This window comes from Carassius auratus, chromosome 14, assembly GCF_003368295.1.
Source record: "Carassius auratus strain Wakin chromosome 14, ASM336829v1, whole genome shotgun sequence".
NCBI lineage: Eukaryota > Metazoa > Chordata > Actinopteri > Cypriniformes > Cyprinidae > Carassius > Carassius auratus.
The window spans coordinates 15,795,114-15,867,202 of NC_039256.1; the positions used below are offsets into that span (position 1 = coordinate 15,795,114).

Consider the following 72,089-nt stretch of genomic DNA (forward strand, 5'->3'; position numbering starts at 1 on the left):
ATCTACATCTTGGATGGTCTGAGAGTGAGTAAACTTTCAGCAAACTTTCCTTTGTAGCTAAACTATTTCTTTAATATATATGTTCATCTGAAAACAATCTTCATGTAAACATGGCTGCTGTTTTCTCTTTATGCAAACTCACAGCTCACCTCCAAAGCCTTGCTGAGTGTTTCTTGCTGGTCGTAGCTGGAGTTATTGGTCTCCAGGGCATCTTCGTAGAGGTCGACCAGGAAGGCGGTGAGATATGGAGAGCTACATGTGTCCTGGAGCTCTGTCAACTGCTCCAGCAGTCCAGGATACGAGCAGAGCCCACCATCCTGTAGGATCCTGAGCCACAGAACAGATGCTTTGAGACAAACCACAATACATGTGCAATGTTTCAATTCATGAATCGATTTTCCCAGTATTTTGATGTTTTTGCTCCCTCAGATTCCAGATTTTCAGATAGTTGTATCTCGGCCAAATATTGTCAGATCCTAATAAACCATACATCAATGGAAAGCTTTCAGGCGATGTATAAATCTTGATTTCGAAGAATTGACACTTAAGTTTTGTGGTCCAGGGTCATATATAGTCGATAAAACATTAATTCTGGTTCTTCAGTAAAAACTATGTTTTTATGCAATACATCAAGGTCTGTTAATGGAGAGAATCTGCCATCTGCTGGTTGACTTGGATGACTTCACACACTGTTTGCAACACTCACCCTTTTAAATAGTTCCAAGCGCTCTCGTTGTGAGGAGCTTTCTTTATTTGTTTCAGGGTGTACCTGAAGAGAGAAAGACAGAGAAAAAGGGAAAGAGTGGAGCTGAATGGTTTTATTTGGCCATATTTGCTTATCAAGTAACAAATAATAGTATTAATGTGTAAATTCTACTGAAACTGCTTCTTTAAAAGCAGGTGGAACCAGATAAACATTCACATGTTGCATGTAATGTCACATAACAAGCAACCACTCTAGTGTGCTCTTCAGATAAGCAGCTTTAGGGGATACATTTGCACAGCGCTTTGACTCTAATATCCTTATCATTTTATAGGTAATACATTTGTTAATTTTATAGAACTAGGCACTTCACTAGAACTAGACATTTCCATAAATTAGTTGTTACTTGTCATCTCAAAATTATTTTCTCTGGCAATTCTGAGATTATATCTCACAATTCGGACTCTTTTTCTTTCAATTAATAAGTATAAATTCAGTGCAATATAAACTTGCAATTCTGAGACAAAAAAGTCAGAATTGTGACATAATAACTTTGCAAGAGGATAAAGTCTGAATTGTGATATAATTGTGATGTTATTTCTATTCCATGGCAAAAAAAAAAATGTTTATGTTAATTTGGAGAAAAAAGATAAACTTGGAATTGTGAATAAAAATCTGAATATTAAATTTTTTATTAAGTTTATATATTGCAATTATGGCATTTTCCCCTTTTAATTATGAGAAAAAAAAATCTAAACTGTGTGATTGAAAGAAAGTTTTATAAATGCATAAAGCATAACTTCAAAATCCTGAGTAATATGACACACAAATAAAAACAAAGAATTCATTCAATACCATTTTTATAACTTTATGTGATCATTTCTATTTTTGCTAAGTATTTGGGTTCTGCAGTTTATCTTTGAGCAAAGAAAGCTGTTTTGGTAAGGAATGAGACTCACTGCACTTCTCTGTCGAGGATGGCAGGGTCAGAGTATCCGCTGGTGTGACTAATGACAAAGTGTCTCTGATTCCAAGCAGAGTTATTCCTCACGTCCTCCTCTAACAGTTCCTCCACATACTCCAGCTCTCCATCCCACAGCTTATACTCCTGGGACACACAGAGACAGACCATGAACACACTTGCAGATCAGCAAACCGTCACACACACCACACCGGACCTGGATCTGTACCTGGATGACCCACTGTCTGTGCTGCCATGCGTGGTAGTTCTTGGCATCTTGACTAAGAATTTCTGCCACGAACTGCAGCTCTTCAGACGGGTCCTTCAGCCACTCCACCACCATCCGCCTGTGATGCCTGTATATTTGAAAAAAAAAAATGTTTAATAATAATAATAATAATAACCAAGAATGCTTGGTTTACTATGTACTTTAAAAATGGCTGTTTTAGTATCAATGTGATAAAAATGTGTCTATATAGCTTTTAATGTTCATTTTTATTCCTTGTGTGTTCGGCAAATAAAGCTCTTTCTGATTCTGATTTAATTTTAGTTAACAATAACAAACCTGCTTTGAAACACTTTCACTCAGAAATTGCCAGTACATTTCCCAAATAATTACAAAGAAACTACAAGTAACACACTGAATTAAATGTGACATTTTAAAGCAGAAAGACACAAATGTTGACTTTTACTCCAACTCCAAATTTGCACCAATAGGTTGCGATGGACTTACCAGACTTGGTAGTTCTTCGGCTGATCCTCTATGATGGCTGTGATATACCTCATCTCTTCTCTCAGGTCTTTATCTAGAGCCTGCAGTAAAACTCTCCTGTAGTGCCTGTAGACATCAAACACCACACTTTAATGTAGGATCCAAGTGACTTGCACTGACTTTGTAGCTTTTTGCGGACCAAAGCAACCAGAAGGCTTGCTGATGATTAAATCTGTAGCCACTGCAGACTTAATGTAAGTAAAGACATTTACAATGTTAAAAAGTTCCATTTTTCAAAGAATTCTAGAAAAAGGAATCACATTGATAAAAATAATAAATAAGCAGAAAATCTGTATATTAGAATGATTTCTGAAGAATCATGGGACACTGAAGACTGTAGTAATGATGCGGAATATTAAGCTTTGCATCACAGGAAAAAATTACTGTATTAAAATAGATTGGATAGTTTGAATAGTAGTGTTGCATATGGTACCTAAGATATTCCCATTTAGATGTTCATTTAAATATCTGCTATCTATCTCACCATACTGTGTAATTTGCAGCATTGAGGTCGATGGCTTCAGCGGTCAAAGCAAACGCTCTCTCACTCTTCTCATCGTTCTTCAGGAGTGCTCTGAACATGTCAAACACATCTGTAACTGCAGATGAAAAGACAAACATGTTCAGCAACTGATTATATACAGCAAGTAAACAAACCCTGACAGCATGATTGGGTCTGGTATTGCACTGAAATGGTTTATTTTGTGATAATTGCAGCAGACTGAACATTATCCTATTAATTGCCTGATTTTATATCAAATGAATGAGCATAAAACAGAGCAATGAGATACAGACAAACCGATAGGATTTGAGATTGTTCTACCATGTCATGTGAGGAGAAAAGTGATATTAGAGACATGAAAGAAATTAGAAATGAATGGCCTGATTAATTGATTGGTTGAACAAGACACTTGCATTTTTCTGAATAAGCTATTTTAACGACAGGGTTGGGTCCATCATCCTGAGGAACGGGTTCTAGATCGGCCCACTCTTTTCTGTCCCTAAAACAGAAAAACAAGCACATTAGGTGACAATGACAGTTTAGTTAAATGGCTCAGTCATTTCACCAAGACTTCAAATGAAAATGAACCCGTTTTAAACCAATAAAACCAAGTTTCTAGTGCTCAAACAAGTGATTTAGTTCATATGCATCTTTTGAATGTGATATCACTCGAGATGACAGCATTAAACCACACAGTCAACAAAATAAATCAATGAATCAAAGTAAAAGGTTCATATGAATCTCTTAATTCTCAGTTCATTTCAATCAAACAGAAAATGGTAGCTAGCATCTAGAACAGCACTGATGGCATAATGTTCTAGAATCATTTTATGTGACTCAAACACTTTAAATGAATGAGTCAATGAATCAATGAAGAAAAATGACCTTCAGAAAACACCTACCTGGTTGTACCTGGTAATTTAGGATTAAACAGACTTTTACAGTCCTGATCAGGATTTAAAAGACACATTTAGCCCAAAAAATACTGCCATAAGAAAACATCTAGTCTAGTGTTGACTTTGAGATGAAAAAGACTCCTTTAGTTCTGCTCTGGATTGCACAGATTGTTTACATCCCGATCAATTCTCTTGATCCAGTTCAAATGAATCATTCTGACCTATTGATTCAGCTCACGTGATTCACTCTGGGAGCTAACATCAAAAACACATCTGTAGCGATTATAGACTAGTCACTAGAATATTAACAAAGGATTACACTACTAACTAAAGCGTATTCACGATTTAAAGCACTTTAAATTCGGATCGCTGCTGATTCAGTTCACGTGAATCACTCATAACGAAACTAATACAGCTGATTGTGAATTGCTACTTCTACGTGCGAGCCAGATGACATCTAAAACGTTATTAAAAGCCGATGTCCCACATAACGCTAAGGAGAATAACTAAACATCTCTTAATAATGAAGGGATTAACCGCACACACTCATTCACAGTCATCATGCTAAGCTAGCTGCTAAACTCACTTGTAGAAGATATAACCTCCTTTCACAGGCTCCTCATATTCCATCTCCACCTCCTCTGCAGTGTTCTCCTCTTCTACTCCGTCCTCCACCAAATTCTCCGCCACGGAGTAGGAAATTTCTTCAACAGAAGACATTGTTTAAACTGCACCTGGCTAACTGTGCATACGGCTGTGGGAGATGACAGATGTGTGCGTGAAGGCAGAGACGCGACTGATCGAGAACGCTTTCAAAATAAAAGCCTGTCAAAGTCTAGCAGTACAGAAACAGGACAGGACCAGGCAGAAATAATGCTGAAAACAGGTGTATGTGTATGTATGCACGTACGGATATTTGCGATTATTAATTTTTATATTAAATATAATTCCTGTTGTTTTTCCCTTTATTTGTATTATTTACTTTATATTTATTTAAATTTTTTATTCATTTCCCTACACACACACACACACGCACACACACACACACACACACACACACACATGTACACATATAAATTAGACTAAATACATAAGTATACAGATCAAAATGTATTATAAAGTATACATAAATATGTATCATGTATATATATATATATATATATATATATATATATATATATATATATATATATATATATATATATATATACAGAAAATATTTTAATTAAAATAATAGGGAAAATGAATAAAATAAAAAAAGAAGAAATAATGGTAAAGAATTTATATATAAAACATGATTTAAACTTGGCAATTATTCACCAGACTCAGATCAACAAACGCTCAGCATTTTTTTAATATTCATAAATAGAGTATATTCTAAAGATTCTAATTTAAATAAAGAAACTATAGAAATGTTATACTTCAAAATTATTAAAAACTGAAATTGTTATTTTATTAATGCAATGTAAACATGTTTCAAATATAGGCAGCATAAAGATGTTCTTTAAAGCAGCACTGAAGCCATTCTGGATGTTTACTTTTTTTTATTCATAATAATTGATACATGGATTCAAAAACAGTTAAACATACAAAATAGACATTCATACAAAGACTTGAGAACTTTTGCTAATCACAGATCACCAGTTAAGGCCTTTTAACAGCAAGTGCCATTGTTTGTAAGTGACTGCAGCAAGTGAATGTTCTGCTGAATTACTGCTTCCCATTGCCATTGATGGGAAGCTTCTTGAAGCTTTCACACTCCAGGAGGGCTTTGATTTTGGGCCGGGCAGCAATCTTATCTACATAGCTCTTGAGAGTTGGGAAGGAGTCCAGAAGGGTAGAGCAAAGGACTTTATTGTTCAGCATAAGGTCAAACAGGTTGTAGTCCGCAAATGAGATCTGTGAGGAGATTTGAAAAATGGGTGACAGTCAGAATTAAGCATGTACTAGATTACATCTGTTGCTTTTCTGGTGTTTGTGCTGGATTTCTCACCTGATCACCAACTAGGAATCCAGATTTGCTTTTGGACAGAATACATTCAAATGGTTTGAGGTGGTTGGGCAGATCTTTGCAGTAAGCTTCCTTACCAGTCTCCTAAAGATAGGGACACAATAAAAATAGAAAAGAATGAACTAATGTCTTGAGTAATATTACAAAAAAACAAAAACCAGGATGTATGAAATATGACAAAAATTAATAACTTGTACTCAGACTAGATTTACAGTCACATCGGTACTTACATATTCCTGGTAGATCAGTTTGATGTATTTTTGGCGAAGATCTTCAACTGCATCGTTCATCATGTCAATAAGAGAAGCCTCACAGTCGTTTTTTCCATATGCACCTGAATGTGTGAAAGAATAGTGTAAAAGGCAGTTCTGTGTATACTGTAAATTGCACACAATTTAAAAAAAGATTCCATTGGGGAAGGATTTTGACAAAAAGAATATGTTGGTGGATCTTCTTATATTTAAAATTCGTTGGTCATCCTGGAACTGGAATGAACAGTCTAGTCCCATCGACTTGAAACATGATAAAAACTTCTTCTCCCAACATTGGGCCTTTATTAGGATTTCATGGAGCAGGTGGTCATTACAAAACAAACTAAGAATGCTTGATTTGATTTTAAGTATGCATTAAAATGGTGATTGTTACCGTGTTTGCGACCCACATGCCTTAAAATGGCATTGGACTGATACAGGACCAGGTCACCATCTTCAAATTTAGGCAACTGTCCAAAGAGCTAAAACAAAATAAATAAATAAAAACATGTAAGGGAAGGAATGCAGCTTAAACTTAATTAAACCATGCATAGATTCAGTTTAAAAACTAGAAAAAAGTATAGTAATAAAAACTGTGGGGGCGTGTGTGTGTGTGTGGGGGGGGGGGGTAACTCACATAGCTGGCTTTCTTATCACCCTTCATCCACTCCTCTCTGGTCACCAGGTTCTCCTTCAACTGCTGCTCCTTGTCTGCCAGAAGCATCTTCAAGGCACCACATCTGCCTGTGAGATGCACATGTCAACAGCTTTCTACAATCCTCTTAAGTGTGCTTTCACATGCATTAACACAAACACTCAGGTTATGGCCAACAAAGGATTTTTTTTTTTCAGTTTGTTCACTGCCATTCCTCCCAATCTAGGACAAATGTCTTCAGACAATTGTCTCATTTTGATTGGACAACCAAGAGCTGGCTGACTTGAGAGAACATGCAGGCTGCCAAAGATTAGCAGTGGAGCGAAGAATATTTAGCTTTTTATTCTCTGAACAGAGAGGTTATTGTGCATGGCTTTACTAAAATAACAGAGAGAACCGAAGATAACAACTGTAGGAATGTTCTCAGAACTTCGGATAACGTTCTGAAAATTTCTCTCAAAGTTACGAGCAAACATTCTTCCAGTAACATTACTGGAACATTTGTTCAAAGTTATCTGCTCTTTAATAACACACTCAAAACATTAGCACAAAAACATATTTATACATGGTTCATGGAACTAAACATTTTAGTTAGACTTTCATCTAAAGTTTTCATTAATAATTAATCTTAAGACTTCTTTCTGAATGTTCAAAAAAACGATAAAAATTGACATAAAATAATTAGTAATTTATAAAATGGCAACTTTTGTTAGTTGTTAGTAAATTTAGCTATATTATAATTAAAACAAATCGTAATAAATTATAATGTTCTCTTAACATTTGTATAACCACAAAAAAAATAAAAAAATAAAAATATATATATATATATATATATAAAATGTTTTTTAACATTCCCTATGGAGCCTCTAAATAGACATTGAGGTGAAAAAAGAAATAATAAAAAGAGAGAGAGAGAGAGAAAAAAAAAGAAATCGGGGGTCATTGGACAAATTTGGGGTGGGAATTTTAAAATAAAGTTTTTGCGTTCCCTTGCTTAACTTTTTTGGTCCCTTGAGAGACTTTGCAATTCCTCTCAAAAGATATTTGGTTGCAAATAATATTTGTGTCCTCTGCAAAACTAGTTGAGATCAGATAACACTTCGTGTTTACTTTGCAGCTTGTATGTTAGTGGTTCATAAAGCTTGTACGTTCACAATGGAGTGGATCGTAGATATTTATTTTAAACTAGGACTCAAGTTCAAATAGTCATCTTTGCTTAAAGTTTAAGGCACGGTTTGGGAACATTCTAAAATGCTTAATGTGGCTTAACTATAACAGAGGCCAAATTCAGTATTAATAAATACTATTCATACTAATAAGAATTGTATTATTAATAACCTTATTAATAGCATTACTATCAGTAAAGCAGATAGCCATGAAAGACAATATAAAGACAATATTACAGAATCAGCCTTTCATACAAACCTTTGATCGGAAAATACGTCAGTGTGTAGGGAGCCACTGTAAAAAAGTAAAACAGGAAAACAATTAAGAGAGGAACTGGAGAACACTTAAAAGAGCAAGTAATCAGCGATTGTAACATCCACAGCATCTAGACCGCCCATGTCTTCTAATGAATGCACGAGCATTTGCAGTAAGTTACATGACATATGCTTTAATTCATGCATATACAGTGAAGTACTCCAAACTAGTCATGGAATCTCATGCAAAACATTAGACATAAGAATATCGCATATTGCAGTGTTAAAACATATGTCGTTCGGTTTGGATATGCATGCATTTGGACTCTAGCTGCCCATTATTTAATACAAGCTGAAGCTCTAGGAATATCTTCAGACACAGTACTGTTGAGTGCAACGACGCCGTGAATCAATTGTTACAGAAGCACAATACAATTGCTTGCAAGCAATACATCCAACATAACTTACATCTAATGAACCATCACACATACTTAAGGTACTTACTCTCGTAGAATAGAGTGGGTAGTGAAGGCTGAGTGTTTCAGACAATGTGTGAGCAGCTCCTGAAGTGAAGTGCAGAAGATCTCTCGACGCTCCCTTTATAAACCTTGAAGTTTTTTGATGAGTCATCATGCACTCGCCCTCACAGAAGGCAAAGCTCCAACTATTACTGCATTCATGATGACAACACTCATAAACATACATGATTGATTGCCAGTGAGTCCTTTGTGATGTTACTGTACACGCAACTTTAAAAAGGATATTGATGATGTTTAAATGATAGCAGACATTTAGAATTATGTTTTGGTTAATTAAGCGTCTGAACTTTTTATAAATAAAAAGCCTAATAGTAAAGTTGGAAATGATGCGAAATGTTAGTCATTGAGGGACTAACAGTTAGCTTACATGATATGCTTGTTTTTATGTCATATACTAACCTAGTTTGACAAGTATTTATGATTGCATTGGTCTTTTACAGAGTCACTTCCATTTTACACAGATGGCCAAACAGCTGTTTAACATTAACTGTCACTCACATTTTTGAAGATAGACTTGAATGTGCATGATACAAACCCACATTTTTATAATTCATGACTGAAAACATTTTGTTACATGATTTTGATGTACCATTTACATGGTAATGCAATGTCAAAATGAAAAATTTTGAGATTTTAAGTTTTCGGTTGATATATAATTTCTGATGATTTCTACAATGTGATAGAGAAAAAGGCAAAGGTCAAAACTCCTGTATAATGTAGATTTTTGAGGGTACACTCTTATCTTTTACTTTTCCTACATTTTTTACAAAAAACATTGGTACAATTAATATTTGGGAGTCTTAGACCTTTCCAACGATATATAGTTTGTCAAGATTAGATTAGATTTAATTGCAATATAGTGAAGTAAATGTAGGCGTCCCGTTAACAGGACAGGGTGACAGTTAAAGGGTTAACACACACATACACAGATGCAGGAAAAGAATAGTGAGAGAGAGATGCTTTATGTTATTTTTTGTATTGCAGTGACAATCAGTGCATATTTTTGTTTATCTCAGAGGAACTTACTTAGATTAGAGATTACTTAGTGTAACCATCCAGATGTAAACAAACTACACTGCATCATAAGAGCTGTATACGGACCAGTAAACTTCTACAGATTGCAGATTTTCGGTCAAATCCGGGAGTATACTGCCTAATATGTACCAATTGAGTACTGTGTTTGGCTCTGCAGTCTACAGAGTTCATTCTGAGTCTGGTAGAACAAGACTGCTGGAGTCTTGCAAACTAAGCTGTTAAACTCACTTGTAGAAGATGGAGTGAAGTCATTAAAACTACTCTTAGCTGCCATTTTAACATATTTGATTAACTACAGTCTGACAACACATCTGGCCTCATGCACAAATGTCTGCACCTTCTTTTGTCAGTCGGTTGATGTGCATTTGCAGTTGTTTAGGAACTGGTTCACCCTGTTCAGATCTCATCGAGGAGGTGAATACAGTCAACTGTGTAAAAGTGCAAAATCACCATATGTGTTTTACAGCCTATAGTGTAAGACACACAATCTAAACGTGTATGGAATTGAAATATTGTCAGGTCGAATTAAAATGTCTGCATAAAGGCTTTCAATATAAAAAAAATAATAATAGTACAGACACTTGAATGAGAATAGACATCAGTGGTAACATTAAATTTACCTTTTTCAAAATGCATTAGTGAAAGTGTGTCCATAAGTTTTGGTTTTGGTTGCATGCAATCTTAAATTGAACCTTGAACCTTTTAAAATCACTCGTGAGCTGACCAGAACTCATTCACTGGGGCATGCATCTTTTCCTGGCTTTGAAGCAAGGTAAAGTATAATGTTATGTCGCTGGCCAGTGAAAGCAGTGGTTATGCAACAGCATTTCACTGCTGAGAATTAACTAATTTAGTATTTGGACAGAGAAGTGCAATAAAAACATTGTGTGTGATATTTTTAGTTAGTGTCCTGTGGAATTTTCTTTTTTGGAACAGATTAAAAAAAAAAGGCAATTCAACATTTTATGTCACAATGACTTTTTCCTTTCAATTTTGAATTTATACCTTGCAACTCTTACAACATTGTTCTGTAAATTCTAAGAAAAAGTCAGAATTGTAAGATAAGACCTCGCAAATCTGAAAAGTCAGAATTGTGATATAAAAAGTTGCAATTTGTGAGATGTAATCTCAGAATTCAGAAAAAAATAAAGGCAATTCTAAAAATGGTCGCAAATGGTGGAAAAAAAGTTGCAATTACCTTTTTTTATTTTGTTTTATTTTATTTTGTAGAACTACACTTCCATAGGGTATAATACAATTCTAGTAAATATTTTTTGGCAGTCTGAAAAATAGAGACAAAAATGTTCTGGTCAAGTGAGGTGTGGTTTATTGTCATACTCACCTACTTTGCGGGCCAAGTTGAATTGCATTTTTCTTCTCTCTCTTCCAGTTCAGCTGGCCAAAACGCTATTTAATGATATACACAGACACAGAAGCAGGAAGGAACAGCAAGAGAAAGAGGACAACGGGTGACAAATGAACACATATTTAGTATTAGTTTACAATTTTAGGGATTAAGAATCCATTAAAAATGTGTATCTGACCACTAATGATATAATTCTGGCTGATGATGATCAGTACTGGGGATGAGATGCATGGGGTCGGAAATGCTAAACATTTGCTAGGGCTTTCAAGCACAAATTGCACCATTTCCTGAAAATGTACCTCATGTGCATTCCAGATAAACTAATTAGGTCTGTTTGTCAGTTAAAGCAAAACTCTCTGAGGAGTGTGTTTCTCCTCTAACTGAGTAACAGCTCAAGAGACTGCTAGCTAACACAGCACAAACAAACAAGGAGCACTGTTACTGTAATGGTAAACTGAAGGAACCACATCAATTTTAGAAGTAATATTCTGCAAGTCTGGCATGTCAAATGTGCTTGTAATGTGCTTTTTGTTTGCATTTTATGGCCTGAATTGTATGGTCTTTAAATGAATAATCAGCTAAAAGGTTTAGGTTTTTATTTTTTTATCCATGCAGGTTATCATGCAATCACATACTTTTCGTTTGTAAACTACTGTCATTTCTTATAGTAAGAAAGCAAGACAAATGTTCATATTTCATTTTACACTATTCATTATGAAATAAATTGCTGAAAATGCAAGGACAACCACTTCAGTATCATCACGTGTTGCACTGAAGTTTTTATTGAAAGAAGCTTTATTATGGATTATGTTTGTATTTTGGTAACAAACAAAAAAAAAACAGTTTGGTTAAAACGTCTTGATGGATTTGTTTCTTAAAAGCATGCATCTTTTCACTTCACAAGATTGAATTGATGGACTGGAGTCGTGTGGATTATTGTGATGTGTTTATCAGCTGTTTGGACTCTCATTCTGACGGCACCCATTCACTGCAGGGGATCCATTGTTGATGTAATGCTACAGTTCTCCAAATCTGTTCATGAAGAAACAAACTCATCTACTCATCTACATCTTGGATGGCCTGAGCTTTTCCTTTAACAACAAAATACTTGAGAAGGAGTGTAAAAAGTGTATTTATGGTAAAATTCTGGTTTGTTTTCCTCAGCTAGGGTGAACTTCGCGAGTGCTATGCAAATACTGCCCTATTTGCTGCTCTAAATCATTTTCGAACATATTGCTCTGTTCACTGTGACTTGCATGTTTCGACAGTGAAAGGACAGACCAATGCAAACAATTCTATCTTTATGTAAATCTTTTGTCCTATTTGGCATACTGGCCTCTCCTGCCCTCCGTCAGTCTTTGTGACTGTATTTGTAGTGATTCATCAAGAACTGGTTCTTCCTACCAACTGAAGTGCTGTGTCACCTTAACAAACATATTGAATTCTATAGCAAACATATTGCTGTAAGTGTACTTGAACTCAGCAGCTGAGTTGTCCTGGAATGACTGTCATTTATGGCCTGCAGATAACTTACCTTTATTTCCAGGTTCGGATTGAACACATTGACAGTATAGAGTTAGTAAGATTCAACAACATGACAAGTCATGACATGAACATAGACAACAGGAAGGACTTTTAGCCTTTACAAAAATATGCATAAGCTGCATAAGTTTCCCCTTTTTAGGGCACAACTAGACGACGATATTTTCTTTAAACATTGTTGTCTATGAAAATGGTTATATTAACCTTATACCCGTATTTTTCGGACTATAAGTCGCCCTTAAGTATAAGTCGCACCAGTCCAAAAATATGTCATGATGAGGAAAAAAACATATAAGTCGCATGTATTTAGAAACAAGAGAAAACATTACCGTCTACAGCCGCGAGAGGGCGCTTCAGGGCGCTTCACTTGTCTTCAGTGTAGACTACAGGAGCACTGAGCAGCATAGAGCGCCCTCTCGCGGCTGGAGACGGTGATGTTTTCTATTGGTTCATTTCTCTTGGTTCATGTCAAATTAATTTGGATAAATAAGTCACACCTGACTATAAGTCGCAGGATCAGCCAAACTATGAAAAAAAGTGTGACTTATAGTCCGGAAAATACGGTATTTACTTTATACATTATATTATATTTTTTATAAACTTGATCTTCTAACATTGGTACTCTCTGTTCTATTTCTATGCTATCTTGTTTTCTTTTATTTATCTATCATATATATATATATATATATATATATATATATATATATATATATATATATATATATATATATATATATATATATATATATATATATATATATGTCAAGGTTTTATTAAAAAATTGACCCTCTAACACCAGATGTGGGTAGTAACGAGTTACATATACTTCGTTGTATTTACTTGAGTAATTTTTTCGGGGTAACTAATACTTTTCGGAGTACATTTAAAGATGGGTACTTTATACTCTTACTTGAGTAAATTTTGGGGGAAAATAAGTACTTTTACTTCGTTACTGTGGGCGACGCTCCTCTCGTTACTTTATCTTTATGCAATAAATGTTATAAATGCTTCAGTTTATTCCAAACGCGCCGTCTACTTTTCTCTGGGCAACGAGCGATGCCCGTTCGCGAATGATTCATTCTTTTGAGTCAATTCTGTTCAAATGCTTGGTCAAACCAATTGGCAAACGAGTGAATTGGTTCATGAATCAGTTTGAATGATTCGTTCAGTTCCCTGCCTCACGCACTGAGCGTCTGAAGCGGTTCACTCAAGAGTTGTAACGTTTAAGATCAGCAGCGTTGAAAACGTGGATATGGAACTGCACTGAATTGAAAGCAATTCTGCAAAGGCTATTATTTGCTTGCGATGGAGATCCTTATTAGATGAACACCGCGTGTGCTGTCTACTGTTTATCAGGTAATAACTTGGGCTACATTCGATCACAGTACACGATACCACTGTGGCATTATTTTGTTGTACGTATGTGGCTTATAACAGAGGGGAGTCAAGTTGAATGCAGCTTCCAAAAGACAAAAAATAGCCGATTAAGATTTTATTAATTTTAATACAATCACACCGGTGCGAGTATGTTCAGCAAGTCATATCATCAGCTGCTAAATTCAGATCTGTGATCGCTTGCTGGCGCTGAGCCAGAGACAGATGCGTTTTTACAGCTCTGCACATTATAACCAATCACAGACGATTCTGTTGAGCTTTTGAATGCAATGGCCAATCAGAGGTGTTCCGATGAGTCATCGCTGAAATGCCGGTGCTTCCTTCACTCGCTCACTGAATGAATACCTCTTTCTGGAGAATTCTCTCGTCAGAAACAACAAAGTGCAGATGTGTGTACGAATCTATAATTAAGATATTGATTTCACAGTGTTAACAGTTTCAGTGATTTTAATGGGAGTTTCTGATAGTGATTGAAATCTAGACTGTCAGTGAAAATGATCTTTAATAATGTAAATGTTATTTGCTCTCTTTCTGATCAATGAAAGATTAGTAGCAATATTTATATCACATTAACTTTCAATGTTAAATTCACATTTAATATAAAATCGTATTAAAAATATGTTATGGCATGACACCTATATCTGTTACTTAAGTATACAGACAGGGTTTTATAATAAATTACATAAATTGGAGTAAAGGCTGATGAAATATATACATTTATACACACACACATACATTACATACATTTTATCTATATATCTTAATAAAAATGGGCTCCGTATATATACCCAAAGTAACTAGTAACTAACTACTTGAGTAGATTTTTTTATCCGATACTCTTTTACTCTTACTCAAGTAACTATTCAAATCTAGTACTTTTACTTTTACATGAATAAATATTTCTAGAATTACTTTTACTTTTAAGTTTTTGGTTACTCTTCCCACCTCTGTCTAACTCTAGCATCCTCTATTCTATTTATGTTATATCAACTTTTTTTATACTGATTTGTTACAGCACTTATATTATTTCCAAATCTGTTGTTTAAGTGTAAAAAATATTGTAAGTCGCCATAAAAGCATCTGCTAATTGATTAAATGTAAATAAATAAATAAAATGATATTGTATTATATTATCCTCATAAATGATTAACTGTACATTTAAAAATGGATGATGAAAGTGATCTACCATAACTATCTTCTCACTCTTCCAAAATAAATCATCAGGAAAAATGACAAATGAAAACCAAACCAAACATGTATAATATGGTTCAATCTGCAGTTCTAAAACCCAGATTTAGTGAATTAGGCTTCTGGTTGGGCTTGGTTCCTAGATTGACATCCAGAAACTTACAAACATGAACCATGATATGCTTATCTTAACACTGAATTCTATCTATATCTCTATAGATATATATAGTCAGGCTTGGTAGTTAGAAAATAAGCTGTGTAGTTCTAACTATATACAATGTATCTATATTCAAAAGATGCACAGGGTGCAATGAATACCTTAAAGGGGGGGTGAAATGCTCGTTTTCACTCAATATCCTGTTAATCTTGAGTACCTATAGAGTAGTACTGCATCCTTCATAACTCCAAAAAGTCTTTAGTTTTATTATATTTATAAGAGAAAGATAGTCTGTACCGATTTTTCCCGGAAAAACACGAGCGCCTAGAGGCGTGACGTGTGGGCGGAGCTAAAGAATCACGAGCGCCAGTAGGCTTTTGAGTTGAGAGCATGTGGAAGCTGTGACACAGATCCAGAGGCTGAAATTTAACAAGAGCAGCATCAGCAAAGGCGGTATGTACTGAAACTGTATATATTTGCTTAGCGGTTTTGGAAAATGACTAAGTTCCACTTTATGTCGTCTTTTTTTTTTTTTTTTTTTTTTTTTAAGCTGTACATGTGGAAAGTGCAGTTTGATGACAACATCGCATGTTGTTTACTTGATGTGCTTACGCGCTGATAGCTAAGTTAACAACACAGAGATATTTGAAGCAGTTTTACTCACCGCATGTGGTTCCAACACACAATCGTGACCCTTTTCCGTTGGGACTGAATTATCCTTAAGAAATATAAACTATGTGCAATCCGAAATGCAGGGAACAAACAAAAACACTTGCACAACTCCGTTGATGCTCTGTAAAAATAAACTCCATCCACTGGTCCCTTAATGCTGTTTCTCTTTTGGTAATCTGTGCAGGGTTGTCTTGCCCTGGCAACCAAAACACACTTCTTTTGTGACTTTTCGCGACGCTCTCGCTCTGATCAGTCTGTGCACAGCCTCTCTCTGCTCTGCTATACGGAAGCGCGCGCTCTTCCGGCAGAAGAGCGCGCACTTAGGACCCATATAAGGAAATTCCGCTCCATCTAACGTCACACAGAGCCATACTCGAAAAAAACTTTCCGAAACTTGTGACAAACCGGAAGAGGTTTTTTTGGAACAAAAATACTCCTTCAAACGTACAACTTAATTTATGAAACTTTGTCCATGTTTAGCATGGGAATCCAACTCTTTAACAGTGTAAAAAACTCAGTATGCATGAAATAGCATTTCACCCCCCCCTTTAACATTTCTATATTGTTCAGTAAAGACTGTCATGTCATGATGATAATACAGACATACAGTATAGAAGCACACGCCCATGTATTCAGGCCAAGAAAAATGTATGTTCATACATGCAAGGTCCCTCCTTTTCTTTCTTGCCTGTTGTCACTGCTAATCACACCACCTGCAGACAGCATGCCAAAACACCATTCAATTCCCAGACTATCATGTTACAGCTCCCAGTTAACACTCTGCTTTCTGGATCCTCATGAAATGTTTAGGTGCAAATTGTTTGGACAGGTTTAGATGAACTGGACTTAATATTTAAAAGTGATGCTCAGTCCTATACAGTATGTTAGTGTTTAATGTATTAAGTGGTTAATGTGATATTTGCCTGAATGAATGTACATCAATAAAACCATTAAATGATACCAACTTGTAATGATAAGAGAAGATAGCTATATTTCATGTTAATAATTTAACAAGGGATTATAAAGTAGTGCTGAACTCTGTAAAGAATCAGCGCCAGGATGTGAGTAATTCCTATACACCCACACAAATCAAACAAACAAGGTGCAATGTTACAAGTTCGCTAATCACATACTTAATAAAACGCCAATGAAAAGCAAGCATGCTGTGCATTACTGAACTAAACAAGATAAAGAAAATAGTCACACAAAAGTATGTAAAACACAGAATTTTTAGACACTATGCTTTACATGAGAAATACTGGGGCTAGTTGTCACAGTGTTACTCCGTTACCATTTCTACGGAAGCCTGTATCTGTCACAGTCCTTTTATCTCACAATTCTGAAAAAAAATCTGAATTGTTAGATAAAGAGTCAACAATTACCTTTTCTTTTCTTTTTTTATCTGACGACAAAACAAGCTTTCATACATTTGCAATCCAGCTAAAAAAAAATTACTAAAATGGTCCAACAAATTTGTTCCTAAATATTTAATGAGCTTCACAGAAAGGTAAACCATGTTAAACAAGGTATGGGTAATTAATGGTTTGTAATCTGAACTCATTGTTTGAGGCATGCTTCTTTGTGATATGACAAAAGAAAAAATATGGGTAAGGTTGAACTTGTTTATATTTGAATGATTGGGTGTGTCCTGAAAGATACACATGCTTTTCACTGAGACAAAAAAGAAAAACGGCTTACAAATATAAATGTGTAGATTTCCTGTAGAGCACTTCCGTCGGCCACTCATTTGTTGGTGTTTTGTGATAACAGCAGCATTGTGTTTTAGGATTCTTTTCAAAGAAAAAGTGTGTTTGTCAGAAGTGGGATTCGAACCCACGCCTCCAGAGGAGACTACGACCTGAGCGCTAGCTGACGAAGGATAGTCCGACATAATTTCAGAAATGTTGAGCAATGTCGAACTGCGCAGCCAATCGCATCGAAGCGCTATGACATTTGGACCAATCGCGTCGAAGCGCCTTAACATTTCCAGCCAATCAAAAAGCGCAATTTATAACATTATCTTGACATTCGTGACATTTGACCAATCAGAGAGCAGGGGGATTTCGACGGCACGTTTCTGCGTCTCACCGCAAGGTGGAGGGGTCAGCGCTTCTAGTCAGGTGTCAATCAAGTTGCCGAACCGTGCCGAAGGTGTACGAAAGAATGACATCTTCCTCAGGGGGCGTGTCAGAGGTAAAAAAGGTTAATTACTCAAGTTTGTGACCTATGACAAGGGTCATTGTCGCGTAGTTCGACATAAAAAGTGGTACGAGATTTATCAATGGGTGAGTGTTTGTTACCTTTGCATTATAGATGTATAAAAATAAAAAATAATCGTAATCGAACATTATTAGTATCTTGGTTTAGTATATTTGCATAAGAGAACAACACATCAGGCTTCAGAACAAACATTTACCTGGTCCCATTCATTTGAACGATGTAATGTGATGGTTGTGTTATGTTATGGCTTTCAACAGTGCAAACCAGAGTGTGTAATAATTGTTTATAGACATTTATGTAATGTTGCAGGTATTTTAAGAAATGTTCCTGTCTTGTATCTTTCTCCTCTAAATAGAGATACCAGTTGTAACATTATATATAAAATAAATGTGACTTGTGTCCTAGAAATGAATGAATGAATGAATGAATGAATAAATATATGAATTTAATGAAGTATTTTATGCTCTCTTAAGGGACTCACTTGTATTGTGCATTATATTTGTTATAATGCTTACAGATAGAGAAATGTCAGATGCTGTCTCGTGGCCAAACATCCTTGCTTGGAGGTGTGCTGAAATGCATGTTTTTTATTAGTATCATTAGTATATTTACTGAAAAGGTTTCTTTCTGAATTATGTATTAAGGGTTTTTTTTTTTTTTTTTTTTTTGTCGTCTTAAGCCTCTACTGGACCAGCACAAAGGGTGGTGGAAGAACCTCATGCTGCTGAAACAGCAAAGAAGGCCATGGAGCAGAGTCAGCCTGACCCCCAGCCTCATCCCATGCCCCTGCCCCTGCCCCAGCCCCAGCCTACTGCACCTGTGGAAGCAAGAGTTGCAACACAATTTTCAATGGTAAGAATTACTATTTAACTTTTTTAATAATACCACTTAAGAATGTGCTCAATTAAAATTCAAGAAAGTTCAGAACGTAAGATGAAGAAAAAAAGAAAAAGCAAGAATGCTATGAGATGCTGGCTGAGACCTACTAATTGTCACTCCTCTTACAGTGGGGGCACCTGTTGTCTGCTGAATGGTCAGTTTGAATATCTCAAATTTGGTTTAAGTCACATGGTCAAGGATAAATGTAGAATGTAACCTGTCTGCTTTCTCTCTTGAGACTAGACTCATGTCCCTCATGGCATCTCTCTCAATACTTCTCATGTGTTAAAGCTACATTATCTTTCTTTCTAAATCTCAGGTAACATACCACATAGACGCTGGCTATTATTAACTGTACACATATTAACAATTATTCCATCATGCAAATACTTTGTAGTAATTTCAGGAGTCAATACTGCTAATAAATATGGATGACACTTCTATTCAGAAAGAAATGTTTTTAAAAACCTGCATTTACTTAAAATAGTAATATTAATTAATTCTTCGTAATTCTTGCTATTATAACACATTCTGTCTTCTCACATTTTTGATTTACCAAACCAAGATTTACTGGCTCTCACATTGCTGCAGCAAAGCCAAATCTTAGTGTGGTCAGGAGACCTTCTCAGGTTGAAGACCAACCCAGCGCAGCAGTGTCTTGTGCCTCTATACCAAGCAGTACTGTCTCTGTAAGTAATGGCATAATCCATAAAGTATTCTATGAAGACACTTTTCACGTTCCATTCTGTACGAATTATTAAACTTGTTCAATTTTTTTTTTATACCAGAAAACCATATTTTTGTCGATGTTTCAGGGTGTGCCAGTGTTCCAGGGTCTGCAAATGGTTCAAAGACTGTCAGCGGTCCATAGGATGCCACTGTTACAGCCTATTGTGCAGAGCACCAATTCTCAACCAGCTCCACAAACCATGCCCAAGAGACCCTACAAGGCAAACACTTGCAGGAAGTGTGGACAATTCAAAACCAGTGCAACGGGACATAGCCAGTACAGGGGCAAGGTGTATATACTGTCCACAGACTGAGAACATTACAAAAGAAAAGTGGTTAGAGTAAATGCGGAGAACCTTCTCCCAAATAATGTATACACTGTATATTTTTATTTATTGTTGTGTGTATATAGTTGTTTAAATATAGTTCACTATTGTTAATATTTCTGTCTAACATTATTTTATTTAACTTGATTTTTTAATCCTATTTAACTTTTACTTATACATTTTTAATTTATTGTTTGAAAACTTCATTTAATAATCATTACTGTTCTGTTAGCATAATTGTAAAATAAATAAAAAAAGCAAATTGAGAAATGTGTTTTGATTTCTACATTTATTTTCCTTTTAATTTTTTTTTTTTTTGAAAACTTATATAAATTTAATTTGTTTAATATTCATTACTGTTATGTTGGCATAATTGTAAAAAAAAAAAAGAGAATGATTGCTTTTTTATTTGTACTTTAGTAACGTTTCATCAGTACACTGCAACAATAGAACGTATTCCTATAAAAAGATAATTTGCACTTTGTCATTTGTCACAGACATTTTTAAGCATAATAATGACTATTTTTGCATCCTGTTTTAATTAAAAATGACAGATTTAAAGGTGTCTTGAATGAATGTAACCTTAAAAAAAAAATCTGATTTAATATCAATAAAATCACAACTAATAACATGCTTAAAATAAATATGAATACAACTACACACAATAACATGCTTAATCAGAATAAAAAATAATACAACAACTACTAAATAACTAATAATAACAAAACACATTTCCATTGGTGTATTAAAATGTAATGAAAAAAATATCAAACAAGCACATATATACATTTAATTAACCTTGAAACTTCATTTATTTAAAGCAATTAACAATAAAACAAAAAGTTGTCTTTAGCTGGATTCGAACCCGGGTCGAGGGGAGCACCTGCAATAGAAAACAGTGTAATATAAATGCGCGAATTTACCGCAAGAAGAAACCGGAAGATGTATCACTGCGCGCATGCTAAGGAAGATCCGTCTTTGAACGTCAAATTTGACCCTTTCTTTTCTTCATTTTTTCTTTCTCTTCTTCCCCTTCTCTTTTTCTTCCTTCCCTCTTTTCTTCCCTTCTTCCCCGTCTTTGACGGACTATTGTTCCCCAGCTTGAGCGCAGCGCCTTAGACCGCTCGGCCATCCTGACTCATGAGCACACTTGTGCACAGAATGCGAGTAGAACTAGGCTTATTATGTAGATCTGTCACAGAATGTAAACATTTATACAGTCATCAGTCTTTATGAAAGTTGCAACAGAAGTGAATAATAACACTTGCCAGAAAGGAAAAACGCCCCTGTAAACGCAATGCATAATAAAAGTCCCCAGGGTTTATTTGAACATGCTTGAAAAACAGAGGGTGGCTGCTTGGTTTAGAGGATGATTTTCAGCAAAAATGACATGTAATGTGAAAAGAGCTATTCAAATAAAATGAACTAGACTTGACATAAATACGGTATATCATGATTTTGACATTTATATAAATGCATTATGGATGTTGATCTTTTTGGCTAAATTTAACGCGTTTTATAAGACAGACAAATTTTTATTAAATCTTATTTTCCTGAGGTGAATTGCCTCTAAGGTGGTTTTCCTGATAGCTAACCAGATTCCTGAAAACATTTCCTTGTTCAGAGGTCAAAATATAATAAATATATATAACATTCAAACGGGACAATACATTTATGTTTTGTTTCTTAATTATAGTGGGTTCTCTTTAGCTACTGTTATAATTTAGAATTTTTTTATGTTTTAATACCAAAATCCACAGGTCAAAACTTTAAAATATTAAATTTAACCAGTGAAATAAAAAATACAACTTTTCCACTCGAGATGTATTTTAATAGGCCTATTACATTTGACTATTTTTACTATTTTGTAGTTTCAGCTAGGCCTATTTTTCTTTAGACAAACTGTGAGTAAACCGTATAGAGTAAAATATTTTTTTTTACTATTTATCTGTTCATTTACAAATGGTATTTTATATGTGTTGTTGTGTTGAAATTAATACCATTTCTTCAAAATAGCACAGCTTTCGTCACTGCGTATAGACATTTATTGTTAGCAGGCCCTTTATATAATATTTAATGTCCCAACTGAACCATGGGACATCATAAATAACTTCTCCAGAATGTTCTGCTGTGACTCCTGAGGGTCAGACCATGTGAGGTGATTAAAGAAACACACTTTCATATAAACCTGACTCTGTATGTTGGCATAAAGGGGAAAACATTGAATATCAAAAGCAGTATCCTCAAGGTGGATTTTAGTTGTGGATGTGTAGTGTGTAGACATCAAAGCATTCTTAAGAACACTGATTAATCTGTATTTCAGTTATTTAAAGGATTGTGTAAAGCTTTAGTAACGGTCTTGTCTAATTTGTATCAGCACTGATGAAGGACCAGAAGAACCTCTCTGTGAAAAGATCTCATCGAAAGCGTGTTTGTTTCAATAGATCTGATTCTGATATTAACACACTTGCAGAATGGTTTGCGATGGCACTGTATGTTAAAGACATTTACTTTAGGTTTCACTTGTAGACCTGTGTGATGTGCTCACAATAAATGAATTACAACACATTTGTTTTCATGAATAGATTTTATATAGAAAACATTACAAATTTCAAATTTAGAGTCTCAATGCTATTGTATTACAGTAATATTTATAGGTAAATTTCTCAGATTTCCCACTAAAATCATGTAATGTTTATATGAAAATAATGCATAGCTTATACATTTAAGGAAATGAAACGAAAATGCAAGCAAAAGCATATCTGAATTGACATTCTCACACATATTTGTGTTGTTGTTGAGTAGCCCTGCTCTGATCTGATGAAATATATACTGCCTGCTGCTGCAGATATACTGTGTCTATCATGAAATATAACATCTACTGATTTGGATTTAGCCTACATAAATAATTCATCAAGAGAGCCTTGATTTTTCTTTTAAGAACAGTTACACTTTGTGAAATAAGACGGCGCCCTCTATGGATCGATCATTCATAATGACACTGAAAAACCCTCAGCTGAACGACATCGGTTCTCAAAGTCCAGGTTTTTACACAAAACATTTTAAATATGATATCATAATCTCCACAAGCCTAGTTCTGCTCTGACGTCACAAAACCAACAAAAAAAAAAACACATCTCAAATGTCTTCCCTTTGTATTTCACACGAATAAATAATATGGGTTTGATAAATGATGATGATAGAATTTGCATTTTTGGACAAACTATTGCTTAAAATAAGATTCAGGCAACAATTCCTGAATATGAGTTAAACAAAAAAAGTAAACAGCTAATTAACTTCTGTGCACACAGTTGAAGTGACTGTAACAAAACAACTAAAGTGACTGTAACAATAAATAATATTATTAAAAATAATCTGTAAGATGTTGCCAACTGTGATGTAGAGACAAACATTGACCCTGCATAGATTTGTGCTCGAGGGTTTATGGACACGTGACCACTAATATTTCATCTATTAAATTTGAAGTTTTACAATTACTCTAATACAGGTTCTCAAGGAATTCTGGGAATGGATAAAGACAGATGCAACTAACATCCCTGCCTAAAGCTTAAAGAGAAATACTGTACATTTAGCTAATTAAAATATTCAGAATTACCACTATTTTACATAAATGCATGATCACAGATGTGGAACAAACAACCACTAAATATAAAAAAAATAAAATAAAAAAAAATAACATGAACTAAACATACTGTGATGTATATGTGTCAGTCATCCATAAATAAAACAGGTTACCAAGTTTTTTAATAGTCATAAAATGAATGCATTTTAAATACAGTACACAATTATATATATTTAACACCAATAATAATTTGTTTAAATCTATATTTTAACTATTTGGATATTTTACTGAATAAATGTAATTGTTTTTACAATGAACAGATTTATGCTGAGCAATCTGAATACATTTTACTTAAATGCAACTTATAAAATAAACAATAACTTAAAAAAAAAAAAAAAAAAAAAAAAAAAAAAAAAAACTTTCTTCAGCTAATTGCCCAGGTGATTTTTCTTATTTTAATTTGGATTAATCAAACGTACTAATTAATTAACTAAAATAATGAAAACTTAAATAATTTAATAAACTATATTCAGAAATATAATGAAAAATTTGAACTTTAAAAACGTTAACTAAAATGAAAATAAAATGTAAAATAAATAAAACTAGATTCAAAATATGAATAGAGCTAAAACAGCATCTCAAAGACATTAACATTTTTGAAATACTGAATCTTTCTGAAAGCCATTTATGTATGACTGACAAATATGCATTAAATGTATTATTATTATTATTTTATTTATAATTTTTATTTTTTTTTACCTGTGTAACCTTAATGGCTGGAAATTGTATGTGAAATTCAAATACAAAAATCTTTGAGTGGAGCTGTCAATCAACAAAACAAAAGAAAACAAAACACTGTCCAGTAGAGTGACCCACATTTTACCTTAGTTAACAGTAACTTAAAGAAGAAGTGTATATTTTATGCCCTCATCTGCTATTGTTTAGACAGAGCTCGGGATCCCTGCATATTAAATTATTTCAGATAAAGAATGACTTCACCGTTGCTTTGTGTCAGTGTGGATGGACAGATCGTGGGTTGAGTTTGTCACTGAGTGTCTGTATGAGGAGTGAGAGTTCTTCTGTGGCCTGAGATTTCTCCTCCAGCAGCTCATATCTCAGACTGGAAATATCCTGCTTGATCTCCTTCAGCTCGCCTACAGATCAAACACAAATATATATGAAAATAGGAACACTGTCAAGAACATTTGAGGGTAAAAATATGCATAATTGTCCTGCAATAATAATAATAATAATAATAATAATAAAAACTCCTAATGATCCTTAAATAGGCTTAATATTCTATAATCGAAATATGATTTTTCTTTCTTTCAGTTATGAGATGCAACATTTTTTTGTCAGACTTACTCCTACATAAACTTTGAGAATTATTACATCCTAATCATATTAGATTTATCGTAGAGTCATCCTTTTTTAATATCCGACTAGTTCTCAGTGTAAGTGTAAGTCACACTTCACCTTCGTTCACTTCATCATTTTCTTTGTCCACTTGTGCTTTCAGTACATAGCGTTTGATGAGACGCTTCATAATTTGCTGTGTGAGGGAATCAGACAAAATGAAGATCAGAGAAATGGATAAGGGTGAATTCTACAGTGATAATTCATCATAGGAGCGAGAGAGAGAGAGAGAGAGAGAGATGACGGAGGTCTTGCCTGATAGCGTGTGGGTTGATTTAGGATGCTGTTGAAGCTGTGAGAGTCTGGCATCCTCATGTTAGACTGGGTGAAGAGGTTCAGCTGTAAGCATTGAGAAATATTGATTATTGATGATGACCTCGCAGGGGTTTTCAATTACTGATTACCAGATTTCAGTAGTTGAGATCAAAACCACTGAAATTTCACAATTGACAATTCCAATTTCAACACAACAAAACCTATGTATAATACGATATTAATATTAGATATATCTCTATCCATCCATTCTATAATAATATAATATATATAAATATAAATGTAAATGTTAACAGATGAAGAAATTACATGTAGCCATTTTTACAGTTAATAATTCAAATAATTAAGTTAACAGTTAATAAAAAGAAATTAATCAAATCAAAAAACGGATCAAATTTCAGAAGCAAATTTATGTAAAATAAAATTATCTATAAATTTTGGCCTCCAGGGGGCGTAACAAACCACTGAAATGACTGAAGACTTTCTCAGCATTGTTGTTAGTGTTAACTGAAACCATAAAAAAATTGAAATAATTTCTAATTTTTAGAAATTGAAATAAAACTGAAATAAAATAAAATACAATAATAATAATAATAATAAAAACTTGCAGTTATTTCAGTTGTTTTCCAAGGCTAAATATCTAATTTTACTTTAAGCTAAAGTTCTAAAACTAAAACTAAAAAAGGAAATTTTAAGAAATATTAAAAGGCTATACGGAATATTATATATTTGTAGTATATTTTACTACATTAAAGCTAGAAATATTGGAAAATACTGAAAAAACAACAACAATGAATAAAAATGCCAAAAGCATATAATAAAAGAACTAAAACTAAATTAAAATATAAACTAAAAATACAAGATATTTAAAACATCGCTAAAATACTATAGCAATTAACACTAAAATAACAGCAATTCTCAAACAGAAGACAGAAAATGCAATGGCAATTTTCTGCCAGGACAGTATCCAGTAATCCATCAATGGACATTTCCATAAACCCTAAAATATAATGCAATGATTTGCAAAATACAAGAAAACACCTGTAAAACACCCCTAACAGGACATTGCGCCCCTATTTTACAGATTTCTTACAGTGTAGTTCAACAGTTCCCACTGTAAAGACAGACTCAACCATCTGTGGTTGAAACAAATTACAATCTAATGTGATTATATACTTGAGCTCATAACAGCTTGACTGTCCCTGTGCATGAGTGAATGTTCCCTGATGCCCTCGCGACTGATTCAACATCAACAACAGCAGTCATGCAAGCATCCAGCAGATGAGCCCCTCTCTTCCGTGTCTTTTGTAGACGCTGCTCTGCACATGTTCTCCTCAGTTTTTCAATTACGCAGCCCACGGGAGACGCTGAACTGATCAGAGTGAATTAGATGGAGGCCTCTGCCACAGATGAATCTCAATAATGCAGTTACTCTCATGGTTTTGTGGTCATGTGCTCACGCTCGCACAGGAGATGAAGTGACATTTGCCCCGAGGAAGCAATGATTTCACCTCTTCATCAGAGTTTGCTCCCCTCAGTTCTGCATTGAAACGCCATCGATTCTCTCCGTAGGCTAAATAAAGACAGAACTATCTGTCTTTTTTCATGGAAACACTAAAAAACGGTTTGGATTGGGAAATGTCGATAAGTTAATTACATAGGGAGGTATTATCTGGGCTTTATTGGACAGATAGATCATTGTGGCTCTCACTGGACAAAAAGGACAGACTTATTAAGAATGGAGACAGAAAATGAATGGTGTTGAGTGAATTATCACACTGAGAGCAGGGCGGATGGTGGAGAGGTACTTCATCCTTTAAAATCTGAATAGAAGGTGGAGAACTGTGTCAGGCTACAGATTTAAGAAAGAGGGAACTGGAGGAGGAAAGATATCATGCATCATTCAAGAGCTCCTTCACACACAGAGATACAATGATTTTAAATTCAGGAATCTGAGGGTGCAAAAAAAAAAAAAAAAAAAAAATACTGAAATGAAATTAAATGAAAATGAAATTCATTTTTCAAATATCTACTGACTAAATATATTAAATATAAATATTATATTTGTGTGTATGTATATAATGTAAACATTTGCATTGTACATGTAGATTTAATGTATTGATTCAACTTTCTGTGTATTTTGGCCAATTCAATTTAAATTCACGCTCATGAACTGAAAAAGACATTTCTTAAAATCAGTATTTTGTGCAACCCTGACACACAAATAAAAACAATCCTCATCAGCAAGCACATACTCTGGACTTGGAGTTGTCCGTGCCCAGCTCCACGTCTTTCTTCAGGCGGCGCGGGCGACACCGCAGCAGGTTGACCAGTCTCTTGACACACAGATAGAAGGACTTCGGGCTGGGGACGATGCTGAACGGAGGCGGGAGAGTCTTGCCGTTGTCAAAATATGAGAGCCAGAGTTTAGACCGAGCGAACTTCCACTCCACATCTGCGTCATCCTGCAAAAAACAAAATGTTAGATACGGTATAAAACTATTAGAATTGTTTACATTTTTTTTTTGATAAATGAAAATGTTTGATAATATAGCATAATGAGAGATTTTTAAAAAGTCCAGTCATTTTTGACCAGGAAAACTTAATTAGGTCTAGAATTTTCAGCAAGGCAAGGGTTAAGCTGAGGTTTAGTGTTACATTTTCGGTCAGCAATAGGCACTAAATGCCTCTTCTCCAGAAATCTGAAGTATGAGCCATTTGCTCAAGTATAATTGCTCAGTGAGAGTCAAAGCCCCATCTAAGAGTCCTTCTGCAAGATTACAGTCATTTTAACAGCAGCGTTATCAAAAGCCTCAGACATTATTTTTCTCCCAGGGGACAATTGGAAACACAGAGGACAAGTTTGATCTGATTCCAGACATATTTTTGGCAAAGAAGACTTTAATTAAAGGCATATATGAAAATTAGCTGAAAATGTACTCATCTTTAGGCCTTCAAAGATGTAGATGAGTGAGTTTCTTAAAGGGAACAGATCTGAAATAATTTAGCATTACATCACTTGCTCACCAGTGGATCCTCTGCAGTGAATGGGTGCCGTCAGAATGAGAGTCAAAATAGTGGATAAAAACATCACTATAATCCACACAATTCCAGTACATCAATTCAGTCTTGTGAAGTGAAAATATGATTTCTATGATTTCCTTCACATCAAAGCCCACTGAAACATCTGTATAGAACTGTTTTGGACTGTTTTTGATTGTAAACTGTGCTTGATCTGCACATTTCTCTCCTGATTCAGACGTGGTGACTTTTTTACTGGATTAAACAATATTATGGATAGAAAGATGTTCAGTTTCTTGAACTGATCAGTCGTTTAGCTTCAAAAGACATCAATATTTAATCAGAATCCACAGGTATATTTATTTTGTGTTCCTTATTATGCTTTATTGAGACTTTGACATTTTATCAATCACAAAACGGTTTCAGCTAAATACCTTCTTAACTGTTCTATTCAGGAAAAAAGTCATTTTGGGTTAACTATTCCTTTAAAAATGTCTTGATGGATTTGTTTATAACAAAGACACTTTTCACTTCACAAGATGTTAATTGATGGAGATTGTGGATTATTGTGATCTTTTTATCAGCTGTTTAACAGCACCCATTCACTGCAGAAGATCCACTGGTGAACAAGTAATGTAATACTACATTTCACCAAAGTTCTTCCAATGAAGAAACAAAAAAGGGTTCAAAAGTGTGTGGAAGTTTTTTCTTTCTATTCACCTCTCAGTCACAGCTTTTTAAATCTTGATTATGATTAGCTTGCTCTTAGGTTTCATTTTGGCACAAGTATCGGTGTTGGCGATCTCACACTCGATTTGAATGCAAACTCTAAACTCGTGTGGGATTCTCTAAAGAGAGCACTGAAAGACAGCTCACCTCTATTTCCTGGTACGAGCTGTTGATCATGGCAATGAGCATGTTGAGCAGAACCACCACCATGGTAACATTGTAGATCCCGTACAGCACATAGCCAATGTTCTCAATAAATTTATGATCGTATTTTAGCACCACAGAAGAGACTTCAGACAGCCCGAATATGGACCAAAAGAGAGTTTTAAAACTCTCCTCAACCCTGTGAACACACACAAGAGCGAAGAGAATGTTTAAAGTCAACATGAAGTGTCCACAATTAAATTTGAATAAAAAATTCAGTAACTGTATGTCCTTCAAACTGGATTGTAATTGCATTGATCATGTTTTTCTTATACTGTAACGTTACATAAACAGCTATGATTAGGCTTAGAGGTAGGAGTCGTATTAGCGACTATAAAAATATTTTGAATGCTAAATTGTTACTAAAATCCTTATTTAGATCAATTGCATTTTATATCCTTTTAATATTCGCTATAAAATGGGTAGGTTTAGTCTAGGTTAGTCTTAGGTTTAAATCTAAATCGCTTACTGATAAAATGATTTAAAAAAAGCATTAATATGAACATCTTAATTATATAAAAGATACGTAAATATATTTAGTTTTTTTTTTTTAGATAAAAATACATAGCGATTTGCTTTAGCATCAATAAAAACGTACAAAATTTATGTTTTGTGCTTGTAAATGTTATGTATTAATACCTATGTAAACAATAAGACCAGGCTGCACACACACACACACACACACACACACACACACACACAAGCTGACTTGTAGGTCTTGTTTGATCACCTCTGACCTGCTGTGAAACAAACCTCATCCCGCTGGAGGCACTCTAGTGTGAAATGTCCTCCAGTATACTTGACAACCTCACATTTGATGCTGGGAAACCAAGAGTTCATTTCACAGGACTGACACATTCACTACAGATGCTCCGCCTGACAGAACACAGAGCCTTACTTTTCAATTGAGCAGCCGCATGTGGTATATTTATGACCATCTTGCACAAAAGTCGCATTAATCGTGGTAAAATGAGAAACAAAAAAAGTCCACCTAAAACAAGGCAAATAAAAAAAAATCTAATAATAAATTGTCTATAATCTTGTTATTTTGAGTTTAAAACAATTTCAGAATCATTTTGGTAGAATTAATTGCTAATTAAACTAAATAATGTAACTAAACTGATGCAAAAAAAATAAATAAAATCTTTTAAAAAAGAAAAATCATTTTAAGATATCCAAATAATTTTTGTAAAACGAATTGCTTTGAAGTATTTAAAAATATGTGTTAAGTTGGTCATAATGGTCATTGCAACACTGACTAGTCAGTTTTATAAAAAATAATTTTAAGATGTTAAAATTAATTTCTATAATTAATTGTAAAGTTAACTGTAAAACTGTCATCTAGTCATTGCAACAGCTGACTAATCAGTTTCTGAGGTTCACTAGTTAATTTAACTGGCCTGTTTTTTGCATTTTTGTTTTATCTGTAATTACTTTGGACTAATGGACTACTATTTACTAATGGACTTTAGCACAAGAATGTGTAAACATTAACTAATCCATATATACCTGGTTAACTCAACTAGTGCATTTGAAAATATGTATACTTATACACATCCATAATTATACATATGTTTTATATTTTCCTCAATATGCATTGCAGAACATGCATGTCACTCACGTGGTGAAGGCGGGGTTAACCTTTGCCCCCAGGTAGTAAGAGTAAAGGATGAACATGCCAATCATGAATGCGAGGAAGACCATGATGAAGAGGACCATGAACTTGAAGATGTCCTTCACGGTTCGTCCCAGAGAGATCTGCAGCGGCCCGAAGCTCTCGTTGGCCGGGAGGATGTAGGCGATCCGAGAGAAGCTCAGGACCACAGCGATGGCGTACAGACCCTCAGAGATCAGCTGAGGATCCGACGGAACCCACTTGTCTCTCGCTGAAAAAACAGGAAATTTAAGTTTAGTCCATTTACATTTATTTTGTTTCAAGTAACAAAAATGGTACAAATTACTATAGTGTGCACACCCATCAGCAAATCCTTGCATGTAAAAAAATCATTACATTTAATCATGTTTTTATTTATAATATAAAACTACCAATATTCATATAGAACATAATGTTAATTGCTTGTGTGTACAGATACAGATACAGATACACATACTCTCTCACCGTATGTGAAATATTTGATGTCTGGTGGCAGCGTGACCATTGAGAGGTCTGGAGCGTGGATCTTCTCATCCACATACTCCTGGGCTTTCATTGCTTGTAGGAAGGCGAAAAAGCGGGCTGTGAATGAAGCGATGAAGATGGAGAGCATGCCAAAATCCAGAAGGTTCCACAGCTGCATGATATATTCCCTCGGCCCCTCCGTCCAGAGCTCCTTACACTCCGACCACATCATTCCTGCAGAAAACAGAGGCGTATTTAGGGTCAACACAGCAGTAGCTTATAAGCATTCTATGCAGTGTAGCTGAAAACAGATATAAGCTTTTTTTTGTGCGAGTTGAACTGAATAAGACCGGTTTTACAGTGTAGTTATCATTTCTTGTGGTAACTTCAAACTCAAGCAATTCAAGCATCTACACTGTGCCAGAAAATACCTAAACATTCATCCTTCATTCTCTCTTTCTGACGGAAAACAGATTGATGGAAATGTGCTAGAATGAACATGTAAAAACAATGGAAGGCAATTCTGATGTATTTGTGTAGATATATGAAAAATAGACGAGAATAGTGAGGCAAATTTCACAAAATCATATCCAGTTCACAAATTCAGATAAATACATTTTTGCATAAGAATTTTTTTTTTTTAATTGATGGACAATTAAGCACATTTCGACCCCAAAACTCATATAACCATTATACATTTGGACATTTTATTATAGAGGTTTTTTTTCTTGTATTACAGTAAATGTTTTGTTTTGTAATCAAATGAAACACATTTGTAATAAATTATTATTGAATTTTGATAAAATGAACTTTGCAATTTATTTATTTACTAAAAACTGTTATTTAAAAAATAAACAAATAAAAAATAAATGTATTTATTAAATAATTGTTTTTATCACAAAAACGTCAAATTCAAAAATTGACACATTGAACAACATCTATTTTGTATATATTATATATAAATTCCTTATTTCTTCCATATTATTTTAAAAGGTAAAAGTTGGGCATGGATTTGTAACATTTACTCAGTCGATCAGATAAGAAAATCATGGAGCTGACAAAACAGATTGTGGACTGAGGTCATATTGAGATACTGAGACATCAGAACATAAGAGGTGAGGAAGAGATCAAAAGAGAGAGAGAACTAATCAGACAAATCAAAGAGCCTGAGGAGAACACAGCATGATAGGAGAATTATGATGGAGTCTCAGCGAATTACATTGCATTATATCTTTAATTTTAAATCGAAGCCAGAAGAATGCCAAAGGAAATCCAATTAATGAAAAACTTCACACAATTCACTCTCACACTAAAAGCATGCTAGATGGAAAGGGTTGTTTTAATCTCCAAAACTACAAAAAAAAAAAAAAAAAAGTCGAAATGCATTCAATAGCAGAAGCCATTCGACTGAGCGAGAACAGTGACAGGAGGTTGTGTTGAAGGGGGAGCAGTCAGAGGCAGTGGTGGACGAAGTACACAAATCAAGTACTTGAGTAAAAGTACAGATACATATGGTAAAATATTACTCCAGTAAAAGTAAAAGTACTCCTTTTTCAATTTTACTCAAGTGAAAGTACAAAAGTACTCAATTTTTTATGTACTTAAGTAAAAAAGTACTGCAAGATAGATGTTTGCAATTTTACATAGGCTACTTAATTTAATTTTATATTAGCACATTTTTTTATAATCCTACTGCTCAAAATACCTGGGATTTTTTCCAAAATAACCACTATATGGAGTCAAAATATATTTTTGTTGTTGATATGGACTACGCTGATGAGAGTAATGCTCACTGTGAAGTTTACACTGTGATGTACCTGAGAGAAAACAGAGATGACCATCTGATCTTCACCAGTAAGAACAAATTAGTTTAAAATTAGTTGTTTTACAGAACAAACTCATACAAAGAGTTTTCTTTATTTTCATGACTATGAAGATTGTATAGTCACACTGAAGGCATCAAGGGCTATTTGAGCAAGAAGAAGAGTGATGGGGTGCTGCGCCAGATGACCTGGCCTCCACAGTCACCAGACCTGAACCCAATCGAGATGGTTTAGGGGCGAGCTTGACCGCAGACAGAAGGCAAAAGGGCAACAAGTGCTAAGCATCTCTCGGGGAACTCCTTCAAGACTGTTGGAAGACCATTTCAGGTGACTACCTCTTGAAGCTCATCAAGAGAACGCCAAGAGTGTGCAAAGCAGGAATCAAAGCTAAAGGTGGCTACTTTGAAGAACCTAGAATATGACATATTTTCAGCTTCACACTTTTTTGTTATGTATATAATTCCATATATAATTCCACATGTGTTAATTCATAGTTTTGATGCCTTCAGTGTGACTCTACAATTTTCATAGTAATGAAAATAAAGAAAACTCTTTGAATGAGAAGGTGTGTCCAAACTTTTGGTCTGTACTGTATATATGACATGATAATAAGGCCTGAAGTTAGGAAGAACATTTTAAGGAAAAAAAAAAATAAAAAAAAATTCATAATGATTTTTTCCTTCTCAAATCTTGTCTGTGGTTTAAAAACACCCCTGGCCAAACGGGGTGCATCTCTTCCCACTTTGATAATTACTGTAGTTACCATGTTCTGAACATCACATCCTTTCTTTTCTAACCAGATGTAATATATATATGTGTGTGTGTGTGTGTGTGTGTGTGTGTGTGTGGCTGAATAAAAATATTTGGACATTTATAAAAATTACATCAACTTAGCACCAACAAGCTTGTTAGCTAGACAGTTAGCATCAGCTAACAATATTTACTTATTTTCAGTACGATGAACATTCATGTCTGTCTACTCGTCTAGTTAATCCAAACAATATACATATGTATAACGTTACTGTTGATAAACAATATAAAAACGGACGTCACATAGGACATTTAAATAAAACTGTTAACATTACGGCAGCGGTGAATTTGAACATGCATGAGTTATTGTATTTAATCTGTGTTGTTTTAAGGTTTTTTTGTTGTTGTTGTTTTACCTAAAATTGATGTGTCTGCATCGTCTGCACTCGAGCATTTGAGTGGGCTTAAATAGATATCTCTTTACAACGGATTTAGTTCCCAAACAACTGACAGTTTTGACCTAAATATGATTTTCAGGTACAATAATTAATCCAAAATTTCGACATAACTTACTTTTAGCAACATCAGACGCACGCGCGCTCACAATATCTCCCGGTTCTTACTTCTGGTGACTCGCACTAAACGGTTCATTTGAATCAGTGAGTGGTCGACTCCAGAACAGCTGCAATCGGATCATTCTAATTCGCAAATGAATCGTTTGCTGCGATTCGCGATCCGATTTAAAGGTTTATTTTGAAAAGACTCAGTTCGTTCATGATGAATCAGACACAGCTTCTGAGTGTCGGAGCACGTGATATAGGGAGTAACGATATGTTTTATCAAATGTAGTGAAGTAAAAAGTACGATTTTATGCTTTGGAATGTAGTGAAGTAAAAGTAAAAGTTGCTCAAAATAAAACTACTCCAGTAAAGTACAGATACTTGAAAAATGTACTTAAGTACAGTAACGAAGTAAAGCTACTCCGTTACTGTCCACCACTGGTCAGAGGTTTGGGTTCAGAGGAGGCATGTTGAGCCCTCAGCCATCACCACAATATAATGGACCTTCCCACACACACTTCCACAATGTTACACTTGTATGACCACTATAATCACATTCTGAAAGAAAAAAAAGTACTGTTTGAATGAACATTCTGAACACACTATGAACAAATATTCTAAAAACACACTTTGAATGAACATTCCGAACACACTGTCAGTAAATGCTTTAAAGACTCACTATAAACAATCTGAACATCCAATCTGAACGCACACTTCAAATGAACATTCTGAACACACCATGAATGAACATTCTAAACACACTATGGGAAAACATTCTAAAATCACACTTTCAATGAACATCTGAACACACACTTTGAACAAACATTCCAAACACATTCTAAACACACTATATCTTACATTTAAAATCCAATTATCCATAAACTTGTAGTGTGTGCTTGGTTTAAAAAAAGGTCAACCTATTAATGGCCTTCGCGCATGGTCACTTCTAAGCACAACAAGGATGGCTTTTACACTTATAACATGTCAAAGGTGTCATCACCGACTGAAAGACCATCACTCTGTCACTATTCCGATGGAAGCCAAGCAACGCTTTTAGATTTTTGCACCATGCAGGCAAACAAGCAAAAGTCACATGGTGTCATGAATTATAAAAAACACTGCAGCAACAGCACTTTATATTTGGTGACACTGACTTGATGATAAACTAAATTTCATGATAAGAAGATGAAAACAATCCAAAAAAACTCTTAATCACCCTTTAAATAAAAAAATAACAGATGCAAACATCACATGGCATGCAACACATATTAGTTTCCCTTATTTAATGCGTTACCCCAGAATTTTGTCCTGGATGAAATGGCGAAACATTTTCTTACATCAAATGTAATGAGGTGCACTCAGCGTGGGTGAACTCTCCGAACCACAAACGGAATAGGAAAATGTTCTAAACCCAATCCAATCTGCAGTTTGCCCTCTCAATGATGCATTGCCCATGAAAAGCCTTGCATTACTAGATCCTTTCACAATGTGACAGTGATAAATGAACATTCCTAGTTTTAAATGACTCTAAAATAATATGCTGAACAGTGTTTGTCTGCTTGTTTTGAGTTTCTTAAAGTGAGCATTGAACCTTGAAACGTACTCAAAAATAAGCTCAGGTATCAGGTACCTAGTTCAGGTAACGCTGTTTCAAAGAAAGAACTAACTAACTAACTAATAATAAGATAATTTCTTGAGGATCAAATCAGCATATTAGAATGATTTCTGAAGGATTGGACTAATGATGCTGAAAATTCAGCTTTGCATCAAAGGAATAAATTACATCTTAAAATGTATTTAAATAGAAAACAGTTAGTTTAAATTTTTTACTCTATTCTTGATCAAATAAATGAAGCCTTGTTGAGCATAAGAGAAAAATTCTGACCAACACCAAACGTGTAACAACCCCATAAGTCAGTTGTGTCAGGTACAAAAATGACTCTGAAAACTGTGGAAATGTTACAAACATCACTACTTTCAGGCAGTTGTCCTTCTTAAAGTGTAATAATACATTTAAGTACTGAGTAATATGAATTAATTACATGCACTTACTATATGGTTGGGGTTAGGATTAGGGTTACTTCCATGTAATTATGCATAATAATTAGTGCTGTCAAACGATTAATAGCAATTAATGTAATTAATTACAAATTCCAGTTTTTGTTTACTAATATATGTGTTTGTGCTGTGTATACACACATACATATATTTTTTAAAAAATATATTATGTTTATATAATAAATATATGTTTATATTAGTGCTGGGCAATGATAATGTAAAAAAAAAATCATGATTAATCGCATGATTGTCTAAGATTAATCACAATTAATCACATTGTTGTACACGAAACTAATAATGCATTCCATTGGAAGAGGTGGGCAAGAGCGCGGTTCAGTTATCTGTAGATTAGTGAGTGTGAGCGCTAACTGTGCCGGAGTGCAGATCTTCTGATATGTGCTGCATGATTGCGTGAATATTTCTGAACGGCAAAAGGAATAGACGTGTAAAGCAATATATTGTGAGAGGGACATGTGTTACCGCGTCCCATACGACTCAAAACAATAAACCACAAAGTTAACAAAACAATGCACTCCACTGTGCTGAGCAAGAGCTTCTCTGCTGTCTTCACGTGCTATCAGATACTTCCTATTTCCCATTTATGAAGCCGTGATTATGAGCTCGATGCATTCTTTTCTTTTAAAAATGACAGTAGACAGTGGTTTGTGTATGCTGACCATCGCGAAAAAGAAGTTTATTCAAGTGTGCTATTAGTATACTTCTTTTAAACTCAAATTAGGAAAGTATGCTTTTAGTTTACTTTTTATGTACTCATTTAAGTATACTTGACTTATACAAAAAGTCTAAATATATTTTAGCTATACTTGTGCTCCTAGAATCTGTGTTTTCATTGCTATACAGTAGAGGGCGCTAGTACACATTCTGTACAGAATTTTAAAAAAAACCAAGTGAAGAAGATATTTCAATGTTCTAGTATACTACGAGAACACTGATATTTGTATACTTGCTACATAAAGTATACTTAAAAATATACTTGAAATTTTCTTAAGTATACTTAATAAAATAAACTTTGGTAAGGGGATGCTTAGCCTAAATAATTTGATCGGGAGCATTCCCTCCTGTGCCCCATGATTTGTCTGTATGTATATTCAGAGCCAGTGAGCAATGGACTTTCATAATTAAATTTTTTTTTTGTTAATGTGCGATAAAATAATTATCGGCATTAATCAATTAATGTGTTAACTTGACCAGCCCTAGTTTATATATTAAAACATTTATAATTATATACATGTTAATACATCGAAATATATGCTGTATGTGTGTGTCTTTATATATACATAATAAATATACACAGTACACACACATTTATTATGTAAACAATAACTTTTATTTTGGATGCGATTAATCACGATTAATCATCCTGCTTTGGTCCTGAAGTGAGGAACTCTACTTCTGACAGTGTAGGAAATAAACATTGCAGTCTTTTGAATAAATGGCCCGTAATACTAAAATTTTATATACGAAAGAACAAGCACTAATGAGATCTCTACAACCTCTCAGTGGCTTCTCCTAGAGAGTAATGAGATTAACTTCTCATCGAATCCCTTGCAAATCTCTTTTGGTCTTAATGTTGGTTGTACAAAGGGATCATGTAGAGCTGAAATCATATAAATGAATGAATATTGATTACCAATGTTGGTGCATTACCTGCTACCCAGACCATGATCAGTATTTCTGTCCAGGAGAATTGTGTGGTCTTGACTCTGAAGATCTGGAGAGGGTAGTCAGTGACGGTGACGTTGGGAAGGGTGGTGATGCCTTCGAAGCGATCGGATGCATTGAACACCAGCAGACAGAGGAAGATGATGAAGGAGGCCGCATGAGCAACAAACTTCATAAAAGGACTGCGTAGTACTTTACCAAGCTGAGAAAACATGGGAACACAAACTCATTATACTGAAAAAATATATATATATTTGGGTAAAATTGACTTTGAAAGCATTTTTACTCAATTACTGGTAAATTTCACAAATAATTACAAAGAAATGGCATGTAAAATACTGAATTAAATATGAAATTAGAAATACTGTAGAAAGACTGAAATAGCATTTTGGTAAAACTCCAATGATCTACATCTTTAAAAAAAATTTTTTATAGTTTAGCACTGAAGGCATCTTATAAATGGCAGATACTGTAGACAGCAGCATTCTACTATTATAGTTTGTATTAATATTAATACAATACAATATATAATATTAATATTTTAGATCAGTTTTTATTTTTTTATTTTGTTTTCATTTTGTTGCACACTTTTGTCATTTTTAGTAGTTATATATATATATACTGCACGTCTCTATAATTTGTATTCATTCTTATTTCAGTTTTATTTAGTACATCAAGTTAAACTAAATAAATAAGAAAATGTTTCCTTGGCATCTGTTGCTGAAATATATTTATATATAAAATATTTTATTTTCTATTTTATTTCAATTTATAGAAATGTTTTTAATGGCTTTGTGAGAAATTAACTGGACAGGAGCTGAGAAAAATAAAGAGAGACTATGATAGCAACATTCAAAAGTAGTTGTCTATTCTGACACAATAAGACTTTCTGTCATTTTTGCATTGCAAATGTGTGCCAAGGAAATATTTCTCTTTTTCATAGAGTTTAACCTGATGAATTAAAATAACTTTTTTATGTTTAAGTAACATTTTATGTTACTATTTTATTTTACATTTTATGTTTTTATTTATCATTTTAGTTTTGGTTAACTATAATAGCATCATAAAAAATATCGCCGTTGGTGTATGAATGAGTGTGTGAATGGGTGAACGTGAGGCTTTGGTGGCCATGGGTCTGTTGAAAGCGCTATATAAATGCAGTCCATTTACCATTTAACATCATAGAAACAAAAGTGACTACATAAAGTTGACATCAGCAGATAAAATACTAACACTAAATTCTAAGTATATAAGTAAATGCCAAATAACGAGTGTGTCTAAAATGGTACTGCAGGACCCAGGCATGTTTTTGACAGGATTTTAATGTGGCTTACTTTACTGCATGGGGCAAACCAGTACCACACAGCTAGCAGAGGGAGTCCCAGCGCCACCACCAAAACCACCAGACACTTCACTGCAGTGGTTTGCTCCCGAAGACCAGACAGATTCTCATACCAGATCGTCAGCAACTGCTGCTGACAGTTCGGATGAGCCACAAACTGCAGAAACAGAGACAGATTCATGATATAACTCTAGGTTTTTGGAAGCACCTTTCTTGAAGCCTTTATGTATCTTGCATATTCATTTATAATGTACATTGTAAAGCATTGTATCTTTATGTATAATTGTAACTAAAGCTAAAATTCTTAATGCTAATGCAAAAATTATGATATTTGTAGATTCATTTTTACATCTGAAATTGGTTGTTTGTGTTTTAAAGCATTATACTTTCTAAAGGTGTAGCAACTAATGGAAAAGTATTATAATGTACTGTGTATCTGTGTTTACAATTATTCATGAGCTCATGCATTGTAAGGTGCATTACAGGGCCTAAGTAATACATTAAAAATACATTTATAATTCATTATGTATAAAGGCTTCAAATAAAGCTTTACTGTATTCATACTATTCATTACTGTATTTACTGTAAAAATGTAAAAAAAATATATATTTTGAAGTTTCTATTCGTAAAAGCATAAACACACACACACACACACACACACACACACATCTGAAGGATCACGTAACACTGAAGACTGGAGTAATGATTATGCAAATTCAGTTTTGCATTACATGAACAAATTATATTTTAACATATATTAAATTGCACTCTTTAAGTACAAATGTGTACCTTTTTAATTGATGCAAACTCGTTAAAAAAAATCACCGTTTAACACTACAAATAATGGAATATGGCTTTGTTTAAAGAACTTTGCAACTTTGGTTTTTTTGCAATAATAATCATAATAAACGTATTGTTTTATTTCAACTAGCTAATTACCAAAACACTTCTTATTAGTCTTTCTAATTACTTTACCTTGATGTGCTAAACCCCAAGCAAAAACATAATACAAATATGGACATTTAAAAAAACCTAGAAAATATTAAAATAAAAAAATATTCAGAATATTCATAACAACTACACACTAGTGATATAACACTGCTTATTATTACTGTAAATGTTTTCAAGGCTCTTAGAATAATTATCAACTTTCACATAAGTAATATTATATCAGTAAATGACATCTTGCTGAAGTAATTATTATTTATTTATTTTTTTTACACTTGATAATTTTCCATGTCCAGGTTTGCGGACATTGCAATATGTCTGAAGAGAGAATGTGTGGTTGAAGGCAGTAACATGGCTCAGGTATTCTAAAGAAACAGTTTTACCTGTAAGAGTGTTAGTGAGAAGTTTTGCTATCAAAGTTCATGAAAACCCTCTACATTTCAAACCAGTGTCAGAGAATCCAACACGAGTTTTGTGGGCCATGTACACACTCACATTCACACACACACACACACACACACACACACACACACACACACACACACACACACACACACGCACACACACACACACAAACACACACCACCTCCCGTGTGCCTGTCGTTCTCTATTAAGGTAGTAGGTTAATTAATTTGAGTCCTGAGAGACAAACAGGTGTTAATTTCACGCCTGTCCTATAAACCTCTTCCTGCCATAAATTACGAGGCTCAGAATAAATGATATGAAAATACATCCACATAATTATATGAAAGAATGTGAACTCAGGGCAGGAGAACAGCTAGGAATAACAGACCACAATTAGACTACTGAGAAAAGAGAATGAAATATCTTAGAACAGGGACATCCAGTTTTAGTGCTTTTGCTTATATATATATTACATGTAATGTTCTACCATAAAAAAATTAATTATTAAAATGTTATTATATTATAATATATTGTAAAATATGTTAACATATCACATTTACATCATATATTAAAATATTATGTATATTATATATGCTACAATATTCAAATATAGCTATATTAGATGACTATAGATCATATACAAAGTTTAATATCAATACATTAAATATTATAGATAATATCTCACCATATCTCATATTTAAACAATGTTCAAATAACTTTTTTTTTCAGATTGTTTTTGTAATCTTTAATGTTCTAATCATGACAAGAAAACTGGACATGTCAATGTTTTAGAACATTTTTGAAGACGTTATTAAAAAATAATGTAATTTACTGTATGCACATTAATAATCTTAGACAGTAGTTGGTTTCTGAGATTGTGCAGTGGAAAAATAGGTTTCTGTCTAGATAAAGACAGAAATGAAGTGATGTACTGGACAAAAGTGATGTGTACCACACTCAAGGATGTAATGGGCCTCTCGGTGCAATATGAGTCTTGATTGCATTGTGAGTTAGCTGGCGTTACCAGCAGACAGATATAAACCTGTGGACCCTGATCAGATTGGAGCTTCGCCAGGCTGTTGAGAAAGGTACCATTGTTGTGTTAGTGTAACCTGAGATGAAGACAACACCTCAGGAAACTTTTCAACTTTTCAACTTTTCTGCCATTTGGATTCCCTCCAAGCATCATTTACTTCAGCAGAAACACCAAGCAATGGCTGCTCTCCACAAAACCAATGGATCTCACGCACACAAGGAGACAGTGAATAATCTCAGACCATCTACCAAAATCAAAACCATGCAACATGACCTTGCAATTATGAAGTTATTATCTATATATAGTTATTATTATTGGCACCTACACTCCTCAGTCTGTTACATATGAGACCGCTCCAGCACTGGCTTTATGGTCGAGTGGGCTATGTGGACGTGGAAGAGCAGCACTCACCGGCACTCGGCTGTCACCAAACCCTCACCCCATGGTCAGATCTTACGTTCCTCCGGGCAGGAGTGTGCCTAGAACAGATCTCCAGGCATGCTGTGGTTTACACGGCTGGGGGGCCACTTATAACTGGCATGCAGTCTCAGGTTTGGACAGTTGCATTTAAAAATCAATTGCATTTATGAATTTAGATTTCATATTTGATTCATATAGTATGGTTACTAGTTTTGGATGGTGGCAGTCTAGTTATGAGGCATCCCTCCTTTAAGCTCTGCTGTGGGTTTAATATCATCTATATATTATATATCATCTATCAGATTTATTATTCCTTTGTGCTTTCATTAATCTTCTTGAATGTGTTGTGGTAGCTGTGGTTGGGCAGAGGGAGTCCAATCTCAGACATTCAGACTTTAGCGAGCATCAGCTTTCTCTGAAGGAGAGTGACAGAGATGTGTTTGACACTGATGTTGTAATGAACCGGTTTGTCCCTGCTGGCCACTCGCAGAGGATCAGATGCTGCTCGCTGTGGCTCTAGGGCAGCTCTTTGTGCTAATGACAGGAGTGAAAGGGCTGCTGCGGGCTGCAGATCCTACACTCATGATGATCATGGGGACGGCAGGCACAGTTTTGTGAATTACAATATTGTCTGTGATGCTTCTCCGGGGATTTAAACTATTTAATGTGCCAGCGTTTAGTGTAATGCTGTCTGACTGGATGGGCCACAATATACCTTCTAGAACAAATTTATTTATTGTTCATTAAAAAGCTGATGTGTTTATGGATTCTTCAACTTATTTATATCCTTTTCCTTTAAAAAAACATCTAAACATCTTTGAAAGTACAGTGTAATCTGTGTATTGGCATCATTAGATGGACACTTGCCTTTTTGACCTCATATTTAATGGCCAGTTTGACTCGACTGAGCAGGGAGCGATGATGCTGGCCTTCCTCGAGCTCAGCGGATATATCTCCATTCAAGATGGCCTCTACCTCCTCCGTGTCCCTGCACAGATCCAAAACGCCAACCACAAAGTCTTTACACTGCATAGACAGCTTCCTGTAGTCATTCTTTAGAGAAGGAGAGAAAGAGCAGAGAAGGTTGATTTAAACACTGTAAAACAAGAGCTCACAGTCCAAAGGGTCTTTCAGGTGAAAAGGATGTCAGTCTTGAACAACCACTGCAACATCTGACTCATTAGACTCCAAACACAACACCACTCAGACCTAATAGTTCTCATGGAAGAAAAATGAATTAAATTTTCTGAAGTAGTTTGTCTTGAAGATTCTGTCAAGATTTTCACGATTTACTATTTAAAGGGGGGGGGGGGGGTGAAATGCTATTTCATGCATACTGAGTTTTTTACACTGTTAAAGAGTTGGATTCCCATGCTAAACATGGACAAAGTTTCAAAATTTAAGTTGTACGTTTGAAGGAGTATTTCTGTTACAAAAATACTCCTTCCGGTTTGTCACAAGTTTCGTAAAGTTTCTTTCGAGTATGGCTCTGTGTGACGTTAGATGGAGCGGAATTTCCTTATATGGATCCTGAGGCACGTCTGCCGGAAGAGCGCGTGCTCCCGTATAGCAGAGCAATGAGAGCACAACAGACATTCACTGATCAGAGCGAGAGTTGTCACAAAAGAAGTGTGTTTTTGGTTGCCATGGCAAGACAACCCTGCACAGATTACCAGAAGAGAAAAAGCATTAAGGGACCAGTGGATGGAGTTTATTTTTACAGAGCATCAACGGAGTTGTGCAAGTGTTTGTGTTTGTTCCCTGCATTTTGAAGATGCTTGTTTTACAAACAAGGCCCAGTTTGACGCCGGATTTGCACATCGTTTATTTCTTAAGGATAATGAAAAAGGGTCACGATCGTGTGTTGGAACCGCAGGCGGTGAGTAAAACTGCTTCAAATATCTCTGTGTTGTTAACTTAGCTATCGGCGAGTGAGCACATCAAGTAAACAACATGCGATGTCGTCATCAAACTGCACTTTCCACATGTACAGCTTAAAAAAAAAAAAAAAGACGACAAAGTGGAACTTAGTCATTTTCCAAAACCGCTAAGCAAATATATACAGTTTCAGTACATACCACATAGAGACGTCGTTGCTGATGCTGCTCTTGTTCAGTTTCAGCCTCTGGATCTGATTCTGGATCATAAATATACGCTGAATCTGACTGTTAGCCATGGTTTGTTTTGGTTGGTTTTGTCCTCACGGTATTGTCACAGCTTCGCTCTCAACGCAAAAGCCTACTGGCGCTCGTGATTCTTTAGCTCCGCCCACACGTCACGCCTCTAGGCGCTCGTGTTTTTCCGGGAAAAATCGGTACAGACTATCTTTCTCTTATGAATATAATAAAACTAAAGACTTTTTGGAGTTATGAAGGATGCAGTACTACTCTATAGGTACTCAAGATCAACAGGATATTGAGTGAAAACAAGCATTTCACCCCCCCCCCCCCTTTAATTTCCTCCATTTATAAATTGTGCGCATGTTTTAGTAAATTGAGGGAATTAATTCGTAATTTGTGCACGTCACAATGAGAGTCCAAACAGCTGATTAAAACATAACAATAATACACAAGTAAGCCACATGACTCCAGTTGTCTTAAGTGAAAAGTTATGTGTTTGTAAATGACCCTGAATTTAACGGTAAAAACCATTACATGTAATTTTATGTAAGTGATAAAGACCATATCATTTACAGTAATTAACCATAAACTGACATTCTCAGAATTACCTGCATTAAATTTTTTTTTTTATAACTATGTTTATGTATATATAGTATTTTTCTTATCAGTTTTTTCTATTAGGGTTGTGTGTTACACCAAATACAAATACACCATAGCTGCCATTTTTACCGTAACATTGTAACAAATACATAATTAAGATGTTTTCAACTACAACTAAGTCCTCTATCCATAATATTACTTTCTCCGGTGGAAAAAGTCCTCTCGTCTGAATCAGGAGAGAAATATGCAGAGAAAAACATCAAAAAAGGCACAGTATACAAGCCAAAACCAAAACATTAAAAAAATATATATATATTTTGGTCGATTGGTTTTTAGAGGTTACTTGGACTGACACAACAACAAACATTAGGGTCATATGGTTTTAAGTGTAATTGATTGTCTGAAGCTGTGCTATTGGCGAATAACAACAAACTCTTGTTTGTATTTACTAATGTGGACAGTAAATTCATTTTTTGTGCTTCCTTGTTATTTGTTCCTTCTATGCGCTTTGTTTTTGTAAAGCATTATTTTGTTGAGTGTCTGCTATGACAAAGGTATCCACTTTTTAGACATCCATTCTTGCATTCTGTGTGTAATGGAGGCCAGCTAGTGAGTTTTTTGAAGGTAAACACCTGAACTCAAGAGGTGCGCTGACGACTGCTAGAGAATATGGTGTTTAGCTTCATTGTTAGTACATTCATCTCGCATATGGGCGCCCGGGGTTCAAAACTGACTCAGAGAAGGGCAATTAGGATTGTAAGGTGTTTCGGAGGCAGAGCAAACAAGAGAGGGGTGTGTTTGTTTAGGTGGATTTCAAATAGCAAATATCAGTATTGTCCAGCAGGTTTTTGAATAATTTAATTATAGATTTGTTTCTTACAAACAATTTTCACTTCACAAGATGTTAATTGATGGACTGGAGTCATGTGGATTACTTGTGGATTATTATGATGCTTTTATTAGCTGTTTGAACTCTCATTCAGATGGCACACCTATTCAAGAAACCACTGGTGAGCAATGGCAAATCTCTTTTATTAAGAAACAAACACCACATATTGGTTGACCTGAGGGTGAGTACATTTTTCTGCAAAAAAAATAAAAATAAAACATTTTGGGGGGAACATAATCATAAAGTGCATCACAGCATAAAACAACAGAAAATGGTAAGCAAAAGTAAACATAAAATCAAAACTCATCCTATTAATTCCATAACACTGGGCTCAACGTAAAATACTTGGTCTTGGTGCCTGTTATTTCACACACAAATTTTTATTTATTTATTTAATTAAAATTATTGAATTACATAATCTCATAAATTCATTTCCTTTATAGCTAAAATAATAAAATCATCAAGACTGTTCAATCAATGGTCACAATTAGTGTTTCAAGAGGGGAAACTCTGACATGCAACAACCAAATTTCAGAATATAAATCGTTTTAAGTCCCTCCCTATATTTTTCTCTTTAAATAACCAGTGTTAAGTAAAATGGGTTATGACTATAATTTCATGTTGAATTTATTGCAGCTTTGAAAGAAAAGTCCAAAGGTTATTACACAATCAAAGCTCATTTAGTTAAAAAATATTCAAAAGCAGCATGCCAACAGTTTTGACAAGTGTTAATGTAAACAAAGAAGTGATGGAGTCTTGACTCTTAACTATTTCCAATAGCAATGAACTGTGTTTTCTAGAACTCTAGAAGATAATCCTGGTTATTGGTTCACTTGACATGACTAGTTGTTTCATGAAAGTTTCTTTGACTTTGAAAAGTCATTACTTCACTTGTTAACCTCAGATACATTCAACTTATGATGCCAAATGGTCCTTTGCTTCATTTAAAAACATTATTGACAGTACTGAATAAGCATAATCAAACAGTGTGCAGTCTTCCACAGGGTTCACTTGATAGATAATCAGGTAGACGCCATATCAGTGTGATCTCCCAGCATGCACTGCTGCTGAGGTTCTGTTTAAAACATTACACGCTGCGTGCTTTATTATTCTCTGTGGGAAAATATTATACATTCTCACAACACCATGATGACAACAAACTTCTTATTACCATGAAAAAATGTAATGGTATTGACAATATGTTACATAAGGAGCAGAAACCGTGTTATGAAGGCTTTTATTACATGCATGACGGGTGTACAATAGTTGCGTGTGACAGTGTGACATTAATTTGCACAATAAGGGAGAATGCAAAAGTATAGGCTACAACAAGAACAGAAGCCATATAGGTATATATATATATATATATATATATATATATATATATATATATATATATATATATATATATATATATATATATATATATATATATATATGCAAATGCAAAAAGGTTATGGTTATACAAAATGTCTTAATTTTCTTTATGCAATTTATATTCTTTTAAATTTAGATTGAAATATGAGAGGTTTTGTGAGATTCACAAATTTATGCATCATTATATATCTTATCTTTGGTTATTTGAGCACCAGTAAACTTTGAATACATGAGTTCTGGAGCTTAATAAAATAAACAAATGATACATTCACATCTCACAGTTCTGCTGCAAGAACTGATAGCTTTTCAGTGATTCGATTTTCCAGACAAGACAAGCAGACAGGCCAGCCTTGACATAAGAGATGAATCAGCAAGCATGACAATTAGTTACTGTTAGTCTGGGTTAGTGAAAATTATGTAGTCAAACATATTTACCAGAGAGAAGCCATTGTGCTGCGATGTCTCTTTATTACGGTTCTTTTTATCCTGTTGACGGCGGCAGCACACACAAACAGACACGCAACAGAAGTTAAAAATGTTGTTACAATGGAGATAAATGTTAAGATAAGTGATGCAAACATAAGATGAACTCTGATTCTGTGAAAGTCTGGGATGGAGAAGGAAATGTAAAGTTTGACACTTCAAAATGTAGATTGCAACTGGCTGTGTTTACACTGCAGGTTCATTTCCAATAAGACAAAATAAAATGACTCAGTTCAGTAAAGAAGTCAGCTGTGTTCTCAGTAACAGCTTTGAATGATTCACTTATTGGATCAGATTTAAATCACAAACGTTTTGAAAATATTATTACTGATTGGTTTTGATCCAAATCATAATAGCCATTTGTTCACAAATCAGACACCACGGTTCATGCTTTGTTTGGTGCTGTGTCACTTAAAGATGTGATCAACTAACGCAACCTGATAAAATTATAAATTACACAAAATAATTATTTATAGCAGTCGGAGCCCTGAAGTGACACCTATTTTTAAATGCAATTCACTAATAAAGATGAATTACAATTTTTTTAGTTGTGACTCCCAAAACATTGCAGTGTGTATGTGACCAATAAAAACTATTATGCAAAATATTTAAGAAAAATATGTCTGCTGTAGTATCAAAACATTCAGAAAAACTTAAAAAAAACTCATATTTAAAAGTGGTTGTGACTTCCAAAACTCTGCAGTGTACACAGCCAATAAAGAAAAACGATTATGCAAAACAAACTAAAACATTCAAAACAAATAAAAAGCCATTAAAGCAAAAACAAAAGCATATTAATCCAGTCCCTCAGTGGCGCCCATCCTACCTTAAACTCTTTCTCGATGTTGGCGAGTTTGGCGAGTTCATTGCTCAGCTCCAGCGCGGTCAGTACCGGGTCTTCGCTGGACAGAGAGAGATACGCCGGACTGGCCAGTCCACGGTACGCATTTATCCTGGAGCGCGAGTGACTGAATGAATCCTTCCTCTGCTTCTCCGTGCAGTCGGCGCATTTGCAGAAGTAGTCATGTGGCCGCTCTATCCTGGCTCCCTTCAACAGCAGCATGTGCACAACCTCGTATTTCTGGCAGTGGGCAGCCAGGATGATAGGTGTGATATCGGGCGAGAACCGTGTGCCGTCCTCGTCGTAGGAGTAGAAGTCGTCGTCTTGTAGCTCACAGGGGCTGCGGGTGAGTCGTTCGCCTCCCGCAAAGGATGGATGTCCCAGCAGGGCCTCCACAATACGCACATAACCTTTTGAAATCGCCAGCAGGAGCGCATCCCCGACACGGGCCAGGTTGTCTCGCCGCAGGAGCAGCTCGGTGACCTCCAGGTGTTCGTTGCCGACGGCCAGCTGTAGCCCATTCTGTCCCATGTAGTCGACACAGTTCACGTTGAGTGTGGATGATTCTTCCAGCATCTTCCGGACCACTGGGATGTTCCCATACTCCGCCGCGTCCAGAAAGCGCTCTTCCTCTGCCGTGAGGCTGCTGCCACGGGCATTGAACATGAACGCCGGTCCACGAACAGCCTGTCTGCGGCCCTTTTCTCGTGGTAGGGTCATCCTGCGATGGGGGAAGCTGTCCGAAGATTTCCTGCAATTGAAAAAGAGGTAGAGTTTTTACCATACATTATTCAAGCTCAAGTGGAAGTTACTTTTTTCTGCACTTGGTTGCTTGATTATATCTCATGCCTTTGACAAATAGCCAACAATCTGACTTTCTCACTGAGAGCTGGGAAGTGGTGTAGCTATCATCAGGTTCGTGATCCCACTGGTACAGATAGCAGAAGGTGATTCGGGACAGACGGTCCTGCTGAAGGCGAGATCGCCCTCTGGCTTTTAATAGCCTTTTATGAAACTCAACAGATGCCACAATCACATGACAGGTGAGTGTCTTATTGAAGTGACACCTGTGAACAGAGTTAATTTCCCTCATTTGGATGGGTAATACATTTAATAATTGTAATAATAATGGGCCTTGTAGCTATAGTTTACAAACTCCTGACATCTTCAGGCATCATGGCATTGGCACTCATTCAAAAGATGCTTATATTCAAGTTTCCTCTATATTCCTATCTACATGCTCTACAATATAAATTAGTATAAAAAAAACATCAAAACATTTTGGGCAATTGACCGTTTGTAAAGAGCTTGATTGACAGGCGATCTGACCAATCAGAACGTGGATATTATGTGCCGCCGCTGCTTTACGCCATCTTGCCCATCTATGGCCGTTCTCCATAGAGATCCATGTTTAAACGGGGTAAAACAGATCGACCAAAAAACTTTCTTAAAGTCCCATGAACTTCACCTCTATCAGGAGCAGTATATGTACAAGTGAGGTGCTCTCATCTGTTTTCAATGCAGCTAACCTTGGGTCGCTTTATGCCAACTTCCCACTCATTAAAGGGATAGTTCACCCAAAAATGAACATTTTATGTTTATCTGCTTACCCCCAGGGCATCCAAGATGTAGGTGACTTAGTTTTTTCAGTAGAACACAGACAGAGATTTTTAACACAAACCATTGCAGTCTGTCAGTCTTATAATCAATGTGAATGGGAATCACAGCTTAAACCTACAATAATAATAATTTTCTTTTAAAAAACATACACAAACAAAACCAAATTAAATCCTGTGGCTCATGACAACACATTGATGTGTCAAGACACAAAACGATCGGTCTGTTTAAGAAACGGAACAGTTTTCATATCGTTTTTTACCTCTGATTCATGCAATGTGCAAACAGTTCGAACTCTCCTGAACCTGTCCTCCTAAGCCTGTTCTCAATCAGGTGTGTCTTGCAAATGAATGCCCCTTTATGATTTTGATACTTGCTACATGCTCTAATGCATTATTAGGCTAATGTAAGGTGGTTGTTTCTGTGGCCACAAAAATATCCTTTCTTAGAGTTTATATGAAATTACACTAAATGTTAGCTGGACGAACAGATTAGTCGATGGCAATTTAATACTGCTACAGTTACTACTGGCACTAATATAAATAATTGTAATTAATCATAATCAATTATAATTATTTATATATATTTCCCTTTTGAGCTAATTTGCTTCAGTCTCTTTTAAAACGAAAGAAATACAACGAATGGCTCGTTTGGACTACGACATTGTTTTCCAGGTTTTGAGATGTCACAAAGTGGCACATTTGTATATCCTTAAAACAATTCCTATCTAAGGAAATTCGAATGATTTGGGGGTGAGGAGGGACGAGGTCGTGTTTAGAATGCTTGGATGAGTGCATCAGACAAGATGACGACGTAGAAGGAGAAGTGCTTCAGTTTTCACAAGTTATTACACATGCACATTTATAATTATGTATGTTACAATTATGAAAATGTTTTTATAAATTGCTGACAGTACAATACTGGACAATGATGAAATCTGCAGAATTTAAACTTCAATTATAAGACTACAGTGTTTTTCATACATTGATTTATTTGTGGCGCCTGCCATAATATCAAAACTGACCACCACAAATAGATTTTCCAAAAGGCTTTGACTTCGTTGAATAGATTTGTTTTTTCTGACAAAGCAGAGTTTGTGAGTAGAGCACTGCATTGTGTACAGCCATTACCGGGGAAACCTCTATCTCTATCGCTGCAAATAGAGTGTAAGTCTGTGGGAAACACTGGAGGTGTGGGAGGGAACTCCAGAATGGAGTGGGAGACCCAGAATGGGGCATGGCTTCTTCCCATTGACAAAAGGCACGTGACACACATACACAATTATTTTCTCCCAATCCACAGCTGATTTGAAAGATTTTATTAATTGTGTCAATCACAGTGTTGAGTTCCACCTTTCGAGCCTCGGGACACCACCGTTGGCTAAAACAAAGCGACAGAGTAAAATATTTCCCCCTGCGCTGCACAGAGACGGCTTGTGACAGGGCTCTGCTCTTACAGAGTATATTTATTCATATAGCATATTGTATTTTATATCAATTAGAAACAATGTTTCATTGATAAAGTTTTATTTTGAAATGTAAATTGGCTGAAGCCAGAGCCGATGGTGAAAGTCTTTGCATGAAGAGACCCCATCCCATTTTGGAGGTTCTGCCCACTTTTGGAGTTCACGCCCCATTTTGGAGATCTGTAGTTATACCTACTTGGAAACATTAGACTATGGTATAAATCAATTCAAATGTATTATAGTTTCACTGCAATTCATGTTATAATGTTAGAATTTAGGAACAATAAATCCCTGTTTTGCTTCAACCCTAATCAAAAGCACCTGAACAAGCTAATCAAGGTCGGAATGGTTAGCAGGAAGCTACAAACAGGTAAGTTTTAATTAGGCCACCTCTGTTCTAGTACAACCCCTAAACAAAATCGCATGATAGGTCCCCTTTAAACTTGAAAAATGGTGGGTTCCATGGTTGAAATAAAAAAACTTTCTGATGTTTATTCATATTCATTTCGTGCTTGGTAAATATGAAAAGATGATCGGTTCACGTGTTTGAACTGAGGCAATAGTGAACTGTCATGACACATTAAAGAGTCACAAAATGGTATTTATTGTTTGAATTTCTTAAAAAAGGACAATTAAAAGCTGAGAGTCCTGAGACCTTGTTTCACACCAGAAGTAACCTGTTCTGTCTTCTCTGTTGGTGTGTTGTCAGTTTCCTCTTTGCTCTGCTATGTATTTTTCACTGCGTGAGAACATGAAGTGTGGTGTTAGCGAAGCCACTAGAAGGCAAGCCTGCAACCATTAGCCGAAAAAGCTTAACGGCTAAAGCGAACACTTCCGGTCTGGTAGTACATGGAAAAGGAGACCAGAGGCCATTTTTTTTTAATGGATGTCAATGGAGGAGAGACTTCACTACACAAAATAAATAGCTTTTTAGAGGAAATGGCTTATCATTTAATGAATCGACAAGCTATCTGCTAATCTTTACACTTAACAATACTCCTATGGTATCCATAGATGACAACTAAGTGTCGCACAACTCTGTGATTGGTTATTAAGGGACACGTTATACAAGTTAGCCATTGCGCTTTCTCCAGTAGTAAGAAATACATACCCTCTCATCTCCTTATAGTAAGACAGCCTCGGGTGTAAGAGCGGCATTGTTTGTCGGGAATGGAAACAGTACCTAAGGAGGACGGATCTTTGCGATTGGTTGAGAATGAGGCACTGGAATTTTGTCCTAATTGCAAAACTTATTCTAAGAGGAGTTTCTCACATTTTGAACAATGATTTTCCTTGACTTTTTTAGTCATTCATGATTACTGATGTATTTTTTTTTCTTTTCTTTATAATAATTTTATAGAGACTGCACTCACAGAGAGCAATTACTTCGGAGCAAAGCATGGCTGGAAAATGTTAACATGTTTACTAAGCCATATTCATGCTGTATTATATTAAATAAATATTTTGCAGTCAGCAAAAGTCATAAACACATGAAAATAAAAGCAGAAATTAAAACCCATAGGCATATCAAATTGTATTATTCTTTACTCTTATAAAAACAAACTCATTCAAGACATCAAAGGACTTCAGCACAAATTTACTATTACCTGGTGATACATTAGGGAGTAAATGAACACAGAATGAGTTTGTTTAATTTAAAGGCTGAATTTATAGTCTGAAGCAAGATGGACCCGGTCTCTACTGCAGGATTTACTTGAGCAGGGAAATTAATTTCACACAGCCCAGGTCCCTGGAGCTTCAGATGCCCACGTCACCAGAGGCCAGAAGCATTCAACTCGAAACTCTCCATGCAGACACTTCCACCATGCCAGTTCAATAAGCGCAAAGAGCTTGGCCTCCGCTAAAACCCCTCAACTAGCAAAACACAGGACATGACTTGAATCTTGAAGGTATTAATAAGTTTAAATTTCCTACTGCATATGTAGTAACCAAAAATATCAAACTCCCTTATATTGAGCTTTTATGAGATTTTACAGGATTTGTAAGATTTACTTTACATTTTATTGTTTTGTCAGATGCTTTTATCCTGAATTGAACTTATATATTTCACCTGTATTCCATGAATATTATGATAAAATAAATATGATTTATTTTGTTATTTTAATGTTAAAAGTGGACATATCATGTGGAACACCTTTTAAAGAATAATGGCAAGATTTAATAACAGCTTGCGCCAGCACAAACCATCTTTTGGCATTAAAAGACTACTGTCTAAAGACATGCAGTGAAGAATTAGCAGTGAAAAGGCATTGCAACTCACCTTATTGAATATACATATGTAGGACTTTCCCTTTCAGATGCAAAATTTATGGGAGGAGAGTACTTAATACAATGTGATTTACTAACATTTGTGCTAGTCAAATTAATGGTATAAATTGCACCATTATTTAATGCCCCAAAAAAGCACGTCTTAAAGTCTTAGTTCACCCAAACGAACATTAGACCATGTTTTACTCACCCTCAAGGCATCTTATGTGTATATGACTTTCATCTTTCAGATGAATCCAATCAGAGTTGTATTCTTAAATTATTTCAAGCTTTATAATGGAATGGGCAGGTGTTAGTCAAATAAAGCGCATCTATCTATAATAAAATGTGCCTCACATGGCTCCAGTGGGTGAATAAAGTCCTTAGCAAATCAATGTGGTTTCTATATATATATATATTTAAAATGATGTTTTCAGTAACTTCCACTAACTTGTTGTAAAAGGTTAGTCGTCCACTAAAAGGTTAGCCGTGGTGAAAAATAAATTTAACCAAAGGGATCAGAAAATCCTTATTAGGTCAAAACACATTCAGAGAAAATACACTGAAGCAGAAAATGTGGACTGAAGCTATTTCTATTCCTCTCATTAAAACACCCTCTCCATTATTGTGAAAAATGGATCGATTGGCATAAATTATGCAGCTCCTTGTTAATCAGGGACAAAAGTGAGAGTATAAAATGCTTGAAATGTTAAAATGTGCCTGTGACGTGCACATGTTCATCAATGCACAGCAATGCTTCATATAGACGTGCATAATCAAGATAGAGGAAGACTATCTGTCATTATGCAGGACACAGCTCTATTTATTCAGAAAGAACATGCTGTCTTTGGATATTTCAGAGTCTGGACAGCATGTACACAGCACATCCACCACTAATGACATGCATCAGTCACACAAATGAACATTTTGACTAAGTGATGTGTTGAATTAATTATGTAGATCCTGAAAAGTACATATCTATATATACATATCAAGTATTTATTTATTATTATTATTATTATTATTTTTTTTACAAAATAATTGTAATTTATGTTGTTATTTTAATTATCAACAGTGGACACATCATGTGGACAATTCATTTTAAAAACATGAGATGGTAAAATAAATTCCTTCCTGGTCATGTAAGTTCAAAATCAGTATGTTTATAGTGTTTGCTACTAATCAGCTATTCGTCATGCTTGTCATACTTCTTCATTTCAGGCAGGAATTACATATTTTAAAATAAATAAATAAATAAACTGCTAATAGTTTGTACACAATAAAGACGGGGGCGGTTGATGCTTATATTACTTTTTGTTTACATTATGTTTAAAAATATATCTTGTGAGAAAGACATTCTCTGACAATCATTAGCTCACGTATGGAGACATACAGTAAACCCACACTCATACATTAATCTTCAGTGGAGAAATGATCTTCCACTAGGTGTCGCTTCAGGGTTTATTTATCACAGCTTTTATTGGAAAATAAAAATAAACTGTATTTTACGTTGTTTAGCATTTCAGTCCCAAGTTATTAATGACAGATGTTTGCAGAAGAGGTTCAACAGGACTATTTCAACTGGAACAACATATTTGATGTAGGCTATTTTAACAATAATAATAATAATAATAATAATAAAACACACATTTAAGAGATGACTATTAAAACGTATAGCCTATTTTAAGCTCAGAGAAATATACATAAATATTATTTATTACACTTTTCATATAATTGCAATGATGTATTCTGTCCTTGCGTGTAATGTTTCATTTCACTACTTTATCACTGAAATCCAAGACAGTGGTGTGAGTTTGTAGAGTTGTATGAACACTCACATGTTGTACCGGTTATATCCCGATGAATCCCTGCCCGTCTTTCCCTGACCGGATTTCAGGTAATGTGCGTCCACACCGCCGTTCTCCTCTTTCCAGCACTGCTCATCTTCATCCTCAGAAAACGACACTCTTTTCTGGTATTTGGATCCTCTGCCTTTCATGGACATCCAGACAGCGGCAGTGAGAGCTGCTCCGGGACTCACTGCAGGTGATGCTCTGACTCCAGCATCAGGATCGGCGTGTGTGTGTGTGTGTGTGTGTGTGTGTGGCGTGAGAGATGAGAACAGCAGGAGACTGAGAGGAGAGCCCAGCAGCCCTGCCCACATCCAGAAGCCCTCATTATTAACAAGACAAGCAGAGGCCACAGGGTTTGTCTGATAAATTTATTATTTTGCACGGGTTCACTTTTAGAGAATGAACATTTTCAAATAGTTTAGAAAAATTGTACAAAAATTTAAAGTGTTATGAGAAAATACCACAATGCTAAACTATACTATACTATATAAAATAATACTAAATTATTTCAGTAAAGATATATACATATATTTAGCATACAATTTAAATATTTTACATACACACGCACGCACACACACATACACACACATAATATGGTTTCATGAAACTCTAGACATACTGACATCATTTTTCACATGGTGCAGCTGATTGGTTTCTTTTGCATTAGCAGCTAATGAGCTTGCTGCCAAACATTGAAATACTTGGTTAGTGTCTGCAGTGCACTTCATAAACCCTCCACCTTCCCCAGCTCCACCTGTATAGATCTGCTACTGCAGCGGTTCCCAATCCCAGTCCCCTGCTCTGCATATTTTGCCTATCTCTTTTAGTTAACACATCTGATTCTGATAACCAGCTCGTTAGAAGAAAGCTACGTGCATAAACTGTGTTTTGACTGATATGATTCCTATTCAGTGTTCATTGCTCCCTATTCCCTGAGCAGGGGAAATCCGTTTAAGTTTTCTTCTCTTCAGAACCATCAATGAATTTGCACGGCGCCGTTGCCTGCAGTGTTTTTAGACAAGTGTGACATCATATACCTCTGTAAATAAATACAATTTAAATTCACATCTTGCATACTTAAATGCCTTCTCAATGGAACATATACACTTGTTTCGAACTGTAATCATGGCGCAAAATCTCAGCGATAAAAATATAGAGAAAACACATATAAGTGATAGAATAACTGTTTTATTGCAAATATTTTAGTAAAATGAATACTTTGATAATCCAGTCTGATTTTTAGGTATCAGTTATCAAGACTAAGATTCTATATGTCCTCAGACATTTTTTGAGTTAATGGATCAACACACAAGGAAACTGATTACACAAGAGAAAGCCTGTGGACATCTTGATCGATAGCAGCGTTGACAGACAATTACAGGTGAAAAGGTTGTTTGGCTGTGTACTTTGACAAGCCTCTTCATATGAATTTGATTATCAAAAGGGCAAAGATCAAGCCAATCAATAATTGTTTTAGTGATTTCACAATTAAATGAGGTGGTTTGCCTTCTCACTTTGAAAAGAATACCACATGGGAAACCGTTAGGTGCTTTTCTGTGTGTACAGTCATCAGAAGTGCTCTCCAAACTAAATTACTGTAGGTTTGGGAATTACAGATAATCATAATTATGCTGAACAGTTGACTAAATTTGGATAAAGCTCAGCATCTGTCACTGGCATACAACAATCCTTTGGGAAAAGACTGAGCTAATTTAGTCACTAACCAAAGATACGTTCAAAATAAAAAAGATATTAGAATCGGACTGAAAATTTCACTAAGCATATCCTCTGCAGACTTACATGAGTACAATGTTTATCACAAGATGATCTGCTTTCAAATGTCATGTCACATTACCTGGCCTTTTCACATTTATCTCAATGATACCAGAGCAGAACCTACAGAAGGTCACTTGCGAACACAGGAAATGTCATTTGTTGCTTGTGACTCAGAGGTGGAGTGTGAATTTACAGTAATGAAGAGCTCTTGGTTCTCCATCATGACAACCAGAGAACGGGGCCTGATTCTCATGATCAAAGAATACTCCATATGTTTTCTTCTAAGAACAGAAGAACATTTAATGTCCCGCTGTATTACCAGCCTCTTGTACTGAGTAGAAGACACAGATGCACTTAAGCAGAATTGAATAGATGTTCAGTCAATATGAAGCGCAGTGTGTGGCCTCGTTGACAAACTTTCAGGTGTCAATGTTGAGTGAAAAACAAAAGGACCCCAAGTGACATGGAGATTTAACAAGACCAGAACATATTATTATTTTGAGAGATTTTAATGTTTCAAAAGCCTCAAAGGAAGGTTCAAGTGGAAACAAGTAAAATACCAATTTTTTTTGTCATAAGGAATATCTCATACAATAAATTCACACTATTTTCCTTAGAGATTAAATGGAAGCTCACTCGGCGGCCATATTTCCAATGTCTCCAGGATCTTTTTCCAACCCGATCTCACAGCAATTCATACGTATTTTACAAGGTGGCTTATTCGTACGAGTGAGGTCGTACAAATTCGTACGAATAAGCCACCTCGTAAAATACGTACGAATTGGTCGTGAGATAGCGTTGTCTTTTTCACATTTTTAGGGTTCTCAGAAGTGGAAAATTGTCATAGCTGAGTAAACGTATGGTGGTGAATGGAAATGACTACAAACAGTCTATATATAAACTTTCTCCAAATAGCAAAAGAAAAATCCACAATAAAATGTTTGTGACTTTCCAAGAGACAAAAATAAATCAAGAGATTTATCAAACTGTGATGGTGAGTGACAATTAACCTTATATAATTCATTGGTATTTGTATGCATGTGTGTGTTTGTGAACAGTAGCGCTGTTTTCTGTTTTCTCTCTGTCAGGAACTCAATCTACCTGAGGTGTTTCTGAAATCTCTGCATGTGGTCATTGCCATTTCCAGCCCATAGAGAAGGTGTTTAATTATTTCACCTGAACAGCACAGGGTTATCCAGATCAGAGGCTCCCGGGGCAGACGAAGCGGGTGAATGAGGGGCACCTGTTGAGATGGACTAACCTGCCCTGTCACTCTTTTGTTAAGTGATTTGGGGAAATAATCAATGCGCTTCATGGGCCAATGCAGAGCTCAGCTTCTCTAGAAGTAAACTAAATTGTAGCGTGTAGTCTGTAATGCTATATCAACAATAAATGGCAGCTGTCACATATATTTTCTGTTCATCAATATTTCATGCTGTCACAGAGTCTATTCACCTTCCTGTTCTGTGGAACCAGGATGATTTACATATCACAGATCATTTACACACGCTTCTGCAAATTTACAGTCATGTGTTTTTTTTTGTGGGCCAATTATGTATTTTATTTGTTTAAAAGTGAGTGTTTGTCACTAATTGCATATATCTTTGGCAACATCTACCTTAATGGCAACATGTTCACATGACAACACACGATAAAAAATCTATAGTTTTCCAATTTGGAAATCAGAATTATTAGGAAAAAGTATACATAACATTTACAAATACTGAGGATATAAAAGGCATATACAATTTACGGAATTTACAAACACATGAACTACTTTGAAAAATTCGAAATTGTGTTTTCTACATTGATAAAAACAGGAAATGTTTCTTGAGCAGCATATTAGAATGATTTCTGAAGGATCATGTGACACTGAAGAAAATAAAGTTTATTTATAAGTCTGGCACTATACATTTATAATCTATATTTATTACATTTGTCATTTCTTTTGACTGCAGTGCATTCATAGACTGTCCATAGTAAAGTTATGTTAAGGATACATGGACAATATCTTGGAAGAATGCTTATCTAAACCCACAAATATGGGTTTAAGCACCATCTCACTATAATCTATCTAAAAATATTTTAATGAATTTCAGATTTTCATTATTAACCATCAGTAATGAATTGTGATAATGTCTCTTCTCATGCAGTTGAATTCACTTCTAATTATAGGTTGGTTCCATTCAAAAACCTTGTCAAATTGGGTCCGCAATCAGTAATTCAGCTGAGCATTTGACATCAAACAGACAGTGATTGGTTCAGGCACCTGATTTTAACGCTCATATTTCCTTTTTTTAAGCTTATGCTGTTCCTAATCAGGATAATATAAGGATATCCTGGCCAGTGTTTTCTATATAATGAATGTGAATGGCTCCAAAGTTACAAAATAAATATCACTAAAGTCCCATAAAATTGAGTTTTATTAAGTCATGCGGTAAGCTTTTTTGAGGTATGAATAAATCGAAAGCAGTTATTCACCGATAATCTTCCCCTGCTCCTTTTACTGCAGTCAACAAATCAATAAAAGCAGATCTAACCTTCAGCAAAGGCAGTGCAAGACAAATGTTAGGCCATGTATCCAGTGGGACAGATTGATGCTTTCAGTTTTGTATATAGTCCTCCTGCCAGGGTCAGATGTGTGGGATTCCTGCCCCATGGCACTGGTCCAGGGAAATATTCTTGTGCAAACCTGAAGAATCAGAGAGATGTCCCTGTAGTTAAATTATGGTTCCTTCAGGAAAAAAGTACATAGTCTGGGACTCAACCTTGGCAGTGAAGTTAATAATTATCTGCCAATATAGATCTAATATCCACATTTAGTCAACAATAATAATAATAAAAAATAATAATAATTAAATGCTGTTTCATTTGAAGAAAAACTTTCAGTAAAAACAACTGAAATCAAACTAATTATTTCATCAAAAATATCAGTGTTTTCAATTTCCCATCACCCACCTACTCTGAAGTGCTGAACTTGTACTTCTGTCAGTTGAACAGGTTCTTCAGATGAAGAGGAGCAGCGCCGTGTCAAATGCTCAAGTGCTTCAACTCCTGAGAGTTAAAATTACCTGCTAACAATAAAACCCTTCAAATGTTCACAAAGCAAATGATTTGCAAATCCACAGAGTGACTAGCAAGTATCATAAACAGCCATACTGATTAATATTAGTTGGTGTTAGCCATTGACATCCATAGTATTGGTTTCTATATGGAAACCAGTGGCTACTGCATTGCAACTGTTTGGTTACCAACATTCTTCAAAATATCTTCTTTTGTCTTCAACAGAGGAGAGACATTCATTCCGATTTGGAACAACATGAGGATGAGCAAATGATCAACGTTTAAGCAGAAATGCATTAAAAAAAATCGTTTGGTACAAGTGAAATAAATGGGTGAGTAGGTGCCTTATCATGTAAAGTTGTAAAAGTAATCACATGTATTGATTCCTGGTGTAGAATGGAGATGGAGCACATTAAACCCTATTGAATAATGATTCTAACATTGATTCTGAGTTCATATAATTGACATGCAGTGCTGCATCTGCAGACTGACTTTGTTTTATATCTGTTATCTAGCATCTGATATATCTAGGTTTAATGTTATAGATTTAAAGTGTGTTTAATGCCTCTGCAGACAGCATAGAACAACTGTAATGTAAGTGTGAATATAATTTTAGTATTGTGGAAGACATTGTATTGCAAGAGCAAGTGAAGAGACAGTGCGTCATCACATCACAACACTATTAGATCATATCTGCCTGAGGAAACACAATAGGAATTGCTTTCATTTTGGAAGTCACATTAAATTTGATTAAATGGTTCCTACACTGTAAAAAATTATTTAGCAGTTTAGTTGTTTCAATGAATTTTTTTATGTTGACACAACTTGCAGTTACTGAATTTGTTCATTCAACTAAAAATTGTAAGTTTTCAGTGTCTCAACTAGTTTGAAAGTTGACTGAACTAGGTTATTTGTCCTCATAACTAAAAAAAATTTGTTGACTCAATTCAATAGCAATATCACGTTCACAACATCACTTATCGCGAGATCTCGTCATTCTCCTGAAGGCTGTTGAAGAGAGAAGAAGGTCGTCAGCCATTCTAGTCAGTTTCTCCTCAAAGTTTGGACATTTTACTAGAATACAACTTTGGTAAGTAAAATATTCGTATTCATTGGCTTAATGTGTAAAATTACATTTGTTGTCTCAGAAGAGTAAGTATGGTTTAAAGAGTCTTACATTCTGTATATAAGTTACTGTATGTAAATGTTCGTTTCGCGGCACTCTGAAGCCTCAAAATACAGGCGGTTCCACAGTATTTTCCTTATAAATATTAAAACAGATATTCCCCCATGCAGGACAGCGGAGCTGAACTTATGTGGAGAACAATAAAAATACAGTCTGTATGTATTATTTGAGCCCAGAGCTGCGTTAGAGACCGTTCAAACAGAGCGCGCGAGAGCTCATCGGATCACTGTATGGATTAAGAACGGCGGGAATAAAAAAAAAGGAACTGCTCTTAACCTGACAGCGTAAGACATCCGTCAGAATATTCAACGATGAAAAATTAGGAGATAAAAAGAAGATTACTACTCGAACTGTGTCTATTCTGTATGTTATAAGGGCAACGAATGAGCAGCATAGATGAGCACCTCCCTCAGAGTTCTTCCGGAGCGCGTAACTTAACGTTACATTTGATATCGCTGACATAAGCCTAGTGCTGATGATTATTTTACAGTCTACAGTTCAGATGAAGTTCTGAAGGTAGCGTTACAAACTCTTCTTTCAGTTTTCTGAAGTAACGTTAGTCATTCAAGTGCCTCACTAGAACCTAGTGTAATGCTGCGTGAATATCTGTTTTTATATAGTCTATGGTGAATATACGGTCATAAGTAAATTGCATGCGTTCAAATCTATATATTTTAGAATAAAAGTAATAATAGCATATATCTTGTATAAATAGAGATACAATAACGATCGACACAAATGTGTTAAATTTCCTTTTATTGTGTTATAATTATGTGTTGTGTCATTTAAAAGCATCGTCTGGATGGTATAGTTTGTCTTTGGCATTTAATACAAACTTGTCAATACATTTGACTTTCTCTGTAAAGATTTATTTATATGTATGTTTATTATTTTACAGTGTTTTAACATGTTTTTGTATTTTTCATGTTTATGATATTTTGGGATGACTGAAGATTCAGAGCAGAATTCAATAATCCTGTGAATGGACCACAGCGAGTCCTTTTGCAGTTATCCATCAAAATGATATGCAGACATAATGGAAATGGTATTTACATTGTAGAGCTTGGACGAAGTTGTAAGTAAATTTATTTATTTATAAATGCACATCTATTGGAGTCTATATGCTTTACGATTGTAAGGCCCTGTTTAATGCATCCCTTTGTTTTTATTAAAGCACACAGGCTCTGCGCAGGAATTCATCAAGGACATGACTGCTGGGATCACGCTTGTGGATGACCGATCTGAGGACCATCAGTCTGCAGTCATGTGGTCCAGGTAATAGAAGAAGAAGAAATCTGGGTGATCTGGGGTTGTAACACGTTGTGGGGTTGTGTACTGTGTTAGACTATCTGGGACTGGGTCTAACAGAAATAAACTAATTCAGGTTTAAAACAACTTGAGGTTTAGTAAATGACAATTTTCTTTCTTTTTCTTTTTTGAGTGAACCCTTTACGAAAATGTAGATATTTGCATTGGAAAACAGCTTCAAATTTTAGAGAACATAATTTGACATTATTTTCCCTTCAGTTTTATTCCGTGAATTTTCTATAATTGGTATTTAAAATGTCTTTATAAAGTGTTGAATTTATTTTCATAAAACCACCAGAAACCCTGTTTTTGGACATAGCCATTCTTTATTATTTTGCTGAATACTGTTTTGAATCCTGAAAAATGTTCAGTGCTAGCATATTGGCCATTAGCAACTTTGCTTAAAGGATTATTTCACCAAGAAATTAAAATTAGGCCATGTTTTACTCATTCTCAAGGCACCCTATGTGTATATGATTTTCTTCTTTCAGACGAATCTGATCTGAGTTGAATTGTCCTGGCTCTTTCAAGTTATTTAATGGCAGTAGACAGGTGTGTTTTTTTCTCAGCAGTCTAAAAAATAGTCAAATAAAATGCACCCATCCATCAATAAAACGTGTCTCACATGGCTCTGGGGAGTGAATAAAGGCTTCCTGTAGCAAATCGATGCGCTTTTTGTAAGAAAAATATCCATATTTAAAAAGTTGTAAACACTTTTTTTTTCTCTTCCACTGACTATCATACGTGCAAGCCTAATTTTGTGATTTTACTTCGTGATTGGCGTATTGTTGTCTCTCCTCCACTCTTCCGTGTTCGTCACTTATCATCGGTGCATGCATGACCCATATGTCCTATTTTCATCCACCCGGAATGGCTCTCACGAAAGTGAGAGAAAAGGGTTTAAATATGCTTTGAATATCATTTTAAATATGTATATTTTTTTTACAAAAACACATGGATTCGCTACAGGAGGCCCTTATTCACCTCTCAGAGCCATGTGAGGTACTTTTTATTATGAATTGATGCACATTATTTGACTACTTTTGGACTGTTGAGAAAAACACCCACCAATTGCCATAAATATTTTTTTATATAATCCGACTGGATTTGTCTGAAAGAAGAAAGTCATACACACTTACGATGCTATGAGGGTGAGTAAAACATAGATGGGTTAACCAACCCTTTAAGGGTCATGCTTTACTCTGAACATGCAGTCCAACAGACTATTATTTAAAAGGAATACTATATTTTCTGATCATTGTATAAATGGTGTGACAGATTAGACACTTAGAATTGGATTAAGAAAAAAAAAACTGAATATGTTGTATTGGTTTGTCACATTTTATGTCATTCAGAAATCATGTAGAATACCAGTGAAGAAAATAATTTCCCCCCATTTTTAGCATAGTTGGTTCTGGGGGTGTATTTTACACTTATCTTCCCATGGGATTTTAAACTCTTTGTGTTCAGCAGAACAAAGAAATTTGTACAGGCTTTTAACAGTTTAATACAGGAAGTCATTTGAATGTTTCTAAACGAAACCGTTGAGGAGCACCATTTACAGTTGACTTTCATTTTTGGGTGAATTTTTTTTAAAATATCTTCCACTTGAAGGTGAATTACAATTTGCATTTATTGGTAGCTGTGCTTTTAATAAAACACACAACTTTAATAGTGTATGTACATATGTGTGTTCATTTGTTATAAATTTATTAAGTAATGTAATATTTTTTTCTTATCCCAGCCATCCAGTGACATTAAGGATGTTGAGAAAGAAATTGAAGAGGGCATTCTGATTGTAACTGAGGAGCAGCAATGTGATGTGCTTCCCAAGGAATAACCAACATTGGTCTCATTTGGACATCCTGTCATCACTGACATCTCCCATGTCCCCAAGGCATTTGGACTCCTAATGGGTCTGTATGCAGTGAACATCCACTACCTTCAGCGCATTAAATACACCATTGAGGCTCTGCAAAAACTTGTGAAGACCAGCTGCTCCCACCATGTGCTCGCTACAGCGGCAGGAACTGTAGGTGTGGAGGAGTGAATGTCCAGCGCCCTCTCCACCCTCAACACCACAAATAAGGTGTCCTTGAGCAAGGCACAACTTCTCCCCGGGTGCTGCAGCATAAATGGCTGTCCACTGCTCTGGGTGTGTGTTCACGGTGTGTGTTCACTGCTGTGTGTGTGCACTTTGGATGGGTTAAATGAAGAGCACAAATGTATGTCATGTCACTTTCACTTTTCAGTGTTCATGATGTGTCCATCGGCTCCACAGCACTCTTTTTAGAATGTACATTAAAGTTTATCATTTCATGACTTGGAATATGCATGTTCTCATGTAAACAAATGTTGTTTCCCCTCTCATTTTCTTAAACAGTATGTACACATTTTCAGTATGTAGCATTATGATGGGGGACGAGTTTGGAAATTTTCAAGATCCTTCTGATGTTAACACCTCTGTCTGGTCATGTGCTATGAAATTTAGAATCTGACTGTTTAGATCTTTGTGCTTCCATGTGCATTCATTCCATTTATATCTTATTATACAGAAGTACAGTACACTAATTTTTTTTAACCAAGTGTGATATTATATACATATATCTTGGTTTCTCATTTTGACCATGACTTGCATTATGGTGGGGGGAGTGCATGTGAACTTGTGCAGGGTTAATAATCAAGAGTTAAACCTTCTGATTTTCATATTGAGTTATGAAATTAAAAACAATTCCTGTGGTTTTGATCTGATGAATTGAATTGCAACTATTTGTTTCTCAATCCCATGCCAATGTTATTTATTATACATCACACTTTCAAGTGTCTGTTCAGATCTTTAGACGTGTGTTTGTATTTTGCATTTTTTGTTTTGTTTATCAATTATCAGTTGATGTGTTGACAGCAAATTGCTTGTTCAATTTAAATGTGAATGAAAGTGTTGTCTCTATCATTAAATAAATTGCATAAAAAAAGTGTTTTGTCATCTTTATTTAAACATTTAAGGCAGTGGGCTAAAATTTGTTTATGATTATTGATCGAAGTAAAAAAAAAAAAAATCCCTGTTGACACAACATGATTTAGTTGACTGGACTAGAAAATAATAGTCAAGTCAACTTAAAGAAATTTGTTACCTGGACTAACTCCACTCTAATTTGAAGTTGTTTCAACAAGAAATTTTTTGTCAAGATAACAAAAAATTTTTAGGCAGCGGGGTAACAAAATATTTTTAGTTGACTCAACAAATTCTTTTTTACAGTGTAGACTTTTGTTGTACAGTAGCAGTTTACATAGGTAAACTAAAGCACATGCTTTGCTGTTTGCCAAAAGGATACGGTTACGTCACAATTAAGTATTGAGCAATCACAATCATTCTTATGTAAGCTATCATTTACATTTAATTGTCACATTTAATTCAGTGCAATTTACAGATTTATGAATGATTTATGAGCAGAAGTACAAATTCCTTTTTTTCTTTAAGAATGAGGCGTAATAGATTTTCACCAGATTTTTTTCAAACAACCTGAATAAAGGCTGTAACAGAATTTGTAGTAAGGAATGAAGAGGGCAGGGTCAGCATACAGAGACTTGTGCGTTTTTATTTAATTAAAACAATCATTGCACATAAAAGTCTCTTCACTTTCAGACAGTTGCCAGTCTCACAATTACTCAGTTCCTTGGATTTCTCTGGCCTTCAGCCTACAGTATGTGAGTGCGCACAAGTTTTCCATCCAATCTCTCTCCCCTTCTGTGCTCTCCCTTTTCACTTACTTACTCAACCGCTCGTCTCCCAAACTTTTATCATGCTACAGACCTCGCTGAACCACCCCCCCCCCCCCCCCTCACCACATACCCAGGCTGGGAAGCCCCCCACGCCACCACCCCCCATTTCTGGAGAGAATGTTGGCTACAGCCAACTATGCCCCTGGCCTGTGGACCACCTTGAATTTAAAGGGCTGTAATGCCAGATACCAATGGCTGATCCTTCCTTTGGTATCTTTCATGTGGTGGAGCCACTGCAGGGGCTAGCCAAGCACTCTTTTTCAATGGTGCTGTACATACTGTAGTCTTTCTCTTAGAGAGCTTTCAACTGATGTACAGCACCGGCTGCTCCTTTCCCTCAATCTCCTGGGAGAGGACGGCCAAGCCCCGTCCGACGTGTCCGTCTGCAGCAAGAAGGGGAGAGAAAAGTCAGGAGAGTGTAATATTGGCCAGTGTTCGGGAAAGTTACTTTTAAAAGTAAAGCATTAGAATATTGCATTACTTACTAAAAAAGTAACTAATTACGTTACTAAGTTACTTTTTATAGAAAGTTATGCATTACATTACTTTTGCATTACTTTTTAATTATTTGAGCAGTGCTTGATTGTCTTTAATATAAGAAGTTATATTTATAGAAAATGTAAAAGCCCTTTCTCACCAAAAAGTTTAATGAATAAACTTCAGGCTGAAGGAAAAGTAAATTCACGTCTGTACAGCAGAACACAGGAGAAGAAGGTTCAACAGTCTTCAGCAATAAAAAAAAAAAAAACATTGAAGCACAACTGTTAGTTTATCAAAAGTAATTTTTGCTTATTAGTATAGTTGAACTGGATCATCAAAGGTCAGCAGCAAAGACGTTGGTTAATAAAATGGGATTAGATACATTTGAGTTATTTAACATTTAATTATTGTAGGTTTGCGTGATATTTTTGCATATAGAGTTTGCATATCACTTAATGTTTTAATTAATTTAATTAAACACATTCACATTTAATCTAGAACTACATCATGTTCACACAGAACACACAGTGCCTCTGTACTTCCGATTTCTCCCATAATGAGAAAATGAGTCGGTCAATAAATGGGAAAACAAAGTAACTAGCATGACTTTTTTGGAAAGCAACTCAGATATTTTCTTGTAAATTAAAAAGTAATGTGTTACTTTACTAGTTACTTGAACTAGTAACTAGTGGCACTGCTCCGTCCACTGGACCGGATCTGGGGCTTTCTTATTAGTGAGGTCAGTCAGCTGGCTGGGGAGGTCTGAATAATTAGGTACAAACCTTCTATAATATCCCACCAGCCCCAGGAACTGCCTCACCCACTTTTTGGTATTGGGTCTCGGACAGGTCGCATCTACTGCTGTCTTACTAATTTGGGGATGCTGTCCATGACCCAATTGGAAGCCCAGATACCTGACCTCCATGTGCCCAATTGCACACTTCTTCAGGTTAGCTGTTAGCTGGACACTCTCAGTGCTCACAGCCGGGATGCATCATATGATGCTGCCAATCCTGACTGTAAATGATGTTGTCATCCAAACAAGCAGCAGCACAGGCAGTATGCGGTCGGAGGATTCTGAGATGCTGAAAGGTGGCCGGTGCCCTGAACAACCCAAAGAGCAGCATAACAAATTATTTTCTTTGGATAAGGGCGATAAGGGGATCTGCCAGGGAAGTCTAGTGTCAAGTAAGGGTGTACTCACACTAGGCACGGTTGCCATGAACCGGGCCCGAGTACGATTGTCCCCCCTCCCCACTCCCCCTCTGGCCTGCACTCACATAAATAGGGTTTCAGCATTCGTGCTCGAGCACGCTTACGTCATTATGGTGCGACGGTTTCGGGATAAACCGGAAGAGCGGCGCTCTCTGAACACAATGGAGTCCATCGCTCTGTTTTCTTTGTGGATCATTTTGTGTCGTTTGGTCCACAGCCCTCTCACGTAATCGTGCTGCTTGTATGAGGATGTTTGCAAGGTACCAGCTGAAGTGCAGCAAGGACTTTGCAGTTTTTAGTTTTTATGCGTTTTGCACCTCTGCCGTAGACCAAAGCGACCCTTTCCCTGCCATGTTGGTTTTGGAGCGTTGCAAAACCGTGACGCAACGCGTCCTTTTCAGTGCTCCGGCATGGTTAGCGCTCACACTGCATGCGAACCGCGCCCGAGTCCAACTGAACGGTGCCCTGGCCCACCTCTTCCAAGCGGGCCAGGGGCGGCCAATCGAGCCGCGCCCGGGCACGGTTCAGAGCACTCACACTAGTCAAACAAACCGCGCTTTGGTGGTCAAACGCACTCGAGCACGGTACAAACTGGCTAGTGTGAGTACACCCTAAAAATTAGCTGTACCCAGCCAATCAAGTCATTCATCAACCTGCAGAAATGGATAGGTGTCAAATTTCGAAACTGCATTCACCTTACGGTAATCCACACAGAATCGTCCGTTTTAGGTACCAAAACTATCGGGCTCGGCCAATCAATGTGGGATTCTTTCACTACTACCATCTCTAACATCACTTCTAAATCAGACTGAACCACTTTCTTTTTGTGTTCTGGCAAATGATACAGCCGGCTGCACACTACCATGCCTGGCTTTTTAGGAGGTTGAGATGGTAGATTTGATGTGACCCGCTCCTGTCCGTCTGATTTACCTCATAATTGAGATCTCCCACTCACAGTGTGACCTCGAAGGGTCCTTGCCACTCGGCAAGTTATTTAGAGTTATATGTTTGGAGCAATACAAGCACTTTATCTCCCGGTGCAAAATCACATAATCTGGTTCCCCCAATTGTACAGCCAATTTTGTTTTCACTATCCGAAGGCCCCTCCTACCAAGCCTGACAATTTGTAAAGCTCATGTAATGTACATGACATACATGGCTGTGGGAGCTAGGGGTGCTGAGGGTGCTGCAGCCCGGTCCAAGATTTTCCATCGCCAAGATACTTAATTTTTGTGATAGTTTTGTGATTAATTATTTATTAAACTGACCATAAATATAGCCTAAAGCAGTTGTATTTTTCTTGGGTGCCTCACGCCGCACATCCCTATTTCTCCCCTTCACAATGACAGAATATCATGTAAAATGCTTTTACATTATCAAAGATTATCACTGAATTCAGTCTAGCATGACTGTAAGCAAACTATAAATTACTGTAACTCACAAATTGTAAGTTATAATCAGTGATGTTGCCTGCAGTATATGATGAATTAATCTCTTATTTACGTTGCATGTACATTTGCATTTTGTTGTTTCTGATGAGAGAATTCGCCAAAGTGGACTGACCGATTATTTTGCTTATCATCGATGTTAATATTTAGTAAAATATCCTTAAATAGAAATAGAAAAAAAATATTGAACTAAATAAAAAACTGCCTCCGGGTTATCGTGTTGCATAATCCACTTGATCTAATGCAATGCGATGCCCCTGTACATACCAGTTTTCTAGGAGGGAACCTGCATGAGACGAAGAGGGCACAACAGCGCTTTTGGGGAGACTGGGGATTCACTAATTGACATTCATGACATGCCGCACACCACCTGTGCACATTCTTGTGAATGCCTGGCCAAAAGAATTGTGTCATTACACGGTTTACATTGCTGCCTGTCCCAAATGGCCTGCCATTGGATTACAATGAGCTGCCTGGAAAAGCATTTCCCAACGGCTTTTAGGTACAAACAACTTAGAGTTGTATCTTGTCTTGCCTTGGATCACTCGATACAACCTATCTTTTAAAATAGCAAAATAGGGATAAGAAGGATGCTGTGTTGATTGGAGAGGCTGGCTATCAACGGAGACCCGTTCAATTGCATTTTTCAGCATTTCATCCCGAGACTGCTCCAGGGGAAGACAACCTGCTAATAAGGAAACTGCTTTGCTCCTGCAAACAAATGCCTTTATTCACCTCCAGGCCAGGAGCCATGTGAAGCATGTTTTATTATGGATGTGTGCACTTTATTTGATGTCTTTTGGACTATTGAAAAAAAAAAAGAAAACACCTGCCTACTCCCATTATAAAGATTGGAAGAGAAAGGATCATTTTGAATATAAATCGAATTGGATTCGTATGAAAGAAGAAAGTTATATACACATAGGGTGCCTTGAGGGTGAGTAAAACAATGGCTAATTTTAATTTTTGGTTGAACTAACCCTTTAATTTAACATTTGCTTCAGCAAACACTGTTGTCAGCAGTAGGAGTCTCTCGCATGAATGTGGCATTTTCCTTGTAAGAATTTATGGCAAATACACAATCTTTGCAACCAGAGTAATTGGCTGTTTGCAGTTTTCAAAAGGTTGCAGAACAGGTTTTTCTATTTGACACAGAGTAAAAGCCTCATTTCAGTTTCAAGACAGGAAAAGTATTTTCAGCACCGTTATTAACTCAATTATGCATTGATGCTTCTGTAAACAAAACAACTGTAAACTTCCAGGCCACAAATGTCATTTTTTAAAAAAAAGGATGAATTGCGTATTAAATTGCATTATTGGCATTACAAAGTAATATTTATTAACAATAATTTAATATTTAAATATAATATTAAACAAAAAACATTTAACATTAATTTTATTCGACTACTACTATTACTAACAATTACATATTACATCTACCTATTGCATTTAATTGTACATGTAAATTCAAAAAAGTTGATGTAAAAGGGTTAGTTCACCCAATAATCAAAATTATGTCATTAAAGCTGCGGTAGGTAACTTTTGACGCTCTAGCGGTTAATAAACAGAACTGCTTGCGTCTTGTGGAAGAGCATCTTCTCTCTGTTTATGTCTATGAAGAATCATAAAGGTACTGGGTTACTCCGCCGCGGTACCCCCGAAGCAATCTAAAATAGTCAGAATATAAACACTTATTTTAGGTGCACCTTAGTGATTCAGGACAAGCTAAA

General features: G+C 35.6%; 3 protein-coding genes and 1 long non-coding RNA gene across 6 annotated transcripts in view; 1 reads left to right on the forward strand and 3 right to left on the reverse strand.

Annotated features, from left to right (window-relative positions):
- Positions 1-4,635, reverse strand: part of LOC113113795 (protein farnesyltransferase/geranylgeranyltransferase type-1 subunit alpha-like) — a 10,320-nt gene extending 5,685 nt beyond the window's left edge. Inside the window, exons 1-8 of the mRNA XM_026280280.1 lie at positions 4,421-4,635; positions 3,352-3,437; positions 2,921-3,035; positions 2,398-2,502; positions 1,894-2,020; positions 1,663-1,811; positions 707-769; positions 150-327 (exon numbers count right to left, since the gene is read on the reverse strand). Of these exons, the coding sequence (XP_026136065.1) occupies positions 150-327; positions 707-769; positions 1,663-1,811; positions 1,894-2,020; positions 2,398-2,502; positions 2,921-3,035; positions 3,352-3,437; positions 4,421-4,554 (957 nt within the window). The 5' untranslated portion in view covers positions 4,555-4,635. The remainder of the gene's footprint in view (positions 1-149; positions 328-706; positions 770-1,662; positions 1,812-1,893; positions 2,021-2,397; positions 2,503-2,920; positions 3,036-3,351; positions 3,438-4,420) is intronic.
- Positions 4,636-5,361: 726 nt separating this feature from the next.
- On the reverse strand, positions 5,362-8,798 carry LOC113114480 (glutathione S-transferase P-like). Its single transcript, XM_026281403.1, has 7 exons — positions 8,677-8,798; positions 8,177-8,212; positions 6,734-6,840; positions 6,491-6,578; positions 6,076-6,179; positions 5,828-5,929; positions 5,362-5,733 (listed from the first exon to the last, which is right to left on the reverse strand). Coding segments are annotated over exons 1-7 (627 nt in total). The 5' UTR covers positions 8,678-8,798; the 3' UTR covers positions 5,362-5,544.
- Positions 8,799-17,926: 9,128 nt separating this feature from the next.
- LOC113114481 (uncharacterized) lies at positions 17,927-20,441 on the forward strand. 2 transcript variants are annotated; one of them, XR_003293741.1, is made up of 3 exons: positions 17,927-18,852; positions 18,966-19,854; positions 19,981-20,441. It is a non-coding gene; the product is annotated as an uncharacterized LOC113114481 (long non-coding RNA). The 2 variants fall into 2 exon arrangements; XR_003293742.1 differs by lacking the exon at positions 17,927-18,852 and having other exon boundaries at positions 18,917-19,319; positions 19,409-19,854.
- Positions 20,442-24,360: 3,919 nt separating this feature from the next.
- LOC113113796 (short transient receptor potential channel 3) lies at positions 24,361-56,461 on the reverse strand. 2 transcript variants are annotated; one of them, XM_026280281.1, is made up of 13 exons: positions 56,089-56,460; positions 48,886-49,651; positions 48,012-48,062; positions 43,458-43,643; positions 39,774-39,938; positions 38,425-38,641; positions 31,566-31,799; positions 31,068-31,332; positions 29,390-29,585; positions 27,748-27,957; positions 25,475-25,558; positions 25,280-25,355; positions 24,361-24,957 (listed from the first exon to the last, which is right to left on the reverse strand). In XM_026280281.1, exons 1-13 carry the CDS (start codon positions 56,412-56,414, stop codon positions 24,815-24,817), a joined length of 2,919 nt encoding a protein of 972 aa, XP_026136066.1. In that variant the 5' UTR covers positions 56,415-56,460; the 3' UTR covers positions 24,361-24,814. The 2 variants fall into 2 exon arrangements, with proteins under 2 accessions (XP_026136066.1, XP_026136067.1); XM_026280282.1 differs by lacking the exon at positions 48,012-48,062 and having other exon boundaries at positions 56,089-56,461.
- Positions 56,462-72,089: the final 15,628 nt, after the last annotated feature.

Bases quoted from the DNA above. Each gene is read 5' to 3' on its own strand.
- LOC113113796 (XM_026280281.1), bottom strand. From the start codon at position 56,414: ATGTGGGCAGGGCTGCTGGGCTCTCCTCTCAGTCTCCTGCTGTTCTCA. The intron at 38,642-39,773 runs GTAAGCCACATT...ATGTTTTCTCAG, and splicing joins GGTTTGCCCCATGCAGTAAA to CTTGGTAAAGTACTACGCAG. The intron at 27,958-29,389 runs GTGAGCTGTCTT...TGTTTTTTGCAG, and splicing joins GCTCGTACCAGGAAATAGAG to GATGACGCAGATGTGGAGTG.
- LOC113114480 (XM_026281403.1), bottom strand. The intron at 6,579-6,733 runs GTGAGTTACCCC...ATTTTGTTTTAG, and splicing joins GTGATAAGAAAGCCAGCTAT to CTCTTTGGACAGTTGCCTAA. The intron at 6,180-6,490 runs GTAACAATCACC...TCACACATTCAG, and splicing joins GCATGTGGGTCGCAAACACG to GTGCATATGGAAAAAACGAC.